The sequence below is a fragment of the Mobula birostris genome, chromosome 9 (genome assembly GCF_030028105.1).
Source record: "Mobula birostris isolate sMobBir1 chromosome 9, sMobBir1.hap1, whole genome shotgun sequence".
NCBI lineage: Eukaryota > Metazoa > Chordata > Chondrichthyes > Myliobatiformes > Myliobatidae > Mobula > Mobula birostris.
Window position 1 is genome coordinate 25,230,628 of NC_092378.1, and position 66,752 is coordinate 25,297,379.

At 39.3% G+C, this 66,752-nt stretch overlaps 1 protein-coding gene across 2 annotated transcripts; it reads left to right on the top strand.

Moving 5' to 3' along the window:
• Window positions 1-8,164: 8,164 nt before the first annotated feature.
• Window positions 8,165-57,504, top strand: ergic2 (ERGIC and golgi 2). 2 transcript variants are annotated; one of them, XM_072267629.1, is made up of 14 exons: window positions 8,165-8,428; window positions 19,322-19,476; window positions 19,574-19,682; window positions 24,154-24,200; window positions 25,697-25,767; window positions 28,869-28,909; window positions 29,578-29,679; window positions 32,999-33,094; window positions 39,825-39,880; window positions 41,603-41,701; window positions 44,172-44,269; window positions 47,401-47,563; window positions 54,318-54,397; window positions 57,088-57,504. In XM_072267629.1, the coding sequence occupies exons 2-14, from the start codon at window positions 19,371-19,373 to the stop codon at window positions 57,151-57,153; spliced, it is 1,134 nt and encodes a 377-aa protein (XP_072123730.1). In that variant the 5' UTR covers window positions 8,165-8,428; window positions 19,322-19,370; the 3' UTR covers window positions 57,154-57,504. The 2 variants fall into 2 exon arrangements, with proteins under 2 accessions (XP_072123730.1, XP_072123731.1); XM_072267630.1 differs by lacking the exon at window positions 8,165-8,428 and having other exon boundaries at window positions 19,328-19,476; window positions 19,636-19,682.
• Window positions 57,505-66,752: the final 9,248 nt, after the last annotated feature.

Genomic DNA, 66,752 nt, shown 5'->3' on the forward strand with positions numbered 1-66,752 from the left:
AGATTGAAATGTACCTAATGCCAGAAGTAGCAGGAACAAGGGTGATGAACTTTGAGCATTGACCAGCACATGGAGCTATGATGTTGTTGCCATTGCAGAGACTTGGCTGTCAAAGGGGCAGGATCGGTTGCTGGATGTTCTGGGAGTTAGATGTTTCAAAAGAGATAGGAAGGGAGGTAAAATAGGTAGGGGAATGGCAATGACAAACAAGGATATTATCACAGCTGTAGAAAGGGTGGATGTCATGGTGGGATCATCTATTGAGTTAGTGTGGGTGGAAGTCAGAAACATGAAGGGAGCAATCACTCTATTGGGAGTATTCTATAGAACCCCCAATAGCAGCAGACAACAAGAGGCAGATTGGGGGGCAGATTTTGGAAAGGTGCAAAAATAAACAGGATTGTTGTCATGGGTGACTTCAACATCCTTGATTGGCATCTCCTTATGCAAAATGTTTTGATAGGGCAGAATTTGTTAGGTGTGTCAAAAGATTCCTGGTGCATTATGTGGAAAAGCCAACCAGAGGAGAGACCCTACTGCATCTAGTACAAGATTCTTAGCAGTGTGGAGAAGCAGAGGGATCTTGGGGTTCACATCCATAGGTCCCTCAAAATTGTCACACAAGTTGATAGGATGGTTAAGAAGGTATATAGTGTGTTGGTCTTCATTAGTCAGGGGATTAAGTTCAAGAGTCACAAGTTAACATTACAGCTCTATAAAACTCTGATTAGACCACATTTGGAGTTCAGTTCTGGTCACCTCATTGTAGGAAGGGTAAGGAAGCTTTAGAGGGCGCAAAGAAGATTTACCAGGATGCTGCCTAGATTAAGGAAAGGTTGAGCAAGCTGGGGCTTTTCTCTTTGGAACAAAGGAGGATGACAGGAGACTTGATAGAAGTGTCGAATGTGATAAAGGGCATTGATAAAGTGGACACCCAGTGCCTTTTTCCAAGGGCAGAAATGGTTAATACGAGGGGGCATAATTTTAATGTGATGGTGGAAAGTATAGGGGGGATGTCAGAGTTAGATTTTATACAGAGCTGAGGGTGCATAGAGCATGCTGCCAGGGATGGTGGTACGAGCAGATACATTAGGAACATTTAAGACACTCTTGGATAGGCACATGGATGAATGAATAAAGACGGACTATGTGGGAGGGAAGCATTAATTAATCTTGGAAAAGGTTAAAAGGTTGTCACAACATTGTGGGCCGGTACTGTTCTGTGTTCTCTGTTCCATATAAAGTTAACAAATTTCTCAGTATTTCTTTTCAAATCTGTTTATCTGTTTTTTATATCAAAATACACAACATTATTATTCTCCAACCCAGCACTTTATTTTTCACCTTTTTTGTCCTCACTTAACCCAGCTTTGTCATTGTGTTTATCGTTCACACTTTCCTGACAGTTTATTTTCCCACCTATCCAGCTGTAGATATGTGAAGCTTGCACTTTCTTTTATATGGAAATTTGAGTAGGCAAGAAAGGCAAACATTTTCATTTTTCTTCCAAAGTTTTTGTTCTGTAATTTTAATGTTGAAAATATTCTGAATTAAAATCTTAATAAACACTACCATATTATGTAATCTTTAGTTATTTGATCTTTCAGTTACTTGCCTGGCAGAAAGCAGTGAGAAAATGTTATTCTTATACTGAAATTGTTTTCATAAACGAGAAATGCTGGAGGAAGTACGCTATGCAAAAGAGTACAATTGACGTTTTGGGTCAAAACCCTTCGGCTGGACTACAGTATTTCCGTTGTAAACCTCGTAGCCTATAAAAGGTTAAATTCAATTAACATTTGAGTTCATTTCTTTGAATAGAAGGGCTCTTGAGGGAAAATCTGGATGTTTTAACATAAATATATTATGCCCTAGAAATGTAATTTAACGCTTAAATTGAAACAAAACCTATCCTTAAGTTAAAAAAAATCAATGAAATGAACTATCGAATCAGAATCACTTTTCTGCCAGTGCAACATACCAGAATTGATTGTGGTTTGGTGCCAAGTATAAAACACACGACAATACCATAACAGACAACACAACAGCAACTAACAGTTTACAAGACAAAACTGCAAATAGCCACAGGCAATCAACAATGAGCAAAACGGTCACATGTGCAAATAACAATAACCAAACTTAAATAAATGTGACATATGAACAGACTAAATAGTTATCAACAGAACAAGGAGAGCAGGAAAGACCATTTAACGGATGTTGTGGAGGGACAGTTAGGGTATTACACTTGAGTGAAGTTTGTTGAGAAGTTGGATAGCTAAGGGAGGAACTTCAGAGATAGTGTAGTCCTGATGGTGATGGACTTGTAGTGTCTCCCTAATGGCAGTTCAGTAAAGAGGTGACTGATGGGGTGGGTGGAGACAGCGGTAATTTTTTCAGCTCTTCGCTCTGGCGATGAACAGGTCTTTTAATGCAGCTGAGAGACAATAATCTTCGCTGCTGAGTGGACCACTGGCTGCAATTTGGACTTGGGGAGGGAGGAGGCAGTGAGAAAGCAAATGGTGATATAGATGGTTACTACACCCTCAATAATGGCTGAGTAAAAAGTCATCAAGATACACCCTGAGATGTTAAATTTCCTAAACAACCATAGGAAGAACAATTTCTTCTGAGCTTTCCTAATGATGAGTGTAAAGTGCATGTCTCATTTCAATGTATTGGTAATGGTAGTCCCCAAGAATTTGAATGACTCAATCACAGACACAGCCTGACCATTCATTTCTAAGGGGGTGTGGTTTGTCAGCAGAAATCAATCCTCATTTTCACTGTCTTGGTAGCATTAAGCTCCAAGTTGTTACGCGCACACCATCCTGCAAGACGTATGGAAAAAATACCAGACTTTCAGAATCAGGAGGAGGTAGAGGGCAAAGGAAAACTATTTAAATAAAGGATTTAAACAAAAAAAATGACACCAACTATTACTATCTCTTGCCAAGGGCAAATCTACACTCAATTAACTGCAATTACTGTATTTGTTTTCAAGACTCTTCTACTGAGAGCTATAGAAGTTGCATTCTTGCATACAATAGTTAATTGCTGGCTGACCCTAGTTAGAGCAAAGATTGGAATGAGAGTGAGTGTTGGTAATGCATTGTTGAAAGTTGGGCAGAACTGGTTACTGAACATCCTAAAATTTAGAATCTTCAGGCTTCACAGGAAATAGAGAATGTGGAACAGATGGTAATCAAAGTGACCTTTATTATTTTGAGGAAGGGTTTTAGACAGTTCTTCAAATGAGTCCATATATGGATGGAGCTTAGATACAAAAGGCAGTAACTTCACTTGATGTAAAACAAGTTTCAAACAGTCAGTGGGAGGCAGAGGAGTATATATATAGGCACAAAGAAGTGTTAAAATAATGATTATAGTGCGGAATTTATACTTCCCTAATATTAAGTAAGATGGCCTTAGCATGTGATTCAGAAGAGGGGAATTTTTAAAGTATATCCAAGATATCCTTTTATATCCAGTATGTAGATGGTCCTACTAGAGAAGGGCAATACTGGACTTAATCTTTGGGAAGATAGACAGACAATGGTAGGAATGTTGGTAGGGGAGCATTTCGAAGATAGTGACTCTAACTAAGTAAGCTTTAAAGTTGTGAAGGAGAAGTACAAGTTTAGACTAGACATTAAGGTCCTGAAAGTCAAAGTCAAAATAAAGCTTATTGTCTCATTCACAAGTACTTTCGGGCAGGTGGGGCTCGACAGCCTTGGATGACAGCCCGCCTAGGAGAAGGAAAACTCTGATTTTAAACCTCTGCTGCCTTGTGGCCATACGCACCATGGAAAAGGCTTCGGGAGTAAACCCCAAGGAAGAAATCCAGAGCTGGGATCCCTAAGGCAGTTTGATGTTGTTTACAACTTCACTCTGCGACGACACTGGGGCCAAGCTGTATCAGCGCTTGCCCTTACCATCAGTGACGTGGAGAGGGAGAACTTACTGCATGGGCAACAGCCGGATCTTCAAATCTTCCCGCCCAGGCTTGCGCCCTGGAGAGGACACAGTCCCCCAGAGGCACAAACCCATGATCCCTCTGGAATCGAAAGCTGCCTACATACAAGTACTTGTATGCACGGGTGTAATAATGATCAAGGACATCTTCCATCTCTCACTGCTACAGTCAGAGGTTCCCAACTGGTTCAAAAAGGCGACAATTATACTAGTTCCTAAAAACAGCAGGGTGAGTTGTCTCAAAAATTATTGCCCATTAGCACTCACATCTACTGTGATAAAGTGCTTTCAGAGGTTGGTCATGCCAGAATCAACTCCTGAGTACGCAAAGACCTAGACCGCTGCAATTTGCCTATTGACATAATAGGTTTACAGTGGATACAATCTCACTGGCTCTCCACTTGTCCTTGGATCACCTGGACAACAGCAGTACCTATGCCAGGCTGCTGTTTATTCATTATAGCTCAGTGTTCAATAGCATCATATCCTCAGTATGAAACAACAATCTCCAAAACCTGGACCTCTGTACCTCCCTCTGTAAATGGATCCTTGACTTCCTTTTCAGGACACCACAGTCAGCTTGGATTGGAAATAACATCTCCTCCTCACTGACAATCAAAACTGGCACACCTCAAGGATGCATGCTTATCCCACTGCTCTACTCTTTCTACACCCACAACTGTATGGGTAGGCACAACTCAAACTTTATAAATTTGCTGATAATACGACTATTGTTGGCAGAATTTCAGATGGTGACGAGGAGGCATACAGGAGTGAGATAGATCAGCTGGTTGAGTGGTGTGGTAACAACAACTTTGCACTCAACATTAGTAAAACCAAGGAATTAATTGTGGAAGGGGGGAGGAGAAGTTGAGGGAACACACATCAATCCTCATCGAGGGATCAGAAGTAGAAAGGGTGAGCAGTTTCAAGTTCCTAGATGTCAACATCTCTGGGGATCTATCCTGGGCCCAAGATATTGATGCAATTACAAAGAAGGCACGACAACAGCTGTATTTCATTAGGAGTTTGAGGAGAATCGGTATGTCACCGAAGTCACTCGCAAATTTCTACAGATGTTCCGTGGAACATATTCTAACTAGTTACATCACCATCAGATATGGAAGAGCCACTGCACAGGATCACAAAAAGCTGCAAAAAGTTAAACAGCCAGCTCCATCATGGGCATTAGCCACCTCAGCATCAAGGACACCTTCAAAAGGCGATGCCTCAAGAAGGCAGCATTCATCATTAAGGACCCCCATCACCCAGGACGTGCCTTCTTCTCATTGCTACCATCAAGGAGGAGCTGCAGGAGCCTGAGAACACACGCTCAACATTTCAGGAACAGCTTCTTCCCCTCTTCTTTCAGATTTGTCAATGGACAATGAACCCATGTGCACTACCTCACTATTTTTTTCTTTATTGCTCTCTTTTTGCAGTACCTTATTTATTATTATTAATACTACCTTATTTATATACTGTATTACTATTATTTTTTCTTTTGTATTTTCACAGTTTGTTATCTGCACAATGGTTGTTTGTTTGTCCTATTGGGTGCAGTGTTTCATTGATTCTATTGTGTTTCTTGGATTTACTGTGTATGTCCACAAGAAAATAAATCTCAGGGTTGTATATGGTGACATAATGTTCTTCGATAACAAATTTACTTAGAACTAATTAATTTAAAATTTATTGTAATTTGTAGTTCACTTTTTTATGCTTATGCATTGCAATATACTGCTTCAACAAATTTCACGACATATTTCCATGATACTAAATCTAATTCTGAAACTCGCAGCAATATCATAGGCACAGATCACCATATAAGCAGCATTCACAAAAATAAACAATCTGGGAAAGCACAATTTCGAAATTCCATGAGACTGAATTTTATTCCTTATCTTAAAATTTGGGGTAATGGTTTGTGAATTCTGTAAGGGTGAATTTCCAAAATTTATACAGATATTATTCAGGGGTCAGCTATCCTGCATGAGTGCTATTGCTAAAGGACCTTCATAGCACTGAATGTGTCCAAATTTACTAACATTTTCCAAGTGTGGGTCTGAGTCCTCGAAAAGTTAATTGGCATTGGAGGGTTCAAAATAGTTTACTTAAATCTATTGTTGTTTCCCAATGTTTTTCTCTATGCTTGTTCAAATATTTGCAAACACTTTTTGGACAGTCATCAGAAGAACAAACTCATGACCAATAACTGCAACAGCTGGGCCATTGATTCCTGTTAGTCTGCTTAAAATCACAATGCTATTAGATTAGTATCACCAATCCCTTTTCCTCTTTCTGGGCTTTCTTGTTTGTATTTCCTACCTTCACTCAGGATGCTTATTTCCATATGGTGTCCACCTCTTGTATTAACCGCCTCCATCCTACCAGTCCATCCTTTTAGGATTTTACTTCCTTTAAGTTGCTTCTTTACACCCATTTTTTTGGCTAAATTTTGGTCACTTCTTGTTCAGCTGCCTTTATTTGTATTTGAAAGCCATTTTGCCTCAGATAATTTCATTCTGCTGAAAGCCCAACATAAACAGGAAAAGTTATTGTTCCTTGAGCTTTACTTATTCCACGGTTACTAAACAAAAGCAAAAAATGCTGGAAACATCGAGGAGAAATGGAAGCATAGTTAATGCTTCTGGTCGATGACCCTTTGTCATAACTGGGATTGAGAGAAGAACAAACAGGTTTTAAGTTGAAAGTGGAAGATGGGATGGAGAGGATCAAGGAAATTTCAGTGATAGGGTGTAAAGAAGGAATACAGAAACTATTGAGACAAGGATAAAGAGAGATGGGCATCTCACCAGACAAGAGAGGCCTCCCTCCTGATGGTAACAATGAGAAGAGGACATGTGGGGGTGGGTGGTGGGGTCCTTAATCATGGCGCCGTCTCCTTGAAGATGTCATGGATACTACGGAGGTTAGTACCCATGATGGAGCTGAATAACCGAACAACTCTGTAGCTTACTTCGATCTTGTGGAGTAGCCCTCTCCCCCATACCAGACAGTGGTGCAGCCAGTCAGAATGATCTCCAGGGTACACGCCTTTATTTCCTGCGGAGCATGAAGAAAGCTCACCTCTGTCCCAGGATACTGGCAGACTTTTACCGCTGTACCATTGAGAGCATACTCACCAACTGCATCTCAGTGTGATATGGCAATTGTCCCGTATCAGACCGCAAAGCACCCCAGCGTGTGGTGAAAACTGCCCAGCGGATTATCGGCACCCAATTGCCCACCATTGAGAACATCTACCATAAACACTGCCTGGGCAGGGCAAAAAGCATTATCAGGGATGCATCTCACCCTTGACTTTTTACTCTCCTCCCATCCGGTAGGCACTACTGGGAAGAGCTTCTTCCCTGAGGCTGTGACACTGCTGAACCTCTCATCACAGCGCTAAGCAGTATTGCATCCGTATTGTACTGTCTCAGTACTTTTATATTTGTGTACTGTAGCACTTTTTTATTTGCAGTTATTTTGTAAATAACACTATTCTTTGCAATTCTAGTCAGATGCTAAATGCATTTCATTGGCTTTGTATCTGTATTCGGCACAATGACAATAAAGTTGAATCGAATCTAATCTAATCAACAAACAGTAACAATTTTAAAGTATTGCAGATGATAGTTTTTGTTTTCCTTCTTCGCCATGATATTTGCATTGTCCTTTCCATATCCCCCCTTCTGGCTGTCTGCACCTTAACTCGCTTCCAGTTCTGACCTTGGGGGTAGGGGTGGTTTGTCCTGATGCAGGCTTGCGATCCGAAATGACAACGTTTTCCCTCAGCTAGACCCAAACAGATTGTTGCTCTTTTTCCACGGGTGTTGTTTGACCCTGTAGCAACACACACAAAATGTCAGGGGAATTCAGCAAGGCAGACAGCATCCATAGAAAGTCGACGTTTCAGGATGGTGTCAAGCCCTCCCTCCATAGTTGCTGCCTGACCCGCCGAGTTCCTCGGGCGCTTTGTGTGACGTTGCTCCGGATTTCCATTAGCCGCCTGTGTCTCCGTTTTGCTGGCTGACAGGGTGAATGCTCCCCCCCACCCCACTCGCCCCATTTAACTTGCCGCCCGCTGAAAGGCGACGCGAAGAGCAGCTGAGATGGAAGCCGCGCCGCCAGGGAAGTTGGGGCAGGAAGTTACGTCTCTGGAAGGTGGGAGGGTAGAGGTCGCTGGCTGTGTCTTTCCCCTCCTCCTCCCTTGGAAACCGAGATGCCGTACATGGCGCGCATTGATAGGCTCTGTCCGTAGTCCACGAGTAGGAGAGCAAGGGGAGTAGTGAGTTTGGCTAACGCACTGCCGCCACCCACCTCCGCTGTTCCAGGGCCAGGGGGTTTACACCGCGCCGTATGAGCCGAAAGTGCCCGCCGGCCAGCGGCATCGACCCAGAGCCGCTGCCAGCCCAGGAGCCCGGCGGCCGGCAAGTGGCGACCATTCGCAGTGAGTCACCCATTCTGTGCTTTCCCTCAGCAAACCTGGTTCCAGGTTACCTCCAAGGCAAAGGGTGGATGGGTGAAATCTGACAGTTTTAGTATTTGCTCTGATGTGTTGAAATAAACAGCCGTCAAAATATTTGATGCACTTGCCTTTGGTATCATATTTAAGTAATTTTTCTGACATTTCACCGATGGTGTTGACATTACGGGGTTTCATTGTAATTCAGACTCTCATTTCGTGTGTTTCTTGAAATTGCAGTTTGACGAATACTTCGATTTTTAGATTTGTTTCAACATTTTATTGTTTCCTTGTAAAAGAGGAAGAACGCGTTTTTTTCTTGGTGGGAGGGTTAGTCATTGTGTGATCTTGTTAATTTTCTTTTTTCTGAAAAGAGCACATTGGTGCGTTTAAAACAGTTTCACAGACCAAGAGTAACTTAACTGGGGCATTCAAATGGCTTGGCTTGGTTTTCCTTCTGTTGTAACGCGCACTTGCTCGATCACTTTTGTGAATTGGACGTGTAGGTTGCGAGGAGGATTGGCGATTTTTATTAACTTGAAAGCATGTTGTTTCCATATGCTTGTGCAATAGTTTCTTAAATATGCAGATTGGAAAGATGTGATTTACCTATTGATGATGTAAGGAGGAAATGCATTTAGGAATGTAGACCTGCAGATCAAAGTTTGAATAACTTGATACATAATATTGAAACAAACCCAGTGTCCTTGTCACAAGTTTCATCGCCTCTGCTGGCCACGTATTAGGCTGAACTGGATTTGTGACAATTTCAGTGTCATATGCTCTCCTGTATTCACTCTGTTCTTTTTCTGAACTTGATTCTGTTTTCAGCTCTTTTTTTGTATTGCTTTCACTCTTAGTACTCAACTGCCTGTATAATTGTCCAATGTCTGTGCCTGCTTATATCTTTATGAAGTGATTTGAGATGTTTTTTCTCTGTTAATGGCACTATTAAATAATAGGTTGTTGATCAAATGAGTAAATGCTAGTCAAAGTGTAGGGCAAACTACTGTGTGTGTGGGGAGGGGGAGGGGTGAAATTACTGTTATTTCTTTGCCTCCTTTGTAAGTAAACCCACAGTTTTAAAATATTTGCTCTGTTTGTGAAACTGAATATACTTTGTATGTAAAGCAGTATCTGTGGCAACAGGTAATGTTTCAGGCTGCAGAATCATCAAAAATTGGGAATGTGAACAAACAAGTTATTTTTAAGTATTTGAGAGGGTGAAGAAGGGGTGGATAGGATAACGTGATATGGTTAAGCAAGGATTGTTTAGGTGATTCAAATGATTACAAAGCCGGCTAATGGATTAATGAGGAAATTTAGATGAAAAACGAGACAAATGATAAAACAGGCCATCTTGCCGGACAAGTCTGTTGGAATTCTTTGAAGATAGACAAAGGAAAATCGGATATTGTTTACATGGATTTTCAGATGGCCTTTGACAAGGTCCCACATATGAGGCTGCTTAACTAGATAAGAGCCCATGGTATTACAGGAAAGATACCAGTGTTGGCTGATTGGCAGGAAACAAAGAGTGAAAATAAAGCGTGCCTTTTCTGATTGGCTACTTGTGACCAATGGTGTTCTGCAGGGAACCGCTTCTTTTTATGTTGTATGTCAATAATTTGTATGACGGAATTGATGGCTTTGTGGCCTTTTCTGGGCGATACAAAGATGGGTGGAGGGGCAAGTAGTTTTGAGGAAATAGAGAGGCTACAGAATAACAGACAGATTAGAGGAATGGGCAAAGAAGTGGTGGATGGGGTCTGTATGATCATGCACTTTAGAAAATAGTCTACACTTTTATTCCTTCTGCTAAACGGGGAGAAAGTTCAAAAAATTGGAAGTGCCAAGGAACTTGTGCAGGATTCCCTAAAGGTTAGCTTGGAGGGTGAGGAAGGCAAATACAATGTTAGCATTCATTTCAAGAGGACTAGAATATAAGAAGGATATAATGCTGAGGCTTTAGAAGGTGTTAGTAAAGCCTCATTTAGAGTATTGTGAGGAGTTTTCAAGTCAAGTTTTTTGTCATTTAACTATATATGTGCGTACTGTCAATGAAGACGTTTCTCCAAACCAGGGTGTAAAGCAGAGTAGTACACATAACACACAATAACTTATGAAAGTTAGGATAAAATTTACAGATGAATCACACATGAGTAACAAACTAAACTGATAAATATTGTAAAGTGCAGAACAGATTAACCAGCAACGCTTCAAATGCGATGAAGCAGGGCGATTAGAAGCCTAATGACCTGAGGGGGAAAAAACCCGTTTCTCATCCTGACCATTCTTGTTTTTATACATCAGAGGCCATGTCCACACTAGACCGGATAAATCCATAACCAAAGCTTTTTCTCTTTGTTTTGACCCTCTGTCAACACTGAAATGGCGTTTTCCTCCCCCGAAAACAGAGCTTTTCAAAAACGTTCTCCAGAGTGAATAAATCTGAAAACGCCTAATGTACGGGGTAACCAGTTCTTTTTAAAAATGCTGTCATGATGTGCTGGAACAGATGGTAGCGACAGCGTGGCATTTAGATTAGATTAGATTATGAGGACATGCAGTCCTCTTTTATTGTCATTTAGTAATGCATGCATTAAGAAATGATACAATATTCCTCCGGTATGATATCACAGAAACACAGGACAGACCAAGACTGAAAAACTAACAAAAACCACATAATTATAACACATAGTTACAACAGTACAACAATACCATAATTTGATGAAGAACAGGCCATGGGCACAATAAAAATTCAAAGTCTCTCGAAAGTCCCACATCTCACGCAGACGGGAGAAGGAAGAAAACTCTCCCTGCCATGCCCGACCACAGTCCGACTCTGAGTCGTCCAAAAACTTCGAGCTCCAATCAGCACTGAGTACCGAGCACCATCTCTGCCAAACTCTTCGACCCCAGCCTCGGTCACCAGCAAGCAAAGCCAGGGATTTTGGGACCTTCCCTCCAAAGATTCTCGATCGCACAGTAGCAGCAGCAGCGAACCAGGCATTTCAGAAATTTCTCCAGATGTTCCTCTGTGCCTTCTCACATCTGTCTCCAGCAAATTGGAATTGTGCACGGCATCCTACTTACAAATTCGATATCATTTCACTGGAGGGCTGTGCCACGCCGCCACCTTCTCCTCCCACCTTGTTTTCATTGTTTTCTTGAACGCAATCTCCAACACCACAACAACCAATGGCGGACGGCTCTTGCATATGGTAGGAATTCAATGAAGATGCTGGATGGATGAGTAGGATCCTCAATAATACTAAGGGCCTTTATATGCAGCGGTCCTGATAAATGTCCCCAGTGGATGTTAGGGAGACCCCTATCATCCTCTCAGTTACTCTCACAGTCCTTTGAAGTGACTTCCAGCCCGATGGACTTACGGTCTAGCATTGGGCCATTTGACCAGTTGAATCTGTACCACAATTCAATTGGGCTGATAGTTTTTCTTTAATCCCATTCTGCTTCTTTCTCCATGTAACTTTTAAGCCTTTTACCAATCAAGAACCTATCAGTCTCTGTCTTAAATACACCCAGTGACTTGGCCTTCACAGCCCTTTATGTCAACGAATTTCACAAATTCCCTACCCTCTGGCTTAAGAAATTCCTCCTCACCTCAGATTTAAAGCACCACCTTTTTATTTTGAAATTGCCTTCGGTCCAAGACTCTCCTACTAATGGAAACACTTCCATCCAGACCTTTCTGTATTGAGTAGGTTTTAATCAAACTTCTCCTAATCCCTCTGACTTCCATCAAGTACAGGCCCTGAGCCATCAAATGCTTCTCGTATATTAAAGCTTTTCATTCCTGAAGTCATTCTGATGAACCTCCTCTAGGCCCCCTCTCATGCTCGCATATGCCTTCCTGGATACAGGGCCCAAATTTGCTCTCAATATTCCAAATGTGGTCTGACCAATACAACCTCATCTGTACATTCTTGCTTTTATGTTCACACCCTGTAACCGAATAGCTAACGTCCATCAGACTTGATGAAATTTTAGTTACAAATGGCAAACTATGCAACTTAGTTGGCCAATTCTATCATAAAAGGGAAAAGTGAGGAACCTGAAATTATTTGATTCTATTTTATTCTAGGTACTGCAATGTGTCTAGATGAAAGATGAGGTCCTACTTATTTATGAAATTTGCATTGGGATTTTGTTGGAATGGTGCAGGAAGTCAGAGCCAAAGTAGGAGTGGGATATGGAATTGAAGCTCATGTTTGCCCTTGTGGACGAGATAAAGGTGTTCTGCAAACCAGACATTCAAATCGTGTTTCATTTCTGCACTATAAAGGAGACCACATCTTTTATAGTATTTGGTAGAAATGTGAATAAGATCACTGCTCCTTCATCTGAAATAGAAAGAATACTTGTATAATGCTTTTAACCATTGGTAATTGGGCAATCTTTTCATTCAGGAATTGGCTTAGTGAATCCCTTCTGGGCTATGTTCAATGCTAGTATATTCCTTCCCTATTAAGGGGACCAAAACTGAACAGGCAACAGCTTTTTGGGTTATGAAAATTCACCCTTGCAGAGTTCACATATCATCGCCAAAAAATTTGAGATACAGAATAAATTTCGCTCTCATGGAATGTGTGTATGTTTAGATGGGGAGAGACATGACTAAAACCTATTCTTCTCCAACTTCTTTCTTGACATTTCATAGATTATGTGAAAAATTATGACATGAACCACTTTCGGGGGAATTAATCCCACAAGGCCAGCCCTTCTCTTCTCCCTCCCTCATAATATATACTCTTTATGGACTTTTTATATAAATTTTGTTTTAAATGTTTATTTTTTTCTCTTCTGCATTAGTGTGTCAGTAGACAAGAGCACATTTTAAATTTCCAAACATTCATTTTCCGAAAAACTTGAATGTTACAGAGAAATTTTTATATTCCGTTAAATAAAGAAACTGCTTTTACATAGAACATAGAATAGTACAGCATATTACAGGCCCTTCAGCCCACAATGTTGTCCCGACCCTTAAATCCTGCCTCCCATATAACCCCCCCCCACCTTAAATTCCTCCATATGCTTGTCTAGTAGTCTCTTAAATTTCACTAGTGTTATCTGCCTCCACCACTGACTCAGGCAGTGCATTCCACGCACCAACCACTCTCTGAGTAAAAAAACCTTCCTCTAATATCCCCCTTGAACTTCCCACCCCTTACCTTAAAGCCATGTCCTCTTGTACTGAATGGTGATGCCCTGGGGCAGAGGCACCGGCTGTCCACTCTATCTATTCCTCTTAATATCTTGTATACCTCTATCATGGACATCCTCCTTCTCTCCAAAGAGTAAAGCCCTAACTCCCGTAATCTCTGATCATCATGCATACTCTCTAAACCAGGCAGCATCCTGGTAAATCTCCTCTGTACCCTTTCCAATGCTTCCATATCCTTCCTATAGTGAGGTGACCAGAACTGGACACAGTACTCCAAGTGTGGTCTAACCAGAGTTTTATAGAGCTGCATCATTACCTCGCAACTCTTAAACTCTATCCCTTGACTTATGAAAGCTAACACCCCATAAGCTTTCTTTCTTTCTTTTCAAATCTTTTTATTGTAAGCTTTCTTAACTACCCTATCTACCTGTGAGGTAACTTTCAGGAATCTGTGGACATGTACCCCCAGATCCCTCTGCTCCTCCACACTACCAAGTATCCTGCCATTTACTTTGTACTCTGCCTTGGAGTTTATCCTTCCAAAGTGTACTGCCTCACACTTCTCCGGGTTGAACTCCATCTGCCACTTCTCAGCGCACTTCTGCATCCCATCAATGTCTCTCTGCAATCTTCGACAATCCTCTACACTATCCACAACACCACCAATCTTTGTGCCGTCTGCAAACATGCCAACCCACCCTTCTACCCCCACATCCAGGTCGTTAATAAAAATCAGGAAAAGTAGAGGTCCCAGAACCGATCCTTGTGGGACACCACTAGTCACAATCCTCCAATCCGAATGTACTCCCCCCACCACGACCCTCTGCTTTCTGCAGGCAAGCCAACTCTGAATCCACCTGGCCAAACTTCCCTGGATCCCATGCCTTCTGGCTTTCTGAATAAGCCTACCGTGTAGAACCTTGTCAAATGCCTTACTAAAATCCACGTAGATCACATCCACTGCACTACCCTCATCTATATGACTGGTCACCTCCTCAAAGAACCCTATCAGGCTTGTTAGATACGATCTGCCCTTCACAAAGCCATGCTGACTGTCCCTGATCAGACCATGATTCTCTAAATGTCTGTAGATCCTATCTCTAAGAATCTTTTCCAACAGCTTTTCCACCACAGATATAAGGCTCACTGGTCTATAATTACCCGGACTATCCCTACTACCTTTTTTGAACAAGGGGACAACATTCGCCTCCCTCCAGTCCTCCGGTACCATTCCAGTGGACAACGAGGACATAAAGATCTTAGCCAGAGGCTCAGCAATCTCTTCCCTCGCCTCGTGGAGCAGCCTGGGGATTATTCCGTCAGGCCCCGGGGACTTTTCATGTAAAGCCTGATTATTTTGTAGATATATAGCCCAATGCATGATTAAACAATGATAACAAACATATCAATGAGTTGAATGAACTAAACTGTTTAACTGAAACAGAAACGTGTGCAGAAAGAATCAAACTGGGTGAAGGACAACCAAACTAATAAATGTGAAGGAGTGGCAGATGTGACAGTATAGCCTTCAAATCATCAATTCTTATCGCATGGAAGGAGTGAGTATAGTAATAATACACACCTGCATTAGCAGGGTCCTTCCCAAGTGGAAATTTTGTGGCAGACAGAAGTTTCAAAATGTGCTGTCCAAGCTCTTCTGAAGCAGCACAAAGAAACGGGCGAGTTGAGGATCAGAAAAGCAGGGGTTGGGCATGGAAACTGAGTGGAGCAGATGAGATGTATCAATCTGGCGTCCCTTCTAACTCTGAAGAAGTCCAGCACTGCTATCAGATCTGAACTCTCAGGAACCACTGGAACCCAATTACACCCCTTACAGTCTGGAGAAGTCTTGTCAGAAGATGTCTTCGTGGAAGAGTTGCTGTCAAAAAGCCATTCCTCCAAAGTGGAAACAAAGCCAAGAGACTCACCGATGTACAAAAACATCGATGATGAACAATGGTAGCAGGTGTTCTGGACTGGCAAGTCAAAGTTTGACATTTTTGTCCTAAACAGGAGGCAGTTTGTCCATAGAGGAGCTGGAGAGCACTACATGGATGAATGTCTGCAGCCAATTAGTGAAGCACGGTGGAGGTTCCCTCTAGGTTTGGGGCTGCTTTTCTGCAATTGGAGTTGGCGATCTGTTCAGAATCAATGGGATCGTCAATGCTGAGACATATAAGTAGATTCTCGTCCATCACACAATGCCATCAGGGAGGCATCTGATCATTCCCAACTTCATTCTGCAGCAGGACAATGATCCCAAATACATGGCCAAGGTCATAAAGAGCTACCTTCAGCGAAAAGAAAAACAATGTGTTCTGTAACAGACGGTATGGCCTCCAAAGAGCCCAGATCTCAACATCATCGAGGCTGAATGAAGAGACAGCCAAAGTTAGCAGAAGAACTGTAGCAAGTTCTTCAAGATGCTTGGAACAACCCACCAGCCGATTTTCTTTTTAACAAAACAGCACAACAGTGTACCTGAGCAAATTGTTTGAAGGTTTAAAGGCAAAGGGTGGCCACACCAAATATTTATTTGTTTTAGTTGTTCTTACTGTTTACTGCTTTTACTGTCTTATTTTGATATTTAGAAACATTTCATTATTTTGGAAAGCATCTTGGCGTTACAGAATTGTTTTTTACACATGCCTTAAGACTTTTGCATAGTACTGCATATGATCTGTAGATAATAACTCCATATGTTGCTAAGTAGGCAAGTACAATAAAACACCTACTTTAAATTCCATCCACTTAGCAATAAAGGCCAATATGCTATTTGCTTTATTAATTACTCACTTCATCTATATGATCACATCTGGTGCTTCTAATACCTATCTAGGAAATGGTAACTTTCTATTTAATAGTTTGTCTTTAGGTTCCTCCTCCAAAAGTGCCCGACCATGTGTTTTCCACTTGCCAGTTTCTTACACACTCTTTCAACTTATCCATATTCTGCTGGACAATCAAATAGTGTGCAAAGAATCTCATTTACTTAATAGTTGGAGGCCAGGGACTAATCCAGTAATTGGTCTGTTCAGTGTGAACTAGACCTATTGCTTCTGACTCTGTCATCGTCATTACCAGTTTTCAGTCCACATTAAAACGCAGTCCCCAATATTGTGAGCTATTATCAAATCTTATCTATCCTCTTATGGCAGCTGATTGAATCCCTTCTGGAAATTCCATCATGCTACATCTACCCTATGAGTAACAGTGATGGAGTCCCTCTTGTCCTTACCTACCACCCCATAAGCCTCCACACCCAAAACATCATCCTCTGCCATCTCCAAAGGGATTATACCACCAAACGTACTGTATCTTTACCTCCCCTCTGCTTTCCACAGAGATCGCTCCCTCCTTGATTCCCTAGTCCAGCGTCTGCAGATTGTCTTTTGTTTATGACGGTGCGAAGTTGTCAAACATGATAATCCTTTTATAAAGTTATGTTGCCTTGGCATGATTGCATGAAGTTTATTTCCGAATGACAAGCTGTTTATTCTTTAATCATAGGTTCCAATATCTTCCCAACAATGAGCATTTTGCTAAATGGCTGAAAATTTCCCAACTTCTGGTTTCCCTCCCTTAAGCAAAGATGTCACATTTGTAATTTAAACTGCTGTACACTGCGAGAGCTAGTGAGTTTTGAAGTGCTCTACCATCTCTGCTACCACTTCCTTTAAAACTGTAAAATTCAAGCCCATCTGGTCCTGGTAATTTGTCTGCAATTGGTCTAATTCATTTTTTCTTTCCTCTAGTTTGAAAGTACACCTCCGATACACTCTATATTCTGGAATCAGCAGTTTCATGTTCAGCTTTCCAGTGAGAAGAAGTGAAAAAGATATTGGCATGACACTGATCAATGTGATCCTGAATGCTTAAGACCCTACAATCTGGATCAGTCTGAGCTATTTGGAATTGGCCATGAGTGTGGCTGTATCTGTAGGTTTATAATTTCAGTCAGAAGTCTGGAGGTGGTATTGATCAACTCCGCTAGATCATCCAGCCCCACTGATAGAAAATTGAAGCTTCCCAGCAGAAGACCAGCTGGGATGTGTCCAGTGGTGGTGCTGCTTGAAGGCAACCAGCTGTTTAAATACAGAGCACTTTCTTCAGTGTCTATGCTGGGAGTCCCCACCCTTTTTTACCAGTAACCGAGGGGTACGTGGGCCCTAGGTTGGGAACCTTTGGTCTAGGTGGATGTTTATCCCTCAATAGAAAGTGTCATGTGCAAAACATTTGCTTGCGTACCTTGTTAAGCTCTGCAGTGTGCAAATTTACTGCTACCTTTCCTTACATGACAGCCATGCCTCCAGATTGCCAAACACATTACATTCTCCACAGGTTATCTGATCAAGCAACAGCCAATTTTTTTTTAAAGTCTGTGATTAGTTTGATGCAAGTTTCTCACCAAAGAGATGTTTTTACACCTTAACAATACAGTAGTCTGGAACTTGAATGAAACTTGACAAACAGTTCCATGTGTGACTGCTGGATCTTCCTTGCATAACTTATCAAACGGGTCCTGACTGACAAAATCCCGAATATACTCACAGCATGACTGTCCTGGAGGCCAACTTCAGCAATTCTTAATAGGTGGGCAATATTTATTTAGAGATACAGTGCGGATCAGGCCCTTCTGGCCCAACAAACCACACTGTCCACCAACCCACCTATTTAACATTAGCGTAATCACAGGACAATTTACAATGACCAGCTAACCTCCTAACCAATATGTCTTTGGACGGTGGGAGAAAACTGGACCACCTGGAGGAGACCCACACGGTTCACAGGGAGAACCGTAAACTTCCTATAAACAGCACCGGAACTGAACTCTGAGCTGCACTGCGCCCCAAGTTGTAATAATGTCTTGCTACTGTGATGCCTATTAAACCTGTGAATGTTCAGTAACTTCATTAAAATAGAGAAGAAAGCTTGCAAAGGAAAACAAGTTTGCTCTAATTTATATTATTTCCTACAAATCTACATGTTTGTAGGAAAATTGAGTCACTAACTCACATGTAATTCTCATACAAACTGGTGTTGGTTTATTATTGTCACATGTCCCAAGATATTGCAAATAGCCATTCAGATAGATCATGTCATGCATAATTACGTTGAGGTAGTAGGAAGAAAACAGCATACAGATACAGTTTCACAGTTGTAGAGAAAGTTCAGTACAACTGGACAAAAAGTGCAAGGGCTACATTGAGAGTTTAGGAGATCAAGAGTTTATTGTTCAGCAAATGAGAAGTTTGTTCAGAAGTTTAATAACAACGATGGAATCTGTCCTTGAGTCTGTTCTGTGTGGTCAGGTTTTTTTTATCTTGTACCCTTTAGGAAAAGAGAGAATTACTATGGTGAAAGCTGCTTTTCTGGGCCACTGGGAAGTGTTTTTGACTGAGTCAATGGAAAAAGGGTTGGTTTGCAGGATTGAGTGATGCATTCATATCTCTGCAATTTCTTGCAGTCTTACGGTACATCTAATTGCTTAAACTTAACAGCTTTGAGATCGTTGTGCAAAATAGAGCTGCTCATCCATTTTGTGATCCAAGTAACCTAAATTGTGGCTTTAGTGGGGAGAGATGGGTAAGGAATGATGTACTGTGTGGCACTAATTATCATTTGATATAAAACTTTCACCACTTTCAGAATTTCTGCCATTAAATTAATGGTACTTACTCTGTTTGCAGGTTTAATTTATGAAGCTGAAAGTGAAAATCCCTGAATGCATCTTTGAAGATGAGGCGATTAAATAAGAAAAAGGCACTGAATTTAATGAAGGAGCTTGATGCTTTCCCAAAGATTCCTGAAAGTTATATTGAAACTTCAACAGCTGGTGGAACAGGTATTTTAAATTTAGTTTCTTAACTGTATATTTGAACATTTCAAAACTACTCTATTCTTAATGATTAACTACAATAACAATTATTTCTTCTTTGCAGTTTCTATAATTGCCTTTACCACCATTGCTCTATTGTCCATTATGGAATTTTTTGTCTATCAGGACACATGGATGAAGTATGATTATGAAGTGGATAAAGATTTTGCAAGGTGACTATTTGATTTATTTAATTGAGAGCACTTTTATAATTCCTTCCACAGTGATTGGAGGACAGAAGTAAAGAAGTAATCAGAATCGGATTGTTCCTGAGTGCCTTCAAGGCTCCTGTACCTCTTACCTGATTGTAACAGTGAGAAGCGGGCATGCCTGGATGGTGGGGGTCTTTAATGTTGGATGCTGCCATTTTGAGGCACTGGTCCTCAAAGGTGACTTGGTTACTATGGAGGCTATTGCCCCGATGGAGCTGATTAATTTTATCACTCTCCACAGCTTGCTTCGATCCTGTGCAGTAGCTTCCCCATACCAGACGGTGATGCAGCTAGTCAGAATATTCTCCACAGTACATCTGTAGAAATGTTTGAGTGTTTTAGGTCAGCCGTTCTCAATGGGGGCCCTGGCACATTTGAAGGGGGCCACCGACTGAAAACTGTGAGAAGGGGAGCCTCAAGGGTTTATGGGGGCCCTGGTAACTGAACCGATGAAATACCCAAGCAGCAACCTTCATTGGAGTCAGTAGTTTCCCTCCTACTTATAATACCTTTCCAACACACCGTTTGAATTCAGCGCACCTGGTAAATTCATTGCTTAAGCTCCTCCCACACAGCCTCACTTCAGAGTCAGTCGCAAATCAGACTGCACCGTATTCAATCAAGGGTTCTCGCATCTATTATCGCCATACTTCATTCTCCGAAGATCAGCGTGCCTTGCTAGGCCTTTTTTAGCCTAGTAACTTTAAAGTATATGTGTTTGGATATATTATACGTTAAGATAGGTTGTGAAAAGTGTTTATTACTGCACATGAAGTCACCAGAAAAAAAAAATCCCTGGCTCCAGGTGACAGCATTTTTTTGTCAGTAATGTATCTGTATTTCACACGCTTATTATTTTCAGAAATAATTCTACCCATGAGTTCCTTGGCGGAAAAAAAAAGTGTTGGCAGTATTCAGTGGAATGCTTATCGTATGGTTTCATCTCATCTCCGCAAAACCCATCTTTGCCCATGTGTTTGAACTGCATAACTGCAAATGAAAGCATTTGAAAAAACATTTAGATACCTCACATCCAGAGAAGAAGGATAAACACTTAGATTTCTTCAAAAACCTTCGAGATAATTTCGAGAGTAGGCCAACGCTGAAACAAATGCTTACTCAAACGTCACAGAAATTAGAGAAGGGTCTTGTTGCATCATACAAAATTAGTAAACTGATTGCTAAAACTGGAAATGCTCACAACATTGGTGAGTCGCTTATCCTGCCTTCAGTGTCCATAATAATATCTGATGTCATGAATTTGAGTGCCAAAGTTGACACCACAGTTTCCTTAAAGTCTGATAAAGAGCATGGAGAAAGACTCGTTGATGCTAAGGCGGACATATTTTATCTGGCAGATATCTTTCAGAAACTTAATTTGTTAAACAAGACCTTACAGGGCAAAAACAGTAACCTCATAGATTGTAAGGAAGCCATTGTTTTTTTCCTTAAGAAACTCGAAGTCTATTGCCACAATATGGAACCGATCGCAGAGGCACTGAAAGACTATGACCTTACCGTTTACGTGAAACATCTCAAGCAGATACAGAAGGATATGCAAGAAAGATTTAATGACTTGTTAAACTTCGGTATCCCAGATTGGATTTTGAATCCATTTGAAGTAAAACCCACCCTAATTGAGGCAGAAATTCAAGAAAGTTTGATTGATCTTCAGAGTAGTATAACTGCATGTCGTCAGTTCAGTCAGTTTCAAAAAGATTTTTGGATCAAGAGTGATCTGCTGAATAAATTTGCAACACTGTGGGGAAAAAGCCCAAAGGTTTTGTATTGCCTTTCCCTCAACATATTTAGTTGAGAGCGGATTCTGCAAGGTAGTTTCCTTGACAAAATCCAGGAACAGAATTGATATCGCAACAAGAGGTGACCTCTGACTGTCATTGTCTAATCTGAAGCTCGATATCATGAAACTTGCAGAAAAGCACCAAGCTCAAGGATCGCTTTAGGCCTGATAGATGTTTAATTTCATACAGTCCTTTTTTAAGTTTTGTCCAGTATGTCGAAATGTTCAAGTTTTCTTGGTGTTCAATAATAAATGATTTTCTGTCTATCTGTTCGTGTTGTATCCCTCTTTGAAAGGGGGGCCCTGGAACCTGAGAAGAGCTCCTAAGGGGGCCATGGCCAAAAAACGGTTGAGAATCACTGTTTTAGGTGACATTCCAAATCTCCTCAAACTCCAAAGGAAATATAGCCACTGTCTTGCCTTCACCTAAATGCTAAAAAGACAGAGTACATGGCGTTTAACTGCAACGAAGGTAGTCTCAAGACCATAGAGAATGATTCCATTAAGAACGTCTTTGACTACAAGTACCTCGGATCAAGAATGATGAGTTCAGAGCAGGACATAAAGATACGGAAGGCGCTGGCGTGGAGGGCTATGAACGACATGAAGGAAATCTGGAAGTCAAACCTGACCAGAGGGCTTGAAAAGAGGATTTTCATAGCAGTCATAGAGTCCATTCTCACGTACGGATACGAGACATGGACACGCACCAAGACAATGCGAAAGTCTCTAGATGGTTGCTACACACGAATGCTCCGGATGGCTCTTGATGTGAGTTGGCAACAGCACATGACAAACATTGAGCTCTATAACAACCTACTGATGCTCTCCACTAAAATCGAGGCGAGAAGACTGCAACTAGTGGGGCACTGTCTACGCCACCCCGAGCTACCTGCCAGCCTGGTCATCATATGGGAGCCCAAGCACGGGGGGGATGAACCCTGGGCGCCCTCCCAAGACTATGATCAACACGCTCCTAGAAGACAGCGGCGCAGCTAATGTAGGTGAACTGAACACACTGATAAGGGAGAAGTGGAGAATCTGTCATCGTGCCCGACGCCAGCCCCCTAGGCCTGAGTTGACGTAGTAGTAGTGCCTTCTTTATAGCTGCTTCAATATGCTGGGACCAGGTTAGGAGGAAGTTCAGATGATATTAGATTTGAGAGGGTGGAGTGGGATAAATGGAGTTGTGGAAAGAGCTGACGGGATATATTAATGAGCTGGATCTTCTGATAGCTGATTGCCTAGCCTTGGGTCATGTTGTTTATTCAAATATGGTCTTGAACTCAAGATTCTGAACGGAGGCTGGTTTCCAGCTGACTGGTGACTCTCCGATTGTAAATGATTGGTTCAGTTCCTAAATGCCCTTGACAATTAGTGAGGCTTTTACTCAGACTCATCAGTATCAAATGTCACAATGAAAATAGGCTACATGTATATTCAGAGTAGCACTTGAATCTTCTTTCAGTGGTGTGTTGGTTAAATCCCTTTCAGTGAGTTGCAGAGGAGACATCCTTCATGTGTCCAAAGCACATCAATAATGGAACATTTTCCTGCTTTGCTAAGCTTTATTCAAGGGGTGAATTTCTGCCAGCTGAAGCCTTGCGACTGTGGTGATAACATGCCTGGGAAAATAGACATGCACTAAGTAATTTTCTAGCTATAAGTATCAAGGTGCAATTAGAGTACTCATTTTTATAAATGCTGCCTTCAGGGAAGATTTTGTCTGAAATTCGAGCTCCAAAAAAGCCTCTGCCTTTTAATAATCTCCCTGGTTAACTAATTTTTAGAAATGAAAACAAATTTCATTGTGTATGTAAATATAAAAGAATGCTTAATTATTATTTTTTTAATATGAAGCTCTTGCAATTTTGTCATGTCATGCTAAATAATTTTTTGCCTGAGGAATTGAGATAAAATTTCTCAACTGCACAGGAAGCAATCTGAACCTCTGATAAGGCTTTCTCCATGTCTGTCATTTCTGGCATAAGTCTTCAGTAGTTAAGACTCAGTGTGACTACGCAGAAAGCTGCCAGCCTCTGTAAACTCCAGCGCCAGATCTACCTTTGTTGTGCCATGGTATATAATCATTAGGGGAAATCAGATCATCAACAGTTAGTGCAGAATTGTTGAAAGTAGAAGGCGCCTGTGGGCATCAGTGATTTAAAGAGATGTCCGTGGCAGTTATGTGATTCTGAAACGTGAAATAGAAAATCAAAGACTTGGCATTTAGCAGTATATCTGTTCTCCGGTAGAGTGTAGAGCCTGTCATGCAGATGGGGGCTTTAGCATATTTAAATAAACTGGTAAAGTAGATAAAAGAAACTTCCTGCTGGTTGGAGGGACTAGGATGGTAAGAAAATTAAGTGGCCTTCTATAACTCAATGATAGAAGCATCTACACATCAAATGGGAAATGGGAACTCTCTTCCACAAAAGGCCCTATTTCTGAATTTAAACTTAAACGTTAATAGTTTGTTTACAGTATGTGTCTCAGCTAAGCAGAGGGAGTGAATGTGGCTGGTGTTCATAATGCTTTTTATTTTGGACTCTGATTTCTGACTAATTCAGAATAACAGAATTATTTCACTGGAGCAGTACTTAAACGTTTCTTTTTTTTTTGATCTTACAGCAAACTGAGAATCAATTTGGATATTACAGTATCAATGAAATGCCATTGTAAGTACTCCGTCAACAGTATTACCGATTCTGAGTTCATCCTAATTTTTATAGTTGTAGTGAAAGTAGCTTGTTCACTAAATTATCTTTTTAGCACTTGACCTGTTGATTCCATGTATATAGGCTCCTAACAGAATTTTACTGATGTGCACATTTGTGAAGTACAGGATTAATGGAAACACGAACTGAACTTAAATGCTTTATGGCCATAGCAACAAATTCATCTTAATCCTTGTGCTGATTATTAAGCAGTCATTCAGTCAGTATTGGCTGCATTTTCAGCACCTGATGTTGGAACACTAGTAATACTGCTACAGTACTATAAAACACTAGTTCCTAATAATTATCGATGGAGGAGTTTGTGCACTGTTTCTGCTGAAAGGAGAAATGTGGATATTGTCCATGAGAGGAAGAATTGAAAACTGTGGTTGAATAGAGTACGGATGACTGATAAGTATCTCGAAGGGGGGATATTTGCATACTTGTGAAGAAAGGAACGAATGTTGAATGAGTATGGTTGACTGGTTTTTCTGCTGCTTTCTGTTTTTGATCATGGTAATGTTTACTGTATAAAAAAAAAAGTGATTTTTGATTTTGTGAATACCAGGGTGATGTTTTATGTATGAATGCATCTTTCAGCGAAATGAATACAATAATTGGGTTGGTTTGGACAATGAAGATTTTGTTCAAAACTCCTGGGCTGTTGAGAAAATCTGTTACAACTGGAGCATGTGTTATCTGTGAATCTTAAATCACCATCTTAAGCACGGTTTTTTCACTCATGTATTCATTATATGTCTTGATCTGATTTTGCAACCTATTCAGCCTTGCTTTTCTAGTTGGCAAATGTTATCTGGCTGAATCTGATGCTCAGATAGGTACCTAGGAGAACTGCATGTATTCAATGATGGATGTGGCTGTACTTTTAATATGATCTCCATTGAAGAATACCTTGCACAAAATGTACTCCTTTGAATATCTTTGTTTCCAAGTGACAGAACTACTAACTAGGTTTTTGATGTGAGTTTTTGATAAAGTTGCCTTGGGTGTTTCCAGGTGAAATTATTAACTGAAACGTACCTGTATATAATTTTCTATTTTTAGTTATTGCCATAAAGAATATCAGTATTTAAAGGGGAGGTTGATAGATTCTTGATTTGTTAGGGCATCAAAGGTTATAGGTTATAGACTGGGGTTGAGAGGGAAAGTAAATCAGTCAAGATGGACTGGCAGAAGAGACTCGATCAGCCTAATTCAGTTCTTATGGTCCACTGGGATAGTACTTTCCTCGTGAAATGTTTGCTTACTGAGATTTTCCCCTATAATACTTGCGTTAGTTTACATCAAATTCAGTGGTGTGATTTATGAATAGAATAAAACATAGTTATTTCAAATATCCAAGGATTGTCTACTGAAGAAAGTTGATGCTTTTATCTGACAGTAATGAGAGAATTTTTAGTCAATCACTGAGGTAATATTTTTGTTTTTTTAAATAGATGTCGGTGCAGATGTCCTGGACTTGGCTGAAACAATGGTGGCTGCCTCAGAAGGGCTAAAATATGAACCAGTATGTATCATTGACGATAGATAATAGGTGCTATTACATAGCTACTTCACAGCTTTAAGGGAAATAAACTGCTTTGGAGATCTAAATGAAGAATCGTCATCATTCTGGAAATGTACATTCAAATTCCTCTGTTTATTAGATTCTATAATCTGTGATAGTATATTAATTCCTGGCATGTGAATATTTCTGACCAGATCAACATTTGAATTGCCCACCTTCAACTGATGTTGACAAGTTGTTTTGTTAAATCACTATCAGTTTGATGTATTAAGAGGGTAGATTAAATCATCTGCATTAGTTTGGAATTAGGACAGATCAGGTAGGTCTGAATGAACAGCTGGATTTTTAAGATTGCTACCCCATTTTTGTTTTTGTATTTTAACAAAATTACTCTCTGGAGTATTCCTAAAGCTCTCCAAATTACAGGTTTGGAAACATACCTACAATTATAATTGATAGTATGTGAAGTGAGAATTTCCTAACAACAGCAAGCCACCATACTCAGCTGCTTAAGCCCGAACTTGCTTTGCATAGAAGTCCTGCCTCAGAAATGCTTAAAAATTTTTGACAATTTGCAAGGCAGCATTGCCATATTATTGTAAAAATGTTAGAACAATTAGAAAGTGAATGGAAAATCTATTACAATTACATTACTATGAAAATATTAGATTAAAATGAAATTAAAATACTTGAAAACAATCAAAGCATGTAGGTACAATTAATTCAACTTATTTCCAGCACAAATTCTCTGAATTGTAAGACTATGGTTTGGCATAGAGAGCAGTTGGGAAATTGCATATACCTGTTGGGAAATTCCCTACAAATTGCAGAAAGTTGGGCATTGTCAATTCATTGAGAAAGTAGCCATGGGGAAATTAGCTAATAGTCCCAAGGGAGCATGAAATTGAGAAGGAACATAGATTTAGAGAAAAAATACTATAAGACAGCAGCAGAATTAGGCCATTTGGACCATCGAGTCTGCTGCACCATTCAATCATGACTGATCCTTTTTTCCCCTCCTCAGATCTACCCCCGGTCTTTTCCCCGTAACCTTTGATGCTGTGTCCAATCAAGAACCTATCAAGCTCTGCTTTAAATACACCCAATGACCTAGCCTCCACAGTTGACTGTGGTAACATACTCCCCAAGTTCACTACCCTCTAGCTGAAGAAATTTCTCCACATCTGTTTTAAAAGGATACCCCTCTAACCTGAGGCTGTGCCCTCTTGTCCTAGACTCTCTCTCCATAGGAAACATCCTTTCCACTTTTATGTCTAGGTCTTACAACATTCAAAAGATTTCAATCAGATCTCCCCCTCATTCTTCTAAATTCCAGTGAGTACAGACCCAGATCTATCAAACGTTCCTCATATGAGAACCCTTTCATTCCTGGAATCATCCTTATGAATCTCCTCTGAACCCTCTCCATCGCCAGCACATCTCTTTTCAGTTGAGCCCAAACTTGTTCACAAGATTCAAGGTGTGGCCTCACCAGTGCCTTATAAAGCTTCAGCATCACATCCCTGCTCTTGTATTCTCGACCTCTTGAAATCTATGCTAACTTGTATATGCCTTCCTTCCCACTGACTACCTGCAAGTTAACCTTTAGAGTATTCTACACGAGGACTCCCGAGTCCCTTTGCATATCAGATTTTTGGATTTTCTCCCCATTTAGAAAATAGTCTGCACATTTATCTCTACTACCAAAGTGCATGATCATGCATTTTCCCACATTGTATCTCATTTGCCACTCTCTTGCCCATTTTCCTAAGTCCTGCAGCCTACCTGTTTCCTCAACACTACCTGCTATGTGCCAGTTTGAAATGTTGAAGCCATCCTTCATTGTAATCGCACTCATAATCTCACTTATGCTGTCCTAATTCTTCATGAAATAATTTTGCTTATTCCTTCATCTCTCCTGACAGTTCTACACCTTCACTGATGTGGAATTCATACCACTTTGAGAACTTTATCTAGTTGTGAACATCTTCATCTTTCATAGTTTTCCTTAGAAAACAGATGTGCATTTTTGATTCACTGTCAGCAAAGAACTGGAACAACTTTTTGTTTCTTTTTATATGTGGAAAAGCCAATGTTAAACAAGTCAATATGCTGGGCCAGCGGGTGGCACAATGACTCTGGAACGGAGGTTCCCGGGTTCGAACCCAGTCGAGTCTGCTCCCGAGTACGCTTTCCATCCATGCCGGGTTGAGTGTCGAGATCACAACTCGACCTCGTAAAATAAAGGGAAAAATACTGAGAAATGTCTGAGGAGTGGCGCGTCAGTGTGTGTGTCTGTCTCTCTGTCTCTCTCCCCCTGTCTCTCTCCTCTCTCCCCTCTCTCCCCTCTCCCCCCTCTCCCCTCTCTCCCCCCCCCAGTAGAGGCATGAAAAAAATACATCGTCCCGCCAGCATCACACACACGCCAAAAAAAAACACGTCAATATGCTTCTCACAGGCACACCAGTTTTTTTTTTTCAGAACTTCCATCTTTTCTTGTAGAGATAATTTATGGTGTTAGTGCTTTACATCATGAGAAGCACTTCCTTAACACAGGTTATAAAAATAAATGCCGAATAACAGAAGAACGACTTGCTTCTTTTAAAGACCGTGCTAACAGCTGATTCTGCTAATGGTGCCACTAAAACAGGGTTGGCGCAGCGATGTGGGAAACTTGAAATCAGGTTGGTGAAAATTATGTCCAAACCAGCAGTGGAACTGGATTACTGATTGCCAGATTTGAGGTGGTCAACCTGTATTTAATTTTTGCATAAGCTTTGTTCAGTTTCAAATTGTATTCCTTGCAATTTTCCATCCCTCTGTATCCCTCATTGTGTTCCGTTTCAAGAAGCCTGGAGAGAAGGTACACTGTTTTAACACTTCATCTTGATATAAACATAACAGCTCTGCAAATTGGTGAATATCCCATTAATGGAAAGGTCACTTTCTGTGGGCCTAAATATTTCAGCAATTACTTTGTGATACATCTTTTTGATTGTACTGTGTTGTATGACATGCAGCCTGACAATGTAATCACTAAGAATTTTCATTTGTAAGTCGGGCTCTAAATGTAATTGACTTGCATTTCTTTTATATCGTAGACTGTGTTTGAATTATCTTCTCGTCAGAAAATGTGGCAAAGGTAAGAAACAGATTTTAAATGGTTTTTTAAATATCATTTAATAATATAAAGTATGTGCCAACTGCTTTGTCACAAATATTGCTGTGACTGTTCATGTTTAATAATTCAAAATCTGAGATGTAGAATTTCTTGTGTGTTTGCTGAATGCAGCAAAATAAACATAATTCTCCTAACAAGCTTCAATTCCTTCCACAATGTGCCTTCAATTAGAATGCAAGCTTTGGGAAGATTGTTTAAGGTCATAAAATGTTCATGTTCTGTTTATCAATGCCTTATGTTCTCTGGCCTACTTGTGAATATCATGGAGGAAGTCATCTGTCTATATCTTCTTAGATTCTTTCAGTGGTAGAATATAACTGAATGAATTATTGAGAGAATTTGCAAAAGGAAGCAACATCCATAGCCATGTTATTTTATTCTAGGGAAGGCAGGTTGACAGTTAACCAGTAGGGAAATGTCACAACCAAACAATTTGTTTATTTTTGTCTGTCGTGCAGAATTTTTTTTGACTTGCCATTCCAATTTGGTCATCAAAATGAAAATCTGCAGGTTCATTAGATTTATTACTGTTAAAATGAATTGGTTATATTGCATAAGTAGCATGCTGATGTTTTAATTAGAATACAGAAATAGTAGTGGCGCAAATAATTTGATGTTTCCTTTTCAAGAACACTTCAAAAGATTCGCAAAAAAGTGCAAGAAGAACACTCTCTTCAAGACCTTTTATTCAAAAGTGCTTTTAGAGGCTCCCCAACTGCTTTGCCACCAAGGTAAATAATCCAGCTAAATTTGATTGTTGAAACTTAACAAAGTTTGTTCTAGACTATATCAATTACTGATTGAGTGGAGAGCTCAGGCTTTTGCTCATAGAGGCTTCAGAGAGGAGAGGCAAAGGCTGTAGGTAGATCTTTTTGTTTAATTTTTCTTTCTTGCTCATTGCATTCCCACTGGCACTATCCTGCCTTTGGAAATGAAAGGCAGGATAGTGGGATGCTCCTCTTGCGTGATGTGACCTTGCCTTCATGACGACCACATTTGCAGGAAGTGCATCCAGCTGCAGTTTCTTTTAGACCATCTTAAGGAATTGGAGCTGGATCTGGATGAAGTCCGGATCATTCGGGAGCCTAAGGGAGATCAACAGTTCATACAAGCAGGTAGTTACACCCATGGTGTAGGACCCAGGTAATTGGTGACTGTCGGGGTGGGGGAAGAAATAAAGAATTAGGCAACCAGTGCGGAGTACCCCTGTTCCCCTCAACAACAGGTATACAGCTTGGATTACTACTGGGGGGGGGGGGTGGTTGGTGTCACCTAGCGGAGGAAAGCCACAGCGGTCTGGTCTCTGGTGCTGAGTCTGACTTCTTGGCTCAGTAGGAGGGGATGGGAAGAAGAGAAGTGCAGTTGTGATAGGGGATTCCATAATCAGAGGAGCATATAGGAGACTTTGTGGACGTGAAAGACTCCCTGGTGGTTTGTTGCCTCCCAGGTGCCATGCTCAGAAATATCTCGGTTTGGGTCCACATCCTTCTAATGAGGTGAGGGTGCGCAGCCAGAAGTCATGTTACATGTTGGTACCAATGACATGGGTAGGAAAAGGCAAGAGGTTCTGAAGCTAGAATATAGGGAGTTAGGAAGAAAACTGAAAAACAGGACCTTCAGGGTAGTAATTTCTGGATTGCTCTCTGTGCCAGGTGCCAGTGAGGGTAAGAATAGGAAGACTTGGCAGATGAATGTGTCGATGAGGAATTGGTACGGGGGCAGGGTTTCAGTTTTCTGGATCATTGGGATCTTTTCTGGGGAAATTGACCTGTACAAAAAGGACTGGTTACACCTGAACCCGACAGGGACCAACATCTTTGCAGGCAAGTTTGCTAGTACTGTTGGGGAAGGTTTAAATTAATTTAGCGGTGGGGTGGGAACCAGAGTGATAGGGCTGAAGATGGGTCAGTTGGTATACAAGTAGACATAGAGTGTAGTGAGACTGAGAGGCAGGCAGATGATAGGGCAAAATTGCAGTCAGTGCGATCAGTTGAAGTGTAACATGGGAGCATAATTGGAAAAGGTTGATGAATACAGGACTGTAGATATTGTATTTGAATGCATGTAGTATACAGAATTAGTTAGATGATCTTGTCGCACAGTTAGAGATCAGCAGGTATGATATTGTGGTCATCACTGAGTCATGCCTGATCATAGTTGGGAGTTTAGCATCCAAGAATACACATTGTATCAAAAGGACAGGCAAGTATGCAGAGTGGTGTGGTGGCGCTTGGTTAAAAAAAAATCAAATCAAATCCTTAGAAAGGTTACATAGGATTAGATGATGTAGAATCCTTGTGGGCAGAGTTAAGACACTGCAAAGGTAAAAAGGCTGTGATGAGAATTAAATACAGGCCTCCAAATAATAGCCAGGATTTGAAATACAAATTACAATGGGACATAAAAAAAAGTCATGTAAAAAAAGGCAATGTTACAATAGTCATGGGGGGTTTCAATATGCAGATGGATTGTGATGAATGGCAAGATTCTGGAATGGTTCTAGATGACTGGAAAATTGCAGAAATCACTCCACTCTAAGAAAGTAAGGAGGCAGGAAAAAATAAATTGTAGGCTAGTTAGCCTAACTTCAGTGGCTGGGAAAATGTGGGGAATAGAAGAAGAGGGAAGTGGGGGGTGGGGAGTATCAGAAGGAGAAATTGATGTTCATTCCATCTGGTTGGAGGCTACCTAGGTGGAATATGAGGTGTTGTTCCTGTTGCTCCAATGCTTCCTTTGGATTATTGTAAGAGCAGGAAATGGCCCAGGAAATATAGCTCATACTTTCACCCCAAATGTTATAGTCAATTCAGTCTTGATTACTGATGTCTGGATTACTCATTCCTGTACATGCAGTGTTGGAATTCCCAGTATAGATTATGTACCTGTTGTGTCACAGTCAGTTCAGACATTAAACACTTGTTGAAAGAATGATATACCTATCTACATAGCACTCAAGTGATCTAATTTAGTTTTAATTATGTTTATACTGTATTGAGAAAAAAAGTTAAATCGGGCATCTGCAAATGCTGTTGGATATAGAATGAATTGACTGCACATAGGTTCATACTTCACTGAGATGTCTAATTTGTGGATTATCAGCCTAAAGAGGCCATAAAGGCAGCAAGCAGTTCCAAGATCTTCGTGGTTAAACATATTTATATGTTTGCTTTATAATGAGAAAAGATATGCGGTGCTGACTGATGAGCAATAATTTGTAATCTCCGGTTTTCAGAATTAATGTTGCAGAGTGATTGAGACATTCAATCATTCTCAACCTGAAGGACAAAGTAACTTGTACTACATTTAGTTCAGGTGATGATGCTAACTACACCACATTCATGTTTCGATCTTTTGTTTTTTCCATCTCGTATATGGTACAAATTTTTAAGTTGTGAGATTGCACAAATCACAAATAAATACCTTTGAATTATTAAGTATTAAATTGCACCATATAATAAACTACTTTGTTAATTTAATAAAAGGTTTCTTTGTTAATTCAATACTCAATTTATTTTTGTAATGTATATAAATGTCATAGGAATTTCATGGTAATTCTTGAAAATGTTCATAATGTTACATACAGAATCAGAATTGTGTATTCTATAGGAAGAAGAATTTTTTAGTTGTTTAATGGATTATCATAACTGATATCTATTCTTTCTTATCTTCTAATATTTGTATATCTGTGCACTTGTAATGCTACTATGACACTAATTTCCTTTGCAATCAATAAAATGTCTATCTAATATGCCAACATAATTTTGGATGCTTGGTAGATAGGGGATATAAATAGATAAATGAAACTTAACCTTTTTTAGTTTCAACATTAGGCTTGACAAGATTGCAGACTGAGGTGTCTACACTTCTATGTGTAAAATAATGCAATGTTTCCATTTTCCACAATTAGTAATCTTAATATTTCTGAGCACTGATTAGTTTTGAAATCATTATATTCAACTCTTCTGTGTTCATTAGTATTTGTAAATATTGGTTGGTTGTGACTACAGTAAATTTAGTAACCACAAAGAAAATTATTTTTAATATTTGCAGGGAAGACAAATTATCTTATCCACATGATGCCTGTAGAATACATGGACATTTGTATGTCAACAAAGTAGCAGGAAATTTCCACATAACTGTGGGCAAGTATGTGCATTTTTAATATACTATTAACTCTTACTTTCTGAAGCAAATAACTAATTGGTTTCCACTGGTATTTAAATTTAGAAATTTTTATGAACGTTATAGTGTGAGGTTATTTCTGCCATCATTCTTGTGCTGTATGTGGTATGCAAACATTGGTAGGACTAGTTCAAAGAGACTGTTCAGAAGACATACATACTTACTTCTCTCCCTATTCACTTCATTCTGTGATCAAGTGTCCAACTTGGCTATAGATACTTAAAAGTACTAATACTTTGAGTTTCAAGAGGCAAGATTGTAAACAACTTAACTGGTAAATTTGATTGTTGCTTTAATATCTTGTTGGTATGGCAAAGCTGGGAAAGAAAGGTCCTTCCAATATTTGGTAATTAAAGTTTACTAGAGATTTACATGGATCATTCAACTAAAACATTTTCAAATGCACAGAGTTAGTGTATATATTGCATAACAACTATGCAGGAGCTATTAAATGGATTAAAAAGAAGATTGAAAAAAGTAAAAACAGAAAATGTTAGAAAAGCTCAGCTTGTCAAATACCAGCTATGTAAAGAAATTAAGTTTCAGGTCTGAGACTCTTCCTGAGAACAGATTTTCATATGAAGAAGTTTAGGTAATAGTTTTCTTAAAGAAAATACTTTGATAAAGGAATAAAGTAGTTGATCTGTTAATTACCTTTTTATAGCATGGATAATTGCTTTGTGCAAATTGGCTGCAATGGTGGTGATTCTCGATCCTGAGCATATAGCTAAGAAGCAGGATCTGTAAAGTGGTGTAATTATTGCAAAGTATAGACACTTGTATAAATGCTTTTATTATGGATTTTTAACCAAGGTAGATTAGAGTAAGATTTGTTCAGATCTAAAAATAGCAAATTTCTTGAGTGTGTTTAGGATATTTTTCTGCAAAAAAATGTTAATCTGCATTCAAAGTCAGAAATTGAAAATTGAGCATGTTAGGATTAACGTTCTGAGTTGTGTACTTCAATGTAGGGAATATTGTAGAGAAGGCAGATGATCTTAGGGCATGGATCAGCATGTGCAATTATGACCATTAGTGAGACTTGGTTGCAGGAGGGGCAGAATTGGGAGCTCAAATTTTCACGGTTCTGTTGTTTTAAACTTGGTAGAGCAGGAGGGAATAAAGGGGCATTACGAGTTAGGGAAAATGTCACAGCATTGTTCAGTCAGAGGCTATATGGGTGAAACTGTAGAACAAGAAAAAGATGACTATGTTAATAGGAATATATAATAAATCATGCAACAGTCTGCAGGATTTATAGGGGAGATTTGTAGAGAGATTGCAGGCTGTTGCAAAAAACAAAAGGTTGTGATAGGTGATTTTAACTTTACACATACTGACTGGGACTGCCATACTGTAAAAAGGTGAGATGGCATTGAGTTTGTTAGATGTGTTTAGGAAAATTTTCTTAATCAATAGATGGAGAGGTCCCAAATAGAGAGAGGAGGTCTTGTGTTGCACTATTAGGGAATGAGACAGGGCAGGTGACGGACATTTGTGTAGGGGAACACTTTGCATTTAGTGATCATAATGCCGTTAGTTTCAAGGTAATTATGGAGAAGGATAGGTCTGGTCCTCGGGTTGATGTTCACATGCTTTGTAAGTGGGAGGCCTTCAAAGGTGACATTTTGAGAGTATAGAGTTTGTATATTCCTGTCAGAATAAAAGGCAAGGATAGCAGGTTTAGGCACCCTTGGTTTTTAAGAGATATTGAGGTCTTGGTTAAGAAAGAAGGAGCTTCATAGCAGGTATAGGCAGGATGGAACAAATGAGGTACTTGACGAAGTGCAGGAGAACGCAAGGAAATCAGGAGGGTTAAAGAAGACATGAGGTTACTCTAGCAGATAAGGTGAAGGAGAATTCCAGGGGCTTTTACAGATATGTTGAGAGCAAAGGATAGCAAGAGACAAAATTAGTCTTGAAAATCATCTATGCATGGAGCTGAAAGAGATGGGGGATATCTTAAGTGGGCTTTGTGCATCTGTATTTACTTGGGAGACAGACAGAGTCTACAGAAGTGAGGAAAATAGCGGTGACCATGTACAGATTACAGAGGAGGAGGTGTTTGCTGTCTTGAGGCAAATTAGGGTGGACAAATCCCCAGGGTCAGATAGTGTTTCCTGACGAGATGTTATGTTGAAGTTGTATAAGATGCTGCTAATTTGGAATATTGTGTGCAGCTCTGGTTACCTATCTACAAGAAAGATGTCAATAAGATTGAAAGAGCGCAGAGAAAATTTACAAAGTCGTTGCCAAGACTTGAGGACCTGAGATGTAGGGAAAGGTTGAATAGGTTAGGACTCATTCCCTAGAATGTAGGAGAAAGAGGGAAGATTTGGTAGTGTTATACACAATTATGAGGGATATGGATAAAGTAAATATAAGCAGGCTTTTTCCACTGGGATTGGGTGGGACTAGAACTAGATGTCATGATTTTAAGGGTGAAAGTTGAGATGTTTAAGGGGTAACATTCACTCAAGTCTGGTGAGAGTGTTAAATGAGCTACCAGTGGAAGCGATGGATGCAGTTCGATTTCAACTTCTAAGAAAAACTTGGATCGGTATATGTATGAGAGGGGTATGGAGAGCTATGATCTGGATTCAGGTCGGTGGGACCAGGCAGATTAATAGTTCAGCATGGGCTAGATGGACTGGAGGGTCTGTTTCTGTGCTATGACTGACTGTACTCAAACTTGAAGGCAGGTGATTTTAGATTGCTCCCATTTATTATTCATTTGTTTTTAAATCATTATCGTATTTGATTTTCTTCAAGCAGCTGCTAAGACAATTCACATTAAACTGGGCATGCCTGAAATCCCAATAATTTTTTTTAATGTTTGAATTAATTAAAAAGAAATCCAGCACTTAGGAATGATGTATTAACATATCTAAAAGCACGGGCCACTCGAAAGATTAAACAGGATTAGCCACTTCTTTGGCAAGGAAGACAGAATGTTTCAGGTCAATGATCTGTCATTGGAACTAAAAATAAGTTAAACAGTTTTTCAGATGCATTGTATGGGATAAGGGAAAAAAGAACAATTATTAAGGAACAAACATGCAGCGGAATGCAGGAAAGATGAAACGATGACTATACTGTAAGGCAAAATAGAATGGTAATAAACATAGGATAAGTTCAGAAGTGATATTAGTAGAGATAGGAAAATAATTATTTGTGCTGAAGTGTTCTTGAAAGACTTTTCAAGTTATGATGAGCTTTGTTGAAATTGTGAGAGAGGTCAAGGATGGAAAGTTTTGGGAAGTATAGCTTAAGGGTATATGACATGAAAAATCAGGGTTAGAATTTTTGGGAGTATAATTCTCCTGGTGTGGTAGGATTTTGGTATTACATCTGCAAGTGGCATTCTAGCTTGTGTTTCTTTAAAGCAAAGGCAATAAAGGGCATATAAAGATCAGCCATGATCTCATTGATTAGTCAAATAACTTAAAAGGATTAAATAGCCTATACCTTTACCACTGCGTACTTCTGTGGGGAATTTTAACCAAAGTGAAAGTCAACTTTCTCCATTTTTATGCTCAATGAATTATCAATAAGGCACTAGGAGACTTTTCCACATAAATTGATTCAGAGGTTCCTGGTGGGGTGGGGGGGGGGTCACCATTCACATGCCACCACCATCCATTTACTGTAGGCATATAGAAAAACTATGCTTTTGAAATTTATTGGAGCAGATTGTGGGCTTAAATCTCACTAGGTCCAGCATTCACCATACCTACGAAGCTGCTCAGAAAGTTTGACAAAAGTATTACTAACTTTTACTCATTGCCAAACCTGCCAATGTTTTTTCAGAAGCATTCAAAATCCCATTAAAATAAAATGACATAACCATTAAATTTTAATAATTAAAATAATTATTTAAAATAAATACTTAAAAGTTCACCTATCCCAAGTGATAAAACATAATGAACAAAGAGGAACCAGTAGGCTTGGTGTTTTAAGGACTTGCAGAAGGTATATGATAAGGTATCACAAAAAATTATTGACACCAGGATTGAAGGCAATTGCTACAGCCAACTTATTCCTGTTATTTGGTTGTAAGCAATTTCTGCTTATCCAGTATTAGATGTAAAATAAGTATTTAGCTGTTTGAATGTGACAGAAGCATTTAAAGAGGTGATGGTGAGGAGGAGCAGTGTGTGGAATCATGCACATTAATTTATAGTACTCAGATAATTTCCGACCATTTCTCTCTCATGATCTTGGGATATATCCCATCAGATACTGATGTTTGGTTTTCTTTTAACTAACAACGAAAAGGAAAATTTCTTCTCTGCATCATGAACCTACTCTTAGGTAGCTAAGATTTGGTTCTCTCTAATATTCTCCTCATTAGCAATATAACTATTGCTGTCTACATTAAGATGATCCCTTGTTCATTTAATCTATTATACACATTCTTCAGTTTATTGCGTTTTAGTAACTTAGTTTGATATTAATTCATTTTTCCTTAATCTCCTAACTTATTGACTTGCTACATCAACGTTATGCCAACGTTTTTTTTTCTCTATTAGTTGATTCCATAAGATATAAAATATTGGAGCAGAATTAGGCCATTTGGCCCATCGAGCCTGCTCCACCATTACATCATAGCTGATCCATTTCCCTCTTAGCCCCAGACTCCTGCCTTCTCCCCGTATTCCTTCATGCCCTGAGTAATCAAGAATCTATCAACTTCTGCCTTAAATATACTCAAAGATTTGGCCCCTACAGCCGGCTATAGCAACAAATTCCACAGATTCCCCATTCTCTGGCAAAAGAAATTCCTCCTCATCTGTTCTAAATGGACATCCCTCCATTTTGAAACTGTGTCCTCTGGCCTTAGACTCCCCCACTGTAGGAAACAACCTCTCCAATTCTACTGTATCAAGGCCATTCAACATTTGATAGGTTTCAAAGTGATTTTGTTTTCTTGCCCCCACCCCATTCTTTTGAATTCCATTGAGTACAGGTCCAGAGCAATCGAACTCTTCTCCTTTCAATCCTGGAATCATTTTCGTGAACCTCCTTTAAACTCTCTCCAATGTCAGCACATCCTTTCTTAGAAAGGGGCTCAAAACTGCTCACAATATTCCAAATGAGTCCTCACCAGAGCCTTATGAAGTGTTAGCATTACCTCCTTGCTTTTATATTCTAAACCTCTCAAAATGAATGCTAACATTGTATTTGCCTTCCTCACCACTGACTCAACCTGCAAATTAACCTTTATGGAATCCTGCATGAAGGCTCCCAAGTCTCTTTGCACCTCAGATTTTTGAATTTTTTTTCCATTTAGAAAATAGTTATGCTTTTATTTCTTCTGCTCACGTGCATGACTGTACACATCCCAACATTGTGTTCCGTCTGCCTCTTTGCCCATTCACCTTTATCTGTTTAAGTCCTTCTGCAGCCTTTCTATTTTCTCAACACTACCTGCCCATCCACCTATCTTTGTATTGTCCGCAAAGTTGGCCACAAAGCCATCATTCCTTCATCCAAATCATTGTTGTAGAATGTAAAAAGCAGTTCCAACACTTTGAAACACCACTGGTCACTGGCATCCAACTAGAAAAGTCTCCTTGTACCTCCTGCCAATCAGCCAATGCTTTACGCATGCAGTATTTTTTTTTTATGGGGCTTTTAGTTAAGCAGCCGCATGTGCAGCAAATTGTCAGTGGCCTTCTGAAAATCTAAGTACATAACATTCATCGATTCCCCTTTATCTATCCTGCTTGTTATTTCTTCAGAGAATTCTACAGGCAAGATTTTTCCACAAGGAAACCATGCTGACTTTGGCCTGTTTTATCATGTGCCTCCAAGTACCCCAAAACCACATCTTTAACAATTGACTCCCAACATCTTCCCAACCATTGAGTTCAGACTATCTGGCCTATAAATCTCTTTCTTCTGCTTCTCTCCCTTCTTGAAGAGTGAAGTGACATTTGCAATTTTCCAATCTTTTGGAACCATGCCAGAATCCTTGAAAGATTAATTGATGTTCATTTCATATTTGTCAGTTCTATTTTGAATGGTCTGTGTCTTTTGCGGAATAGTTCTTATTATCTATGCTAAAACGAATGACCACATCCGAAAATCCTTTTCAGATATCACATTCTTACCAATACATTTTTCTTTTTTCATTTTACCATTTTCTGTGCTGGAGAATACCTCTATAAAAATCGGATCTAAAGCCTGTTTCCCAGACTTAAATTCATTTTGCAGAACTTTGGACCTTTCTTTACCAACATCATGGCTCTTACAAGACCATGGAAATGCATTTCTCTTTATCCTTTATGATTTTGTTTTCCAGACCTGTCCTAATATTTTCAACAAAGTGTTCAGGATGCTGTCTTTACTTGGAGTAGGACTAGGGAAATTAACAGTAATTTTATATTGTTAACCAAATTCTGTCGTTGACCTGCCACCACTCACAAGCTGGCCTCTTCTTTGCTACCCTGCACACATTTTTTAATTGAAGTCTTACCTCTTCTCACTAAGCTGAAGTTTATGGTCTGCATGGGGAAATAAGCAGCAGATTATATTGAATGATGGCTTTATTGATAACTATTAATACGTTGTGACTTTTTCAACAGTTCACTATTAAAAATACTGGATTACTGGATTCTTTGGGACTGTATCCAGTTGACAAAAATTCTTTCATATTAATTTCCAATGGATAAATTCTCTGCATTTTTAGGGCAATCCCTCACCCAAGAGGTCATGCACATATGGCAGCTCTTGTTAGTCATGATGGTAAGTGTTGATGAATTCTCGTCCAATATTATTATAGGTTGATTAATAAAGAAAAATGCTGTGTTTTATATTAAATACATGATAGATATTAAAATCATTATAAAATGTGGACTGCTAACTAGAGGGCACTTCTGTGTACTTTTTCAGCTATGGCTCAGTTAATGGCATTTATCTCTGAGTTAGAAGGTTGCTTAAGTCCTGCTCCAGGGATTTAAATGCAATCTATGCTTCTATTCCAGTGCAATCCTGAGGGAGTATTGTACTATCAGATGTCCTGCTTTTTGGATAAATCTTTACTGCAAGATTCTGTGTACCTTAATGGTTCTTTTTTTTTAATCCTATTGCACTATTCACAAAAGATTAGGAAAGCTCAGGCCAACCAACATCAGTAAAGCGAATTATTTGGCCTTTATGACTTTGCTGTCTGTGTATGTATTATTACTGCATTTCCAACATTTCAAAAATATAATGCACTTCAAACATTTTTTATTGGATGCAAACCACTTTGAAACAATACCTGCCCATCATCTCCCTTTGGTGCTCCTCCCCCTTGCTTCCATGGCTTTCTGTCCTCTCCTATCAGATTCCCCCGTCTCCAGCTATGTATCTCTTTTGCCAATCAACCTACCAACTCATTACTTCACCGACCCCCCCCCCCATGTTTCACCTGTTACCTTATGTTTCTTCCTCCCTAACCACCAACCCCCACCTTCTGACTCTGACTCCTCATCTTTTTTTCTCCAATCCTGATGAAGGATCTCGACCCAAAACGTCGACTGTACTCTTTTTCCATAGATGTTGCCTGGCCTGCTGAGTTCGTCCAGCATTTGGTATGTGTTGCTTGGATTTCCAGCATCTGCAGATTTTTCATTGTTTGTTTCACAGCTGCTGGGTATTCCCTGGCATCCCACCAAAGTGGCTTTACTTCATTTAAGAGCCTCGAAAGTGAGAATTGTTCATGAACCGGGTCATCACAGGGATTGTCACAGTTTAGTTGGCAAGAATCCACTTCTGTAATTCCAGCAGTAATCAATGAATAGCTATCACGTCTGCGAATTGACTGATTCTCCCCCCCAATTAAAAAGCACTTACAGCCAATACCCACTTATATCACTGACCCCACTTATATTAGCTATCAAATGTAATCAGGCCTGATCTTTGTTGAACCATGTGGCATATATATCAATCAGTGGAAGTAAATTAGATTTAAAGTTGCTTTTAATATATCACAGCATTATCATTCTTTTAATTGGTTTCTAAAAAGTTTTTTAAACTAAGCCCTGTTTTACTTCTACTGTACGCAAGATTTAAAGTAACTTCTGTAAAATATAATGATAAAATTCACCGAGACAATGTTTTTAACCACTTGGAGACACTCTTCAAATAGTCTGCTCTACAACAAAGTCTTCAAGGGATTAAAATTGCATTTAAGATTGCTTCATTTGAATATTAATTTTCATGTGCTTAATTTTGACCACAATTTCTGAAAAGAATAAATTGTGTCTGAGGAAGATTTGGAGAGGAAAAAGATAAGAAATGCTTGTAAATCCAGCATTTCAATGCACTAGCTTAATTCTGGCTGTTTTGTTGCTATAAAATGGACGATTTTAGGAAAACATTGAAGTTTACATGCACAACCAACAAGTTTCTGAAGAGTTGTTTAATATATTCGTGAAAATGGAAGACTACTGCTGTATAATAATCTTTAAAATTTATTTTCAGTGTACAATTTTTCACATCGAATAGATCACTATTCATTTGGAGAACCAATTCCAGGAATTATCAATCCACTAGATGGAACAGAAAAAATTGCCATTGATCGTGAGTTTAATTTATTATTTTGTCCATTGTAAAATGATTAAGAAAACTTTTCTATGCATTTCTTGTATTCTTGCAGATGGAACATAAGTGGAGATTACTCTTGAATTCTTACTCAGCAGTTGTTATTTCACACTGATTTTATGTGATACCTTCAAGTCAGACATTTCATTGAGATCTTACAGGTTGATTATTAATCTTTCCATTCTGTGACATGAGCTGGATTGATTTGATAACAATTTGTTCACAGTGAGATAGTGCAACTTATCCACAACTCAAATGAAGAAGCAGGTAATTGAGGGAATGCTGGAGAGGTGTCAGTAGCACAAAAAATGGAGAGGGAGATGGCGTATATCAGGGAGTGAGGAGGTGATATTGAGAGGGAAGGTAATAAAAAAAGAAAATAATATTGAAGCTAGTAGACAGAAGAGGACAGCACAAAAGGGAGAAACATTAATCCTATATCTTCCTCAGAACCACAAACCAGTACCTAGACATTTTCCTGTCTCCCACCCATTTAAGAAAAATAACCAAAGGAAATAACGGATGAGTGGAAATAGAATTAATGAAGTAGGTGAAAATTCAAAAAAAGGAGAAACAAGTACAGTTTCAATAGAGACAGTGAGAGATGCAACCATCCAGTATAACAAAGTACATTTTGTTGGGTTTTAGTAAATTTCCAAGATGCGTTGAAGCAAAAATCAAAAAAGAATCCAGTTATGAGGAGATGTAAGAGGGTTGAATAAAAGCTTGGTGAAAGAGGTGAGTGTTGAAGATAGTAAAAACGAAACAAAATGGTGTGGGGTCGAGAAGAAATATTCCAGAATTTGAGGCCTGTATGTATGCATGGAGGCAAATGAGGGGAGAGATACATGAGTATAACAATTACAGTAAATTGCATTACTAAACTGCCACATTATGTATGTAGCTGAAGTGATGTCAATACACTACACTTGACTAACGTATTTACAGGGCAATTCATCTTCTATATGATTTTTAAGCTTTTTTTTGTCTTTTGTGGCACAGTTGAATGTGCTGGAGCCTGAACCTGTAACTACAGAGATGTAAACAATAGTACTAATGGTTAATTTACAAATTCATTACACTGTGGTTTAGTTGCAGCAAGATGATTTCCTGACATCACTGAGGGAGTGCAGAAATATGTATTCCACAATGGTCTCAAAACAGAAACTAGTTGAGATGCCAGCGGGTACAGTCATGCCGAAGCTCAGGACTTGCATATTCGTGAAAACTTATCAAGAAGTTCTTTACTTTAAAACAGTTACTGAAGTAAAGGCTGCAGTTTCTCATGAAATAACAAGCTTTGTAGCTGAAATTTGTGACAACTATACCAACTGAATGCACAAAGCTATCAAATTCATGAGGGATAAATAGCTGCCCAAAATAACAAACAACAATTTAGGTATGACTTCATCTCTGCAGTGACAGATAGAGGGGTTGACTGCTAGATAACAGCTTTATATGGAAGTTTCATCTTGTACGTTTCAGCTGGTCAGAGCAATCTGAAACTCATCACCATCCCAGACCCTACTGTTCACAATTGGTAGAAGATAATGGGAATCCTAATGCAGTGGATTCTAGTTGATTGGAACACATCGGGACCCAGTACATTTTGGCCCAATTAAGTGACTGCTCCAATTAGCCAAGGTTACATGAAAATAGTTAAAACTTATTTTAAAGAAAGACAAATTACCATTTAACTAACAAATTATATATTTAAATGAAATATAGAACAAACTGGAACACTAACAATACTACTACAGTACTATAAAACAGTAGTACCTAATAGCGTCAGGGGAATTAATTCAGTGTACACTGCCGTGTTCTTTTGATTGACTGTAAATGAACAAAATCACCGTAGATGCCTAGTGCAGATAATGGACCGCCTCATACAATACTTTCGATGATTGTATCCTCCAAATCTCCATTTTCATTGTAACATTCAAGATGATTGGTGAAACCTTCAAATTCTTAGTAGTTCCTAATTTGAAATAGTGAAATTGTTTAATTTTTCACTCCTGGCCATTTCTGGCATCTCCAAGTCTGAATGCTTGAAGCTGTAGTGAGCAAAACAGTTCTAAGTTGTCTTACTGCTTATTTCTTGCCAACTATCACTGACAAAAGTAACTGCTTTTTGAACACAAACACATGCAACTAATACTATTTAAAAATTGTTTGGTCTAAGCACGGTTAGTATTTAACGGCCACATGTTCCCACAATTGATGCTAGTTAGAAACTTTAACAACAGTCTCCTGTCCCAATTAAGTGGCATAGTGTCCCAAATAAATGAAGGGAATCCTGGCTATTTTCTTGTAGAATTTGTTCTTTGAGTTGTCACAAATAAGTGGCCACGCTAATTAACCGCTGACCCAATTAACCGGAATTCACTGTACTTATCTGTGCTCTGGATTGCTTTTTTGAAATTTCAAATGCATTTATTTTGTATTTTAGATAATCAGATGTTTCAATACTTCATCACAATTGTGCCAACGAAACTGAATACTTACAAATTCTCAGCAGATACTCATCAGTATTCAGTCACAGAGAGGGTAAGCTATTTTCTGAAGGTTGGTTTTATTTCATCACTCAGTTGAGCAAGTTAAACAATCTTATCTGTTTCAGTTCTTTCTTCTGTTTATTCCCTTTTCTGGTGTACATACATTTTTTTAAATATTCTTGTCAGTTGCTTGACCAGTTGCACAGGAAGCATATGCTAAGGAAGTACTTCGATGTAGTTTCAAAATATCTGAACATTGAGCAGTACAGCACAGGTGTAGATGCCATGACGGACGCTATTAAATTAAACTAAATCTCTACTCCTCCACTTTCTTCCAGTGCCCTCATATTCAGGTATCTATCTAAAAACTGCTTAAATGGCACTATGGTATCTGCTTCCACTACTGACCCTGGAAGCCTGCTCCAGGCACCCACCACCGTACTTTTGAAAAATAATAAAATGTTCTCTCTTCCCCCCCCCCGCCCCCCCCCACCAGCTCATCTTATCTGTCCTCCAATATTTGACATTTTTACTATGGGGGAGGAGAGAGAAGATTCTGAATGTCTATGCTATCAACATTTCATAATTTTATAATCTTCTATCAGTTTTCCCCTCAGCATCCAAATCCAACACTGCAGAGAAAACAGTCCAAATTTGTCTAACTTCTTGTAGCTACATGCTCTTTAATTCAAGGAGCAACCTGGTAAACTTTTGTATCTTTTCCAAAGCTTCCACATCCTTCCTGTAATGAGGAAACCAGAAATGCACAGATAAATGCAGAGCTTTATGTAGCTGTAATGTGACTTCCTGACTCTTAGACTAGTTGCTATGACCTATGAAGGCAATTATGCCATATATCTTCGTGACTATGCTATTCACTTGCATGACCACTTTCAAGGAACTATGGACTTGTATACTTTCCTCTTAGATTTGACCTCGCCTCAACTCTCTCTACCATTTCCTTTGGCCCTGTGAGTCCATGCCCACCCCATTAGTCTGAATTTTCTGCATTCAGCCCTCATCCCTTTAAGCCCCTCTCCACCATCTACCTATCCAAGTACTTAAACGACATTATTGTGCCTGCCTCACCACTTCTAGCAACTCATTCCATATACCCACCGATTGCATGAATGTTATCTCCCAGGTCCCTTTTTAAATCTTCCCCTTTCACCCTCAATCTATGGCCCTTAGTTTTGGACTCCCGGAAAAGACAGTTACCATTCACCTTACCTATGCTTTTCATAATTTATAAACATTTCTTTAAGGTCACATCTCTTTCTCCCATGTTCCAAGGAATAAGGCCTGGTCAAAGCTAGGTCAACCTCTCTTTATAACTTATGGTTTCGTGTCCTGGCAACACCTTGTAAATATTTTCTGCATTCTTCCCTGTTTAACCACAATTTCCTAATCTATAGGCAATTTCTCTACACATCTCCTGAAGCTTCCATTGACTAATTTTGGAGGGGGCATCTATAATATAGTGACCCTCCCATTGTTCCTAAGTTCTACCCATACTACTTCACTGAATAAACCTTGAGAAAATCATCTCTGCATAGCTGCACGTCCCCACTTACTTGTATGTGTCATGCCAATGGCATTTGGACCTCAGAGATGCCAGCTCTGTCCTTGCCTCGGCCGTGTTTTGTTAATGGTCTAATGTCACAGTCCTCAGAGGTCAATCCATATTCTGAGGTTGTCTGCTTTTCTTGTTAAAACCTTGAGCATTGAAATAAAACCAGTTTAACAGAATATTCCTTTCCCTGTTTTGACTATTTCTGTGGCTATCCTGATGACAAGACTTGCTCTAACTGCTGCTGCTTTATCTCATGATATGCTCTTGCTTAGAATTACCACTTCCCTATGCCAATTTACATACATCACCTCTTTTAAAATAAACTCTCCAGGTCTGTAAATCATGACCTGCCCTGCCATGTTGACTGTCCCTCATCAGGCCGTGCCTTTCCATGTGCACAAAAATACTAGCCCTATTCTCAAAAAATCCTCTCCAATAACTTCACTATCACTAAATATTTCCTAGATTATCCAAATCTCCCTTCTAGAACAGAAGAACAAAGTTGGCCTGTTACTAGCGATGATGCAGGAGTCCCTTTTTAAAAAAAACTAAAATATATCCCATCATGCCTCTGGAACTTGTCTGAAAACTCTTCAAAAAACCCAGCACCAGCATCATAATCTCAAAATTCCCCATCACATTAGCATGTCCCATACTGCTGTCACTATATATCCTTCTCATCCTCTGATTACAAACATAAATTCTGTCTTTGAGTAGGGTTCTGTGGACTTGGTCTTGGCACTTGAGTTAGGTCAGGACATTATTGAGAGTTGATATTTCACTTGAACTTGAACCACCTGGTCCATCTTTTCCTACATAAACAAAAAAGGCAGCAAACTCATTCTTTGCACATTGATGTGGAAATAGTGTAAGGTTCTCAAAGGCGAACCGCAGTCAAATTTCCAGAGTGAAGCAAAACAACCATGAAATAGCCATTTGCATTTTATTCAAAAAAGATTTCTATTATGTTACATGAAGCTGAATGAAAAGTTACTCAACTGAAATTTTATATAGTGATCTGTTATTTTGTTCAAGTGAACATATCGAACGTGCAGCTCCTCCCGTGGAGGGTCAGACACCCTGAGCCAATAGACTGGTCCAGGACTTATTTTCCATCTGGCATAGTTTGTATTTTGTTGTTTGATTGTTGGGGTTTTTTGTATTGCTATATTTACGCTCTATTCTTGGTTGGTGCGGCTGTAATGAAACCAAATTTCCCTCGGGATTAATAAAGTATATCTATCTATCTATATTGCCTATGAGCCTTTGGCATTTTTTCTTCAGGCCAATGCAGAGATTATTAGATTGAGATAGGCAGGTGTCGTGTTTTTTAATGTAGCATAAAGGTGATAACGATACTTCAACATAATCCCTATATGAAACTTGAGCATTTGTGTGATACTGAAATCTGGGACTGTCTCTGTGTGACTGCCAAGTTGGGGTAGCAGCTTTCGTGGATTTTAATCAGACTTTTGTACAAAAATGATGATGGATTTTGTTGAACACAAATTAAATTGGTGATTATTTTACAATATTGAAAATGTGTTAATTACATTGAGAGGAGTAACATACTAAATGTCTTTTATTAAATGTTCTGTTTTTGTTTCTAGGAGCGAGTGATTAATCATGCGGCAGGCAGCCATGGAGTTTCGGGTATTTTCATAAAATATGATATTAGCTCCTTGATGGTTACTGTGACTGAGCAGCACATGCCTTTAGGGCAGTTCTTAGTAAGGTTGTGTGGAATCATAGGAGGAATCTTCTCAACAACAGGCAAGTGCTTTAGTTTTGTTTTGTGTAAGTAACAGGAATGGTGACTGTAATTGAGATTCCAGTTACTTTATGCCCTGGCATTGCAGAAAAATAGCTCGAAGCATAATAGTCATTTGAAATTTAAAATAGCAACTTCTATAGTTAATAAAACCAAGAAGCCAATGTATAACTTTCCCAGTATTCACCATGCAGAGTGAAATGGCCAAGGCTAAGCTTGACTAGCTGTGCCAAGTGAATTATTTTTCTTGATTTTCTCCTCTCCCAGCGGTCATCACCATATACTCAGTGACTTGGCCTCCACAGCTGTCTGTGGGAATGAATTCCACGGATTCACTACCATTTGGCTAAAGAATCTCCTCCACATCTCTATTCCAAGTTGATGTCCCTCTATTCTGAGGCTGTGCCCTCTGGTCTTAGACTCCCTCACTATAGGAAGCATCCTCTCCATTCCACTCCATGTAGGCTTTTCAATATTCCATAGATTTCAGTGAAATCCACCCGTCCCCCCCCCCCATTCTTCTGATCTCCAGCGAGTATAGGGCAGAGCCATCAAATGCTCCTATGTTAACCCTTTCATTCCTAGAATCATTCCAGTGAGCCTTCTCTGAACCCTCTCCAATTCTAGCACATCTTTTCTTAGAGGGCCCAAAGCTGCTCACAGTACTCCGTGCAGCCTGACCAATGCCTTAAAAAGTGTCAGTAATACATCCTTGCTCTTATATTCTTGTTAACATTAATAACATTGCATTTGCCTTTTTTTTTAAACCACCGACAAAATCCACAAGTTAACCTTTAGGGAATCCTGCCTGAAAGTCCCTTTGCAGCTCTGAATTTTGAGTTTTCTCCCATTTTAAAAAAAAGACTACCCCTTTATTTCTTCTACCAAGTGCATAATCATACATTTCCCTACACTGTATTGCATCTGCCACGTCTTTGCCCATTCTCTCAATCTAAGTCCTTCTGCGGACTCCCTGCTCCTTGAATGTTATACCTGTCCCTCCACCTATCTTTGCATCATCCACAAACTTAGCTACAAAGCCATCAATTCTATTATCCAAATCACTCTCATATAACATAAAAAGAAGTGGTCTCAATACCAATCCCTGCAAAACACCACTAGCCACTGGCAGCCAACCAGAAAAGGTCCCTTTTATTCCCACTCACTGCCTCCTGCCAGTCAGGCAATCTTCTATCCATGCTAGTGTCTTTCTGGTAATATCATGGGTAGCACCTTGTCAAAGGCCTTCTGAAAATCTGAGTAAACAATATACACAGATTCTCCTTTGTCTATCCTGCCTGTTATTTCCTCAAAGAATTCCTATCATGTGCCCCCAAGTACCCCGAAAGCTCATTCTTAATAATTGAATGAGCACAGAAGTCAGGGTAATTGGCCTTTAAATCCTTTCTTCTGCCTCCCTCCCTTCTTAAAAAGTGGAGTGACATTTACAATTGTCTAGTCCTCCAGAACCATTCCAGAATCCTGTGATTCTTGAAAGACCATTACTAATGCCTGAACAAATTTCTTTAGCTACCTTTCAGAACCCTTCAGAATCCATCTAGTCCAGGTGCTTTGTCTATCTTCAGACTTTCCAGCTTTCCAAGCACTTTGTCCTTTAGTAATAGCAACTACACTCACTTCTGCCCCAGCTCTCAATTTTCTGGCAGACTGCTCACGTCTTTCAAATTGAAGACTGTCACAGAAAATTTATTAAGTTCATTTGCCAATTTCTTGTCCCCATTACTACCTCTAGCTTCATTTTCTAGAGATCTGATATCCACTCTCACCTCTCTTATACTATTTGTATATCTGAAAAAAACTTTTTGTATCCAGTTTTTATGTTATTGGCTAGTTTACCTTCATACTTAATCTCCTGTCTCCTTATGACTTTTTTAGTTGCCTTCTGTTGGTTTTTAAAAGTTTCCCAATCCTCTAACTTCTCATTTTTTGCTATTATATGCTCTTTCTTTTCCTTTTCTGCTGTCTTTAACTTCCCTTGTCAGCCATGGTTGCCTCATCCTCCCTTTAGAATACTTTTTTCATCTTTGGGATGTATCTATCCTGTACCTTCCAAATTGACCCCAGAAACTCCAGCTATTGCTGTTCTGCCATCATTCTTGCTAATGTCCATTCCAATCAACTTGGGTCAGCTCCTCTCTTATGCCTCTGTAATTCCCTTTTCTCCACTGTAATACTGATATATCTGACTTCATCTTCTCCCTCTCAAATTACAGGGTGAATTCTATCATTTTGTGATCACTGCCTTCTACGGGTTCCTTTTTCTTGAGCTCCCTAATCAAATCTGATTTGTTACACAAAACCCAATTCAGAATTGCCATTCCTCTAGTGGTCTCAACTACAGGCTACGCTAAAAAGCTACCTCGTAGGCATCGTACTAATTTCCTCTTGAGATCTAGCACCAACCCGTTTTCCCAATCTTCATGCATATTGAAATCCCTTATCATTATCGCAATATTTGCCCTCTGTACATGCATTTCATTATAATTTTTATCTCACATCCTGGTTACTATTCAGAGGCCTGTATATAACTCCCATCAGGGTCCTTTTACCCTTGTAGCTTTCTTAACTCTACCCACAAGGATTTTACATCTTCCAATCCTATGTCACCTTTTTCTAAGGATTTTACTTCCATTTTTCAGCAACAGGGCCACACCATCCCCTCTGCCTACCTGCCTGTTCTTTTGATACAATATGTATCCTTGAATGTTGTTATCTTCTTTCAGCTGACTCAGTGATGCCCATAACATCACACTTTCCAATCTAACTGCGTGACAAGATCATCTACTTTATTCCATGTACTGCGTGTATTCAAATATAACACCTTCAACCCTATATTCATCACCCTTTTTGATTTTTACCCCCCGTTACATTTCAACTCATCTTACTGACTGCAACATTTCCCTATCATTTGCCTGTCATTCCTCCATCACATTACACACTGTATCTACTTGTATACTAACTGCCCATCCTCAGTCCTGTCATTTGGTTCCTATGTCCATGTCGTACTAGTTTAAACCCTCCTAACAGCTCTAACAAACCTGCCTACAAGCATGTTGGTCCCCCTTGGGTTCAGATGTAACAGGTCATAGCTTTCCCAGAAGAAACCCCAATAATCCAGAAATCTGAAACTCTGCTCCCTGTACCAATTCCTTAGCCACATGTTCATCTGCCAGATCATCCCATTCTTGCCCTCACTGGCAAGTGGCGCAGGCAATGATCCAGATATTATCCTGGTGGTCCTGCTAACTCCCTATATCCTCTCTTCAGGGCCTCCTCCCTTTTCCTACTTGTGTCGTTGGTACCAGTATGTATCAACGATTTCTAGTTGCTCGCCCTCCCTCTTTAGAATGTTGTGGACCTGATCCGAGACTTCTATGACCCTGGCACCTGGGAGACAAAATACCATCCAGGTTTCTTTTTCACGTCCACAGAATCATCTATCTACTCCTAACTATGGAATTCCCTATCACTACTGCAGTCCTCTTCTCCACCCTTCCCTTCTGAGCCACAGAACCAGACACACTGGTCACTGTGATTTCCCCTGATAGGTCATCCCCTCCAGCAGTATCCAAAATAGTTATTATTCAGGGAAACAGCCACTGAGGAACTCTGCAGTAGCTGCCTATTCCCCTTTCCTCATCTGACAGTCACCTAGGTACCTGTCTTTTGCAGCTTGCGGGTGAATACCTCCCTAGAGCTCCAATCTACCACCTCATTCTCCTGTATGAGCCAAAAGTAATTGAGCTGCAGCTCCAATTCCTTACCACAGTCTGTAAGGAGCTGCAACTCGATGCACTTGATGCAGATGTAGTTTTCAGGGAGACTTGAAGTCTCCCAGAGTTCCCACATCTCACATAAATTGCATACCACTAACTCTGGACCTATTCTCAGTGCACTAACTATGTACTGATAGACAATGAAAAAAACTTGCTAGGAACTTGCTTGGAACTACCACCTGTTCTTGCCAAACCCTCCCACTTGTAACACTGGCCACTCCCAACAATGACTGCTCCCCTTACATCTCCCTTCTTAATATTGGCTCAAATAAAACTCACTCCGGATGAGACTTTTCAAATGGCTTCCAACTGACAACAATGTCTCTCTGTCTCATTGCATCTGAGAAAACTTCTCAAATGGTTATGTTCATGCTTGGCAGAATTCAACACTGATGTGGTCATTGGATGGCTGTCATCTATATCACAGGATGTTACTGCAGGAGTTGCTTAGCTGCTTTGTCAGTGCAATTCAGAAGAAGGATGGTTACCTTATGCATGGTTTGTTTGAAGGCAGCCTGTGCTGGCATACAGCAAGTCCTGCACAGACAATTGTTAGACTGTGGTTGTGATCCTCTACTGTCTATCATTGACTAGCTTTAACAAATACGAGTTTTACCACCTATGCTTTCGTTTGAAAGGAACTACCAATTTGGGGGGTGGTGGTCAACATTGCCCAAAAACTAAATAGTTTCTGCAGTGACTGACTGAACAGACCAGAGAGGCTGGATATTTTGAGGTGGTTGTCTCCTGTCTGGTTTCCCCCAAAGCTGTCTAACATCTGCAATGCAGAATTCTGAAGTATAATGGAATACCCTCTCTTTGCCTGGATTGATCCAATTGTAGTAATGTTCAACATTACTACAATCGGATTCCTAAAGAAGCTCAATAGCCAGGTCAAATAGTTTGTTTAATTGATTCCCTCAGTCATTGGACCACATTTTGCTTGTAATGATTTTGAAGCAACTTTTGTAACATTTACCAATTGTATAATCTCCCCCATCTAGTAATGCAAAAGTGGCAAGGGACATCACAGCCTCCTTGTTCTCTTCCAAACGACAAACTGAACTGACTTGAGTATTCTAACTATTCCTTTGCTGCTGCTGGTTTGAGTCATTTTAGTGCCATGCTTAATGACTTTGTGGGCGCACCATCATCAAGCAGGCAGTAATTCAATTAGAGGAATGGACTGTTAAGTGGCAGTAAGATTCACATGATGCAATATAATTAAATCAAACTTTTTAGTTCCTCTTCAGCTGCTGTTTCAACCTCTAACCTTTGCTTTAGTTTTTAAAATCCAATTCCTCTGAAAGAGCTAAAGATCTGTCACCTTTAAGAAATAGGTTGTCATTATCTAGTTATTCTCAGAAAGAAGTAAACAGAATAAACATTGGCCACTGAAAATAAAAGTACAGCTATGGAACTAGAAAAAAATCTAGCTCATTCTAAAAGCTAAAATTGGTACCTTGCTTTGTAGCCAGAACACCTTCCCAGGAATCAGCATGAGTGGAAATGAGCCTAAAGGAGGCCATGGTATCACATACAGAAACATGTTGCTGACAGTATTAGGAACCAGTATTAGGCCCTGCTCTAACAGCAATGAATTTCCCGTGGTGCAGTTTTCAGTGGCTGCCTTTGAGGACAGGTAATGGTCAGCCTGGATGATCCCTTTGCTGGGATTGGCAGCATCTGCTCCACTTGTTGATTTTAGAAAGATATCTAGGATGGGGAGAGATGTGCAACTGAATGGAGAGGGGGGTCTGTAGTTTCCAAAGCATCCAATAAGAGATGATGAGAAACGCCAGGCAACCAGAAGATAGCAGTGAGCCCCACTCTCAATGCTTAGTGACTGCACTACTCCACCTAACAGAGCAGGCACCCTCTGAGCTATGAGGAAGTCTTTGTTGTTGAAGTACCCTTGGAGGTCAGGTATTCGCACCAGATTGCTGACAACACACAACCTATGTGGATGTCCTTATTGAATATTTAGACAGGAGGGCCAGGAGTTCTATACATATCAGTGTTCTGCAGAGTTCAAGGTATTGAAAGAAACTGAATTATTATCTAGTTCAAATGAAATCATTTTAAATAGAAGGGTTTAACAGATCTTTTGCAGCTTTTTTTATTGGATATGTGGTCACAGCATGTTCAAAATCCAAGCAAATTTCCAACCGTATTTGTTGAAATACTTGAATGAATGGTAAGGAAAGGTATATGATGTTTTTTAAAGATGAGAAATCTATACGATGAAGGCAGATTTTTGACATGGATCAGAAGCTTTATACTGATTGAGCTTGGCCCAGTATTGCTTGTTGATGATGCTAGCTGTCAAAAAATGACTATTCATCTGATGCCCTTCCTGTCTGCTCCATCTTCCTCTCTTCACCCCCTCATCACGTTTGATGAAATCTAATTAAGAAAAAACATAATTTCTGTTTTCTAAAACAAATATAGCCACCAGTTTTAGGCCTGTGTAGCAACCATTATTGCTGATCTCACATAATTCGGCTACCCTCCGTGTTAATAGTTCGGTTAAAATACTGAACTTATATTTAGTAACATCCCAATAGATTTGTGTTTACACTATAATATTGAGTGCTTTCTGCAGAATTTCATTACCATAATTTAGCTGAAATGGATTGTGGTTTCATAGAACTACTGTTAAATGTTGTTTAGTCCTAAACTTAATTGGATTCTTCTGGCAACATTTCCTTCTGAAAAGCAGCAAAAACACCCAGTGGAGTTCTGTTTGTTTCTCATGACTAATTCATGAAAATAGCTGTATCATGGGAACAACCTACTTAATTTAAAATTCAACTTGTAGCTTTTTGTGCCATTGTATTTTATGTATTGATGCTGAGATTCAGGAAAGTACTTTACAGAGTTACAGCCAATGTACTCGTGAAGTTTTATTGTATTAGTACAGTGAGTTGTTTACACGCTTAACCTACTTTCTCCTTAGGCATGCTGCATGGATTTGTGGGTTTTTTAGTTGATGTCATCTGTTGCCGTTTCAAGATTGGAGCTTACAAGCCTAAAGCTGTAAGTTGCTTTTATTTCTCATCTTATTTCAGCACACAAATAACATGTCACAGTTTTAAACATTGTCCTGAGTTGGTTAGTGGTGCAGTGGTAAATCTGAGGGTTCTTGGTTTTAGTAGTAATAAAACCTGCCACTTGGACTTTCTTGGGATGACTTTCAGTTTACATCATCAGGAATGAGTCCTCTACTTTGAAAAGACCAAAGTTTCTTCTTGAAAGTTGTATAACAGTTTATGAATTGTATTGCAGGATCACAACTTTCTGTTTTTACATGAATTAAATCAACAACATTAGACTTCATAAATGTTTAATCTTTCAAAAGATTTCTTAAACCACTGGAATTGTTATTCTAATTCAAAGGGATTACAATAATAAAACCATTCAAATGAAAACCAAAATGGACACATACTGGCAAGCCTCAATGCACTTAAAAAATCTTTGCTACTGAGCACTTTTCCAGTTTGTGAGTACCTTCAAAATATTATGATGTGAGGAATATCTTTTGTCTTGGCATCCTTTTGTGGGCAGCAATTTATTTTGTACCTAATTTTGATGTTGTCTTTTTAACTACACAAATTTGCAAAGCACGGATAAAATTCTTTTGATTATGAATAAAGATAGTGATCTCTTCTGGCATGAGAAGGGTAAAAGAAGGGCTCTGATTTTATTCTCGTAAATGCACATTTGCAGCCTTTACAAATAGTTGTGAATAACCCACTAGCAGGTTGCAAATTCTGAAAGGTACAAATGTCACTTGCGCTCAAGTTCAATAAAAACATATATGAATAAGTGGGCACAGAGGCCTATAGAAGGCAACTAAATAAGAGATTGAAAAAAAAATGGTTAACCTAATTACTATGTATGTAATAAAGTATCATGGGCAATTTTACAGCAAATGCAGCACTGCTGCTTGAAAATTTATATTCTGAGCATTTTGAGCAAGTTTAGCATGCTAATAATCTAAGTGTGTGATGAAATTATTGATCCATTATAGAAAGATTTGGTGGATCATGACAAAATGCTTCATGTTCATCATCATTTCAAACTTAAAAGATTTAAAACTCTAAATATCATTCACTCTCAAAGCTGGAATAGCATAGAAATGGCACAGTAGTTCTCTCGTATTCTGTCCAGCATCAAACACCATGCTTATGCCCAACACAGTGAATTTTGCTAACTGCAGCAATCTGTCTTCTGATCTTCCTTGGTTGAGTCACTGCCATTGGCACCATTGTTTGGACACCTCTAGGCAAATACCACCAATGTCACCCTGTCATTAGTGGTACAAAGTTACACCCAGACTGATTCCTTATCTTTGTTTGAACTAATTATTCTTTCTATTACCATGCCTTCATTCTTACTTATCCAATCCTGTCCCCTTGCAGTTTTGCATGTTTTCCAAAATATTGAAATATTACGTATGTAAATTTTGAATATCCTTGGATATTCAATTCTAAGCCTTGATCACATGCTGCAGTGCAATGGAAATTGCATTGCATCTGTTTGTGTGATTATAGTCCTGTAAGAGTTTCACTATGTTGAACTCTATTTTTAGTTAGTACTGGGTCTTATTTTGGCATCTTTTTCCATAGATTAGCTTTGATACTATGGCTTAGTAATTTTTTTTGTATATTTTAACATTTTGACATGACATGAAGGAATTGGTTGAAACCCTCAGCTTTGAGGTTACGTCTTGTGGTGAAATGCATTTCTGATGCTGATATATTCCACAGCTCTTCATTGAAATCTGTTAGGTCAATATTGAATCTGTCTCCATGCTGGTGCTAGTAAACATAGCACAATAGATATTGTCCTTGGTATGATAGGATCTGCCACTGGAAAGTCACAAGACAATGGTTTTGATGTCTGCTATTATGGAAAAGTGTATTTCTGACAGGTGGATAAGTGAAATAAAGTATCATTTTCCTTTGTGTTAAGTCTCTCTTTGTCTCCAGTAATTTATAAAAGCTACCAAAGATGGAACATAAATAGGAACGGAGATTCTGGAATCCCAATATTGGTCTTAAGGTCCATTTCTATGAATCTGACTGGGGATTTGGCTTGGTTGGTTTATAACAGGGCTTTCCTAATGGAAGCACATATCCCAAATGTTGATGAGAAGAATTTTGCAATGCCAATTGTGCTGTGGTTTGTCTTAACCAAGATCAAGACCAATGCTGTTTTGTTGTTATTATTATTATAATTATTATTATTATTGCACCTTGTAGATCTGAATGGATAGGGTAAGGATAGTGGATTTTCTTCCATTGAGAAATTTATGGTCTCTATTTCAAATAGATTTTTCCAGATTTGTTTAATTCCTTGAATTTAATCATTTATTGTAGTGGAATATGAACTCTCACTGCCAGAACCTTTGATCTAAGCCTCTGGATTATTAAACCTGTAACAACTACGACACTGCTTTTCCAGTCCATTGTCTCCATGTGGGTCTACCACAATGAATGCATCACCAGAAAAGTAAATTTATCTGTAATTTCTAAAATTAGTGATAATTCTGTACTGGAAGTGAATGTCGTTGATATTTTGGCAGAAAACAAAAACAACTCTAAGCCTGATAATGGAAATGATTTATCATCTTCTCAAACTGATTTTGTATCATTGTGTAACCATATTTAACTATTGACTGCTAAGAAATGATTTTAATTAAACTTTTTAAATATTTTTTTCAGGTAACTGCACTCGATGGCCACATAAATAATCACTCCCTTCCGATTTTAAATGACTTTGAACACTAGCGTTAAGCCAGGATGGAAAAAATGATCAAAAGCTATCCTCAACTTTTGGTGTGTGCAAAAAAACATTTTTGGATTGCACAAACTTTTGTCGAAATAAATTGTTAGTTACATTCTAACTTCTACAGTCACAATACCACTCAAGACATTACTGATCAAGTTGTTTATTTTTTACCTCCAGATGATGGTCTGCCTTTTAAATTGTTTAGTGTTTTATTTCAAAGAAATTCAGAAAGATTATTTATCAAGTCATACCATAATCTTCAGATGATGGACTGGTTACTATATTCAATGTCTTCATTTAAAATAAAGGGAAAATGATCTGTACTTTGTGGTCATACTTCAACAATTAGATGACTGGAGTGACATTTATTTATACAACAATTCAATTTGTAATGGTATAAATTTATTCCACAGCTTCTGTGAATGGTTAAAATGTCCAAACACGGGAAGGTTTGTATCAAATTCTTTGCTGTAACCATATTAGGAATAAATTGATACAGGGAGTTGTGCTATGCAGAACAATATTGCTGCTGATTCCCTACCTTTGTTAAGAATAAAAGATGTCCTACGGCCTGATTGGTTAAAGACAAGAAATTTTAGCAGCATGACTGACCATGTTATATATTGTGTCCATATATTTATCATTGAATTCTTCCCTACTGTTTTATAGACAAAACTTGATTGTAAATTCATCTGAATCACAGTAATTAAAAATTATTAATGCATTGGTCTGTTGCTGACTATTGCTGCTAAAAGCAGCTGGTTCTTGTCATTAGGTTGAATTAGAACAGCTGCCTTTCAATTAGAGAATACTGGTAGTTTCTTTTCTAAATATGTTTCCAACATTATCAGTAGGTTGGTAATATGGCATTTCAAAAAAAGGTCAGATTTTCTAGATCTTTTTGTGGATGCCTAAATGTTTGTATTCATACTATTGTAACATCTCTACAGCCATAGGTGGGAATGAGTGTTGTATGTAAACTGAATAAAAAAGATATTTAGCATATGAAGCAAAATGTGCGGTGCAGGCAGGTGTGTGAAATCTACATTAATAGATTACTGCCAGTGTTTTTCAATTGATATAAATATATTCTGAAAAATATAATTAAAGTTAATTTTAAGAAAAGGTATTTGTTCCTCTGTTAGAGCCAATTGTCATATTCATGGAACAGCTAGTTGAGAGCTCTGTCATTACTGATTGTATATTTTGAAGTCCATGCTCATTGTGTACACTAAATTTACTAGTACCTAAAAAGAACCTTGTAGCTTCTAAATACCCATGTATTTTCAATCACAGGTATCAAAAATTAGATGTTTATAACAAACTTGTAGGTTTTATTGAAATCTGTTAATGTGTTTGCAGGATTAATTTTGCAGGTTTGATTTTTTTTAAAGAATGGAATAGTATTTTGTTAATGGGGGAAATTAATATAAGACTGCATATTTTCAGTTAATATTCTTTGTAATATCTTTGAGCTTAATACTTGTTTGAAATTAATAAATCTTAACCTGCAGCAGGGAATGTTTATCATAATCAGAGGATATGGTTGGTAAATCTTGCAGTTTTTAAATCCCATAATTTATAATGTAGACCAAGAAGCTGTATCGCATTAATTTGACTTGCTCTGTTCTGGTTAACCTATCAATTTATAAAATGCATTTTTAATCTAATTTGTTGCTGTTTCTCTAAGGTAACAAATATTGAATAATGAATAACATTTGCTTTTCATTGCTGTATCACATGCTGATGTACATTAGTTTTACAATGAAGAACTAAAATCCTCCAATTGCATACTTTTAAGATGGTACTGCTGAACAAAAGATCTTTTCATACAATATACAACATTTCTTTTAAAATCTACCCAAGTTGCTACATGTGAGAGCATATTAGATCCAGTGAAGAAACGCATATTGAAATGTACTACTGTATAACAATCAAACCACGGCAGTGTTTTCACTCCGATCATGGCTGTTATTGACCTGTACCATTCAGCAGGCTGCTGAGGCCATCTGTCCAAACAGCTGTTCATTAATTAATGAAAAATACAGTCGTGTGATATCGACAGATGAGAGGCATATATCAAAGGTGAAAACTGAGTATTTGTACTTAATGGCACTGAATAGGACCCATGAAGCCTTCAGTCAGTGGAATCACTGTGATTGATGAGTGCCAGATTCATAGCTGGTACAAAGACAGATGGTGATGATTGTTGACCATTTATGCAGCCTACTGCATTTGCTGTAAAATTCCTCAGGGCAGTGTCCCAACATTAACATCTTCCCTTCAGTTCAAAAATGGATAGTTGCTTCCAAGATCTTCAGCAACACTTGCAACATCCCACTGTCAACTTCCATATATAATAAGATGTAGACAACATTCAGCCTTTGGCTAGTAAGTAGGATTTGTACTATTCAAGTGTTTGTGGCTATAACTAAGGTATGCTATCTTTTCTGAGGTTAGAGATGCCAGCCTGAATGGTTTTCTGAATTTCCAGTGCCTTTCCACAGCCTACAAGGCTATAACAGCAACACAGTTCAAGAAGTTTGATCCTTGGACAAAGGAGTCTGCCTTATCATCATCAATGTTCTCATAATCATCCTCCTATCCAGGCAACAGTTTTATTTTTTCTGTAGTGCATTGCCACAACGCACTGTGGCTGCTTTGCAACACTTCCTAAGCCCAAGCCCTCCATCGCATACAAGAAAAGTGGTTATGATATCAATTGCACATGCTTCGATGGATTACCACTATTTCATCATCACCAGGCTGAAATTCAGAGTGTGCCTCCCTGATGCTTGATCCACTGAAGACTGTATTCTGAGTAAATAAAACTTGGGATCTCTAATTTCTAACCTGGATCTGAGTATTAATTTGTTAGAATCTGCCTCAGCTTCCCTGTATATTTTCCTGCCTGGTGTAACTGCCATTGCCCACTCCATTCTTCACATTTGTTCCAGGCAGTAAGTGGAATCAGAGTTATTTGAATAAAATTGCTGCAGCATCTGGTTGCTTAAGCAGGACTCTGGGGTTGTTCACTGAATTTCTGGAAACTTGTTTAAAGTTCAAATAAGACCTTTTTTTAAAATCTCTACTCAAATTTAAAAGCATTGGATCAATGTATTTAATTTCATGGTTTGGAAGACCAGATAACAAAGATACTTAGGGTCCCACCAAAGCTTTCTATGAAGGGGTTGGCAGGATATCACTCATCTTGTCCCTTAGTAAGACCGGGAGGGCAAAATCCCCTATCAGTCAGCATTTTTTTGATTTACAGTGCTACCTCGTTCTATGACATTAATGACTTAATCCTAATTTTATTATCATTTAACAGTATTAACCTGAGCTGCCGCTTGAAACAGTTGAACTTTTAGATTCTAGCTTTCAGCATTTTGTAACCACTGAAGTAAATTGCACACATTTTATGGTGGATTGTAGATTTTGTGGTTTTGGGAAGCATCCACTCTTTCATGCTCGTGTTCTGGTTTAAGTCAAAATTGGTAGATTTTAGCAAAATTATGTTTTTTGAGGTTGCTTTACATGATAAAACTTCCAAGAACTGTTCCCAACACAGGAAAAGAAATGCTTAAATACAAATGCAATTAAAGATAACATGCCAAAATACTGTTGTCTGTGTGATTCATTGTGCATGCACACCATGGCATTTGGAAGTAATAGCTCCATATTTCTGTGAACAGGATTTGGAAGCACCCTGGCTTCACAAATCTACACAAAACATCTCTGCAGCACCAGGGAGATAGTTATCAGTGAAATTTCACTGGTGAAAACATGTATAATGAGAATGTAGAAATGGAAATGTATTGTCGTTTGTCACTAGTTGAAGATTTGTCCTGCTGCACTCCACTGCTCTTGCTGCTGCCCCACACTAACTCAGCTGGAAACTGACACAGCAACTCTTCTGAAAAAAAGTTGAATCTCTGCATTTTCAAGACCTGCATGGACCTGAAGATGCACATTATTGCTATTGAGCAATGATTTGAGTAATCTATTGTTGCGTTTATGGGTAACATTAAGTTTGTTGTCTAATTGAAGTACATAAGTATTCATTTGGTTAACGGGATGAATGGCTTTCTGTAATTGAAAGAGGTTGCATTATAGCATGGATAAGTTCTTCAGCAGCTGGAAGGATGAGGACCCTACAGAAATTGTCTAAGTGTTGACTCCACTTCATAACCAAGGATATGCCAACCTGATCAATGCTCTAGACTACAGAGGTGAAACCTGCTGTGCCCACATTGAGGCTAAGCTCCAAGTTTTGCACAGTAGGTCCCAGAGTTCAGTGGTTTCAGAGTGCAGACCTCAGTAGGTGAGAGAAGGTAAAGGGCGACAGTAGTATAGGGGTTAGCGCATGCCAGAGTTCAATCCTGGCACTGTTCTGTAAGGAGTCTGCATGTTTTCCTTGTGAAATGCATGGGGGTTTTTCCCCAGGCACCCTGGTTTCCTCCTGCAGTCCAAAGACCTACTGGGTAGTCTAATTGGTCTTTGTAAATTGTCCCAAGATTAAGTTAGGGTTAATTGAGGTTGCTGGGGTGGCGTGGCTTAAAGGCCTACCACACACTGTATCACTAAATAAAACTCTACAGTAGTATCATTTAGCTTAGTTTATAAGACAATAAGATATAGGAGCAGAATTAGGCCATTCAGCCCATTGAATCTGCTCTGTCATTTCATGGCTGATCCATTTCCCCCACAACCCCATTTCTCCTGTCTTCTCACCATAACCTTTAATGCCCTGCTTATCAAGACTTCCACCTTAAATACACCCAATGACTGGGCCTCCATAGCTGCCTGTGGCAATGAATTCCACAGATCCACTGCCCTCTGTTCTAAATGGAACGAGCTTCCAGCAGAAGTGGTTGAGGCAGGTTCTATGTTGTCGCTTAAAGTTAAATTGGATAGATATATGGACATGAAAGGAATGGAGGGTTATGGGCTGAGTGCAGGTCGGTGGGACTAGGATAGGGTAAGAGTTCGGCACGGACTAGAAGGGCCGAGATGGCCTGTTTCCATGCTGTAATTGTTATATGGTTATAAATAGGCGTCCCTCTATTTTCTTAGATTGTGCCCTCTGGCCCTAGACTTCCCCATGATAGGAAATGTCCTCTCCACATCCACTCTATCTAGGCTTTTTAACAGTCAACAGGTTTTAATGAAATCAACACCCCACCCCCAAGTTCTTCTAAATTCCAGTAAGTACAGGTCCAGATCCATCAAACACTCTGCATATGATAAGCCTTTCTTTCCCGGAATCATTTTTGTGAATCATTCTTTTGAACCCTCTCCAATGTCAGCACATTCTTAGATCAGGGCACAAAACTGCTCACAATACTCCAAGTGAAGTCTCACCAGTGCCTTTTTAAAGCTTCAGCATTACATTCTTGTTATGTTATTTGTCAAAGCGAGCAACTTCAATTTTCAGACAGAGCTTTTAAGTGAAGTGAGTTTTAATTTTAAGTATGAAATTTACAAATGAAGTCAATTATGGTACGTGGGCTTTGGTGAGTAAGGGGCTTCAGTGAAGATGGTGATTACTGAGTAGCAACAAGTGGGTATTTCTACCTTCCTTTATTGTTTCAATTCACTGAAGTGAAGGCATGCATGATACCTAGTTATTGGGAAGGATAAAATTTACCTACACTTCAAAAGGCAGTGACTGACCATTTCCCTCCATAGATGCTGTCTGGTCCACTGAATTCCTCCACCACTTTGTGTGTTGCTCCAGGCTTCCACCATCTGTCCTCTCTCTTGTGCCTGCATATAGGTAGTTGTTCTTAGTAGTTGTGTTTTGTAAATTCAAAACATAAAACTAATTGAAAGAAAAACACAGAGTTGAAAGGTACATGTGTAATTTGTTTCTTTAGTAAGGTGTGCTCTTATGACATAGTGGCACAATGACATGCCATGTACATACTTTTACATATAACCCTTAATGAAATACGAAAACAACGAAGAATACTTAAACTGTATATTCACAATATTACTGAAATACAACATACACAACACTCCTGCTTAGCTATAAACTACAACTCAATACAGAAGAAAAGAAAAGGTTGACTATTTTCTAAATGGAGAGAAAATACAAATAAAAAACTGAGGTGCAAAGGGACTTGGGATTCCTTGTGCAGGATTTCCCGATGGTTAATTTATGGGTTGAGTCTGCGGTGAGGAAGATAAATGCAGTGTTGTAATTCACTTTAAGAGGAGTAGCATAAGTGTAATATTGAAACTTTATAAAGCACTGGTGAAGCTTCGCTTGGAGTATTGTGAGCAGGTTTGGACCCCTTAGAAAGGATGTGCTGAAACTGGAGAGGGTTCAAAGGAGGTTCATGGAAATTATTTCAGGATTGAATGGCTTGTCATATGAAGATTATTTGATGACTGGGCCTGTATTGAGAAGAATGAAGGGGTGGCCTTATTAAAACCTATCGAATAGTGAAAGGCTTTGATAAAGTGGATGTGGAGAGGATGTTTCCTATAGTGGGAGAGTCTAAGACCAGAGGACACAGCCTCAGAATAGAGGGGTGTCCTTTTAGAATAGACTTGAGGAATTTCGTTAACCAGAGAGTGGTGAATCTGTGGAATTCTTCGCCACACGCAGCTGTAGAAACCAAGTCTTTATGTATATTTAAGGCAGAAGTTGATAGATTCTTGATTGGTCAGGGCATAAAAGGATATGAGGAGAAGGCAAGAGATTGGGGCTGAGAAGAAAATTGGATCAGCCATGATGAAATAGCAGAGCAGACTCATTATATATATATACATACACACACACATATATATATATATAAAAATATAGAAAAAATTATATATGTGTATACATATATTACAAAATGCAGTTCCCTATAAATTTTACCATGGCAGGTGAACTTATGGCTGTAAAGCAATGTCAGGTTCTGGGGCCTCTGCGGTGATTGTAGGAGTTAACTCTAGAACTGCAGGAAGTAGGTCTGACAGCTCTGGACATCTTTCTTCTCCAACAATCGAATGCTCTCCTCAATTACTTACTGTGTCATCTCCAGATGACATCAGACACCATCTCTACGGTTGGTGAGTCGTCCAGTTCTATCCTTAATCTTTCCATGTACCCACTTTTGATCACCTCTGTAGTCCCATGCTAGGACTGCTTGTTGAGGAGTGAAACATTGAATGTCCTTGATTGAGGAGCCTTCAATTTAGCTCAGCTGATTGCCCTGCATACTCCTTCTGAGATTGGGTTTGAGTAGATCCTAGTGTGAGCGCAAGGGATGGACCAGGAACAGCATAGCTGGTGAGTTGTTGATTGTGGATTGTGCAGCGTTGTGATATGCAAGGAGGAAATTGATGAGCTTCTGGTTCAGTGTTAGTGTAATCTGTTCTGGCATTGCTCGCAGTGTATTCTCTAGACTCTGGACAAACCTTTCTGTCAAGCCATTTGTAACTGCACAGTACGGTACAGGTGTAATACGTCTAATTCCAATCATTGTCAGGAATGGCTGAAACCGTTCCACAACAAAATGTGGTCTGTCCCTAAGTGTTATGGAACACCAATCCCGAAGAACAGACTTCTCAACACATCAGCCATCTGTGAGGTGGTAGTGGAGGCTATTGGGAGCACTTCTGGGCACTTTGTAGCTGCATCCACTACTACGAAGAAATTTGTGTCTATGAATGGTCTGGCAAAATCTGCAAATTCTCTGCCACGGCAATGCAGGCCAGTCCCAGGCACTGCTCTTGGCATCTTCTGAACATGTTGGCATCCTGAACAGTGCATGGCAAAAGCTGATCGACGTACTGATCTATCCCAGGCCACCAAACAAAGCATTGGGTCAACAGTTTCATTTTGACCACACTTAGATGACTGGCACATACAGTAGCTCCTCCAACGCAAGCTCTCAACTTGGACGGTTCAACAACTCCAATCAACACATAAAGCAACCCCGTAAGGGCAAGTTAAATCCAGCATTGGTAAAAATGGGGGAAGTGGAGTTTCTACTGCACATTTCAGCCATTTTGGGTTGCCATGCAGAGCTGAGACAGCATGGGGTCTTTTCTGGTTTCCCTTTGGATCATCTCTGCTGTGATAGGGAGACTTTCAGCCTGCATCAGAAAGAATACACCAAGAAGAGTGCCCTCTTTGTTGTAACCTTATTTCAGTTATTTCCTTTTCCAAGGGTAAATGGGACAATCCATCAAAATTTCCATGATTAATCATCCTCTGGAATTTGATCCTGTAATTGTGACCTCCAAGAAACCGAGCCCATCACTGCACTTGTGCTGCTTTTGTTGGTAGAACACCCTTCTGTGGATTAAAAATTGACATTAGTGGTTGATGATCGGTAATGAATATAAACTCTCTCCCATACAATTATTGGTTGAAATGTTTTACACCCCAAACCAGACTAAAAGTCTCTCTGCAGTGGTAAGGGAATGTGATGCAAAGGCTATCGGGCATTCACTTCCATCACTCATCATATGCGTTAACACTGCTCCTCTACCGCAAGGCGAGGCATCACAGGCAAGCTTCACTGGACGATGTGGATCATAATGTGTGAGTACAGTGTCTGGTGCCTTTTTGAAAGCCATCTCACACTGATTTGTTCTTTGCTATTTCTTCCTGACCTGCAGAAGTGAGTTCAAAGGATGGAGCACAATAGCCAGGTTCAGCAGGAACCTGTTATAGTAACTGACAAATCCTAAAAAAGGAACTCAAAGGCTATATGTCCTTTGGCTTTGGGGCATCCACCACTGCTTGAATTTTCTCAGCACACTTGTATAAACTTTGTGACTGTAATGCTATGACTACAGTAAGTGATGCTTGGCTTCACACATGTTGTGTCGTGCTCCGAGCCCATAATCTTCTAATCGTTTTACTGCTATTTTGAGATTTTGGAGATGTTCCTTGTTATCCTTACTGGTAATGATGATGTTATTCAGGTAACACTGAGTGCCTGGGCAGCCTTGCAGCACCTGGTCCATAGCTTTCTGCCGAAGTGCAGGTAACAGATGCTACTCGAAAAATAAGCCTATTATATAGCAGAAAGTCCTTTCTGAGTGTTTATAGTGAGAAACACTTTTGACTCTTCCATCTCCATCTGTAGGTAGGCCTCAGCTAAGCCCACTTTGCTGAAGTGTTTCCTTCCAGAAAGATTTGCAAAGCTATCTCTATCCTGGACAGTGGGTATTGATCTACTTTCAGTACTGGGTTGATAGTAACTCTGAAATCACAACCAATTCTGACAGATGCATTCTTATTGGCTACTGGGATCACTGGTGTACCCATGGACTTCACTCAACCTTGGAAAGAATTTCTTCAACCTCCTTCCGATCCAACTCTCTGGCTACTTTATCACGGATGGTATAAGGAACCAGACAGGCTTTTAAAACTTGGGTGTAGCATTTTCATTTTAAGACTATTATACCTTCGATATGTCTGAGTTTTCCAATGCCATCGTTGAACACTGCTGTGGCAACATCCAGTACCTTTCCTAGTTCACTTTAAGTTGTCTCTTTTGCTGCGGATGTGGCATGCAAATCGTGGTGAGATCTCCAATCAAGTTGTATTTGTCTCAGCCAATCATGTCCCCGAAATACTGGCCCTCCT

Coding starts and splice junctions, on each gene's coding strand:
- ergic2 (XM_072267629.1), top strand. CDS start 19,371: ATGAGGCGATTAAATAAGAAAAAGGCACTGAATTTAATGAAGGAGCTT. Junction 28,910..29,577: donor CGTCAGAAAATGTGGCAAAG/GTAAGAAACAGA, acceptor TTCCTTTTCAAG/AACACTTCAAAAGATTCGCA. Junction 39,881..41,602: donor AGCTCTTGTTAGTCATGATG/GTAAGTGTTGAT, acceptor ATTTATTTTCAG/TGTACAATTTTTCACATCGA.